Consider the following 52,973-nt stretch of genomic DNA (forward strand, 5'->3'; position numbering starts at 1 on the left):
AAGACTCCTCATCATGCGGTCGATAAATGCGTCCTTCTTTTTGCCCATTTGGAAGGACGGGTCCGCCGTGTCCTCGCTATCCTTGGTTTTCGCAGGATTCATTGCGACACCAAGCAGCCCAGCTGATCCGTGTTTAGAGGAAAAGGGGAAATGGCGGCGAACAGTGGTGAATATGGGAAGTGCGATTTTATATAACCTGTTTGAATCCACAGCCAAAACTCTTCCAGCCTCCTTCTTTTTAGAGACCTGGAAGGATCCTGTCCAGGTAGACCGGGTTAGGGTTAGGCTTAGGAGGATCCAGCCTCTGAAATCCAACTCAGCAATTGGTTTCCTATCATGGAACCAGACTGAGGTTCTGCTACAGCAGGTTACTGCAGACTAACATCAGCATCACAGGTCCAGCCTGGACCGGACCCTGGAGGTTCAGGTCCTGGAAGACCAGGATCCACCCCATAATGGAGTCTGTGGACCCAGATGGTTGAACGGCAGCTTTCTGTCAGGTCCTTCATGATTTAAGGAGATGTGAGTCTGGTTCTTGGGGAAACAAGAGGTTCCACTGGTCTTAATGGTTCCAATGTTCCTAATAGTGCTGCTGGTTTTACTGGTGCTACAGTCTAGATGTCCCTTTGATTTCCAGTCCGACCTTCTCCCTCCTGTTTTTTTGCAGGCGGCTCTTTTGGCTCCAGCGGACGACGATCTGGAAGCAGAAGAAAGCAGGAAGGTTCCAGACTTCCCACCTCCTGCGGGTCGGGAGGTTCTGCTGCGGACCTGCGTTCCCCGACCAGCGCCGTACTCCAAGGCTCTGCCCCAGCGACTGTTCTGCGTTCTGATGAAAGACGAGTTCAGACTGGCGGGCGCCTTTTCTGCAGACACCTCCTTCTTCTAACGTCCGTCTCTCTGGGCGTGTTGCACCTTCTACTGCTTTAACGGGCCGCTGTCGGTCCGGATGGACCTTGTTGGTTTTAGGATGAAGTTTTTATCTTTAGTCGTGGTTCCAGCCTTGGCTCTCATAAAACGGTTCGGATCGGAACCGGACCTTCCTTCCATATTCAGATTTATTTAAGACCAAACCGAGTCAGAGACGAGATCCTCGAAGTGGAGCGTTAAGGTCAGCCTCATGTTCTGGTTCTCCAGACGGGATGTTGGTGGAATAGAGACTGTGAGCAAACCTGGAGGAGATGCTACTGAACCCTGAGCTGTAAAACTGACATCAAAATAAAACTGAAATAAAAACCAAAAGTGATTTGGGTTGGTGTGTTTTCCTTCAACGTGGATTATGCTCTGATGAACAAACCCTGCAGGTTTATCAGGAGAATTATTAGACAGTATGGGATTAATTTCCATTGTTACGCTGATGATACCCAGCTATATCTGTCTATAAATCCAGATGAAGCTAACCCATTACATAGATTACAGGCATGTCTGAAGACATAAAAACCTGGATGACTCTTAACTTTCTGCTTCTGAATGCAGACAAAACAGAAGTTATAGGCTCTGTTCGAAAACCTAGGACGGGTCTACCTAGACTGGATCCTTCGAAGTCCTTGAAAATAAGGAGACCGGAAGAGTTTTGGCTGTAAATTCGACCAGGTCTACCCTTTGGCGGGTTTTACCACCGTATGCTCTGTTGCTGAGCAACCGTGAACGTTGACACACAAAGCAGGAAAAGAATGAATACAGAAGTTTTCAAAACTGTTTATTTATTTCTTTTTTATTGTGAAGTGAACAAAGACTACATTAACAAGAATCCAGAGTGGAATAAAGGTTCCAACCAGCGGGAGCAGGAACAAATCAAATCAAATGTAATGATAGAAAAAGTCAGTTAAATAACCTGCTGCTGTCATTCTGCACATCTCTGATGTTGCTGCTTTTTCAAATATCCATCACTGTAAAAATGTCCATAGCTGCATATTGGTTATTTATTCCCCAGTTTTATATTGTTAAAACACTTTACAGTATTTTATTGTTTATATTTTAACTCTTCCCTATTATGTTATTCTTATACATTTTTCTAAGGTCTTCATTTGTGAGACCATTTTCAATAATCTTTCTGCTGCTGTAAATTTGCCCATTGTGGGACAATAAAGGGATTTTCTTTTCTATTCTATAAAAGGGGTAGAAAGATATAAGTAAATCTAAACAATATATGTATAAAAAATATATCTGCAAAATCTCTAATATTCAACGACAAAAAATAGGAAGTTAAGCATATTGTGCAAAACAGCAATAAAAAGATAAAAATCCTATCAGATTTATAGTCCCCACCCTGCAGATATATTAGAATCTGTCCTTAAATTACAGCCAAACCCATTTACACAGTAACAGATTAAAACCTTTAGATAAACCAAACATTACCGCCACATATCTGACTCAATAACCATTAAAACAACTATTTTCATTCATTTCAGACGGAACTATTCACAGAGTTGTATTATATTAAACTGAACTTCCAATTTTCACCACTGTTCGGCGCCAAGTAACCTTTACTCTGATCACGGCTTGCTTGGTCTCGCAATGAATCCTGGGATATCCAAGAATACCGAGGATACATCGGACCCTTCCTTCAAATCGGGCAAAAAGAAGGACGCATTTTAAGGCCGCATAACGAGGACTCTTGGAATCCGACCAGACCTCGGCGCCGCGCTATGACGTAATCGGCCTTCGAATCCGGTCTTCTAAGGATGCGTCCTAGGTTTTCGAACAGAGCATCAGTCTTTGGACCAGAGTCTCTGAAAGAGAAGCTGATTAGCCAGTCACTTCATTTGGATGGGATTAAACTGATTTCAGATAATAAAGTAAAAAATCTTGGTGTTGTTTTTGATCAGGACCTGTCATTTAAATCTCATATCAAAGAGGTTTCTAGAATTTCCTTCTTTCATCTGAGGAATATTGCAAAAATGAGAAATCTCCTGTCCAGGGGTGATGCTGAGAAACTAGTCCATGCATTTGTTACTTCAAGGCTGGACTATTGTAATTCTTTACTATCAGGAAGTCCACAAACTGGATATGAAAAACTGCATCTGGAGACGATCGAAACATATTAGTTTATGGAGGCAGAGAGGAGGAGACACGGACAGGTTCATCATCATCATCATCACGCTTATTTCTGAACCAGTTCATTCTGCCTGAACTGGGAACATTGGAACCAGTGCTGAATAAATGAGCATGACTGGTTTCCAGGAGCTGCACCTCCTCCATCTGGTCCAGATTTTACAGCGTTATGGATGAACTGAACAATCTCCCCCGTCCTTCATCATCATCATCCAAACACAACAGAACATCAGTGTTTTACAAAGAGGCTTTATTCATCAGGATCACCTGACCCTTCACTGACCAATGAGGTCTCAGCAGACAGGAAACCGTTCCTCAGATGGCATCATCCACACCGCAGAGTCGGTGCTTCATTACATCGCCATGGTTACAGCTGTGAGTTAAAGGTTAGGCTTTAATAAACTGGTTGAGTCAAACTGACTCACATTTAGCTCCAACTGTTCAGCGTTCAGAACCAGAACCGCTGGTACCAGTAGAGCCGCTCATCCGCAGGATTCACTGCAGGCCCAAAGGTTCACCAGCAGAACCGAGCTTCTGTCTCACATAACTGATAAGAATGAAGCTAACATTAATAAAAAGGAACAAACTTATTATTGAGCTAAAACAGAACCTGGACGTGCCTTTAGGCTCCGTTCTACAGGCAACAAAATGTAAACAAAAAGTCCAAAACTCGTTTCCAAAGATCCTCAGCCAGAACCTCAGCGGGTCCGATAGAGACCCCGCCTCTGCACCGACAGTGCTGAGGTGGAGCGAGGAGGGTGTGGGGTGTCGTTAGCCTTCCTTTGGGGAGACCCGCGGCCCGGCCAAGGAGTTCTGGATGATGGTGCTGATGGAGTCCACCCCCTCTGCTTCCAGGAAGCTGCGATGGTCTCCTTCGATGACGTGGACCGAAACCTTCCCGTCACACACCTGAGGAACGACATGGAGACGGAAGCACAGAGTTTTATGGGGGTTCTGGACCAACCGGGACGAGTCCAGGAAGAACCTGCTCCAGCTAACCGAGACCAGGTCCAAAGCTGCGGCCATCAGAACCACAGCGAACTGGAGCTCTGCAGACCGCCAAGCAGCCAATCAGACGTTAGGGGCGGGACTAATCCTGCCAGCTGAGTTTAAAGCAAAGTAAATAAACTGAGAAATAATCACAGGGATGTTTGAATTCATTTGTTTTTAATGCGTTTATTTATTGTCAGACTTTTATTTATATTTCAGAGTTTTGTCACTGAGAAATGGAAACGTTCGGCTTTGGCCTCTGATTGGCCCTTCAGCTGAGAAGTTCCAGATTTTTATCCTTAAATTTTAATTTACAACAGTAATTTAAAAAGATTTACATGAAATTTTACAAGCAGATTTATTTCCATCCTTCTTATATTTTTACCTCCAACTTTGTGGTTCAGAGACGGAGGATCTGCTGACTGAGAGCAAAGCAACAGGATACGCAGAAAAACTGATGGAACTAGACTCCTCTTTCAGTCAGGATTAAAATTAGTTCCTACCTGAGCGAAGATAGAAACGGGAGAAAATGGAGAATGAGGAATTTTCTCCTGATTTAGCCGTACGAACGATTTAAGGTTGAATTTGTTCTTATTAACGACTCCTGCATGACCCCAGGCTCACACCGACTCCGGTCTTACCGTTGCGGTGCGGTGGGTGCGGCGCCGCAGTGATTCCAAGTCATTAAAAAGACGTAAACCTCTCTCACCGGCTGCTGAGCTGTCCGGCTGCGGTTACCGAGACACTCCGGCGCTGCAGAAAATTCCGCAAGAAAGCTATCCTTGCGCCGTGCCGGAGCCCTCCGCAACAAGCTCTCGCAAATATCCTTATTTGGGCCGTGTTATCGCGTGAAGGTACGTGAACTCAAGTGAACTTCTGTTAAATCTCCGGACCTGTTGCCAGAGCCGCACCGCATCGTAGTCAAAAGGGCGGTGTGAGAGGGGGTGTGCGGGCGTTGCGGTCTCCGTCGGCTCGGTAACTGCACCGGAACCAGTGTGAGCAAGGGGTGAAGCCCAATCCCTAAAACATCCCAGCAGACCCACCTAGGACTGCAGTCCTGCACAATTGGTCTAGTCAAAGCCCAGATGAGATGCTGCAGGCTGCTAACTATCAGAGATCATAACAGACGTGGTTTCTGGTTTGGCCAGTGACCAGAGGAGTCCTTACCTCGCCAAGCTTGTAGTCCTCTCCCAGGCTCTGCTCGTAGTCACTGCTGGTTTTGGCCCGTAGCAGCGTCACGTTGCCATGGTATTTTGTTGCAGGAACATATCCATCTGCTGCTTTTAGCTTCTGATAAAAGGTGGAGGCTGCAAAGTCCAGCAAGTCGCGATTGATGTTCTTGTGGCTGGAGGTGATGAGGTCCACGGCCACCTTGACTCGAGCCTTCAGGTCTGAAAGTGGAAGCAGATTCTCCAGCAGCTGCAGAATCAGATGAACAGCCGAGAGTTAGAAGAACGACCAGAACAAAGATTCATTTAGACGTTTCTTATCTTCACATTCAGAACAAAGAGGCTTTTCTCTGCTCCGCCTACATCCCATAATAAGCTGCCACTGGTTTCCAGTGACAGGACCAGTCTGAGGATAAAAAAGCAGGAAGTCTGACAGCTCCAGCCCGTCAAAATAAAAGCGGACTGTTTAGTTCTACTTTAATAGGGAACCTGATGTCTGCCTAGCATTACAGCAGTTAGCATTAGCCTAATGAACAGAGGGGTCTCATGCTGCAGGACAGGAGCTGCAGACCTTCCTGCTGGAATCGCAGCTAAAGAGGAATGATGTTCAGAGCCTGAGCGCGTACCTTGTTGTATTCGATGCCGGTGAACTGCTGGATGAAGGCACACATGGCCTCGGTCTCGGCCTCCGACTCTTTACCCGGGGTCAGCTTAGCCCTGTAGCTCTGAAAGCAGACCCAGGGTCAGGGAACCGTCCACCGCAGACGCATGAAATCAGACTTTGGTCAGAATAATCAGAACCCTCCTCTGACCTGTGTGTACGCCGCCACGTAGGAGTGGGAGCCGTCCAGCAGGAACAGGTAGTCTACAGCGTGGTTCTGGGCCTGCAGCTGGGAACACATCTCAAAGGCCACGCAGGCTCCGAAGGAGTAGCCGGCGATTCTGTAGGGGCCGTCGGGCTGCTGCTGTCTGATGCAGCTCACGTAGAACGCTGCCAGGGACTGGATGCTGTCCAGCGGCGCAGCTGGGCAGGACATAGAAACACAGCAGCTAGAATGAGTTCACCATAAACCACTGTTTGAGGTGAGCCGAACTGTAGCCCCCGCTGGCCTGGGGCACGCTGATTAGAGACTGTTCTGTTACCAGAGTGATAAAATCTAATTAGATGATTTCTACTAAAGTTCTGCATCAGATCATCATTTGATAGTTCAGTTCATTTTTATGGCGCCAATTCACACCTGAAGAAGCTTAACGAGAAAAAACAAGAGCAGATCATCAGCGTACGGCTGCAACTAAACATTATTTCAATCATCCATTAATCACACTGCAAAAACAATCCAGAAATAAGTAAAAAATGGCTTAAATTAAGTATATTTAGCCTTAATTTGAGCAGGTAAATAAGATGATTTGCCAATGGAATGAGTATTTTCACTCTTAAAATAAGATAGTTAGATAATATTTACTTGAAATAAGACGATAAAATAGTTTTTTCTTATTTTAAAAGGAAATTGTCTTGTTCCATTGGCAAAGTGTCTTACTTACCTCCTCAAATCAAGGAAAAACACACTTATTTTAAGAAAAAATAACTTATTGAGATTTATATTTTTTGCAGTGCAGATAGCAACAAATTCATTAAAGGTTTTTACTTCAACCTTTCCACTTTAAGAGTTCTGGATTATAGAGCAGATTGATTTTTTTTTAATCATAAATTTAAAATGTTTATATATATTTTTTTACAATCTTGGTATAATTCCTGCTCTCAGGGAGTCGCTCTGTCAGCTAAAGGCCTGTTTTAGAGTCTCTATACTCCAGTTAACAATTAATTAAATACTATTAGTTGACGATTATTTCAATAATCAATTAATCGGATTGTTTCAGGTAGAAAAGCCGTTTTTCCACCTGAACTGTTGGATTTTACAAAAATGGCCGACACAGTTTTCCATTTTCTAACGTCATCTTGGGTTAGGGTTACTTCCTGTAATAAATAATCATGATATTCCTTCTCCTTCTCCACCATCATCACCATCATCATCATCATCATGACTGCTCTCCGTTTTGAACTGATCATTGCGTTTACCTATTTCAGATTGTTGAAAGTAATGAGGAATTCTGGCTTTGGTTGGAAGTTGGATCACTAAAGCCAGGCGTACACTGCGCGATTTTCAAGGCGATTTTCCAGTCGTGTGAGAATCGGCCCGACTTTCAGCCTAATCGTGCTTCATGAGTCGTGTGGTGTACAGAGGGGGGCGATCAGCCTCTCACGACCACCTGCTGATCAGGAATTGTGAGGTCGTAAGGTCCAGACCGTCTATGGCAAATCGCTCAGGGCGCAAACAAGGGTTCTTCTTTTTATTCCTCCTCTCACATGTAAACACAGCAGCATGGCAGGGATGCAATGAGTGAAATGCAGCTCTGTCGTCGCCCTTTCTTTCTAGGACCCTCAGCACAAAATTGCACAAATTGCCACGGCAGCGCGGTTCACTATAGTGAGCTTAATATCCCTCTTCTATTTGTTTGGCTTCAGGATAGAGAGCTACAGTGCAGCTCCATCTCACTGCGGAGCTCAGTCCGACGTGCTTTTTAGTCGCACATTGCGAGCAGGTTGATCGCATCAGAGCGTCCGGCCAGACATAAATCGGGAGCTGCTGCTCACACTGTACGACTAAACCCTGCGTTTAGTCGTATAGTGTGAGCAGCAGATGTGTGCAACGATTGAGAAAAAAAAAATAAAAAATCACACAGTGTACGCCGGGCTTGAAGCAAACAACGTTTGGAGCTCCTTCACTAACTGGAGGCGAGACGAGGCGATCCTCCCCCACCATGAAGTGATGCTTCTGTGTTTGACGTACCTCTGGTGCACTGTAGGCCGAAGCAGGGCAGGCCCAGCTTGGAGGCCAGCGTCCTGAAGGCAGAGGTGGAGCCTTCGATAGGATGGACCAGGAACAGGGGGCTCTCCTGGCTGTTCACCTGGTTCAGAGGAATCAGCGTGGGCCCGCTGGGGTCCACCAGAACCTGGCTCACGTCAGACTGCAGTACAGAGCGAGTGGCCGCTTTGGTCTGTTTACAATCTAGGATTGAAAGGAAGGAAATAGGAAGTGGTTCCAGAGACGGAGAGACTGGAGGAGTTCTAGCAGGAAAGGTTATTTAGCATCTGATCCGTTTCATACCTTTCGTTCCTTCTGCCAACCCCCGCAGCTTGTTAATGGTGAGCTGGCGGATCTCCCTCATAGCCATCACGATGTCGTAGTCCCGCTCCAACGTCTGGCGAACCTCCACGCCCATCAGAGAGTCCAAGCCCAAGTCGGCCAGCGAGGCCTCAGCGTTCAGCTGCTTCACATCCTGAACTCCTGTGAGCAAAACCAGCAGCGAGGATCAGAGGAAGTTTGACAGGAAAAAAACACTGATGGTCAATAAAGCTGCAGCTTCTAACCCAGAATGTGAGCTACGGCCTCCACCAGGTCCTTCTGACTCCCCGCCTCGCTCCTCACTGTGCTCCTCTCTGCCAGCACGAAGCTGGACATCACCGCCTGCTGCTGCTGCAGGAACAGGTCCAGCACCTCCAGGCAGGAAGTGATGCGCTGGGGCAGGGTGCCCCCAATCACTACATCGTTTCCGCCCATCGTCTCCAGCACCACTCCCACGTCTCCAATAGCCCCCCACTGGACCGCCAACCCCGGCAGGCCATCGAAGCGCCGCTTTTCACACACGCGCTCCATCACAGAGTTGGCGTAACCATAGTTACTTTGGCCGGCGTTCCCACGGCCGCAGCTGACAGAGGAGAAGGCCACAAAGTACCTGAGGTCTGGACACAGCTGTCTGGTCACTCTGAGGAGACAGAAAGGACAGAGCTGATTGGACCAATGAGAGGAGAGGATTCGCAGTGATGCAGATCAGCTCAACCACGGCCGCCTTACCTGTCTAGGTTGATGGTGCCGTCGCGTTTGGGTTTACTGACATCAACAAACAGCTCAGGGGTCAGATTCTCCAACATGGCGTCTTTCAGCACCTGAGGAAGACAAACTACAGGTGGTCAGAGACTCCGCCCCCCGGTAACCCTGAACAAGGCGCTGCCATAACGGCACACACTGATTTCATGATTATGTCATAGTGAAAACACAGCAAACATTTTTGCCTACTGCTGTTTACATGAAGCTGACAGCAAGGTTACCATGGCGAGATGGAAGACTCCGCCTACTGGGCCCAGTGCGCTGGCTTCTCTGACCAGTTCCTGGGTCCCCTTCAGTGTGCTGACGTCACTGGTGGAAACCAGCACGCTCACGCCCTGCCTGCGCCACTCGCCAACCCGCTTGGCCTGATAACCTGCAATAACAGTGGATTTTAGTTTGTCCTTCTGAAAGGCATCATGGGATGCTTTCAGCTGGCGTCCTTCGCTCAGCCTTACCATTCCTGATGCCAGATCTAGAGGTCAGCACCAGTTTGCAGGCTCCTCTCTCAATCAGCCACTGGGCCAGCTCCAGGCCGAACCCTCCCAGTCCGCCAGTGATGATGTAAGAGTGCGACGGGAGACAGAAAGTACGACAAACGGCGGGAAGAAGCAGACGGGAGGCGGGCTGGACGGCTGGACCCTGCTCCTCACTGCGGATCTGAGGAAACGGGAGAGACATTGCTAGATCAGGTTGATCTTTGCGATGATGATGATGAGGAACGATGAAGGAGGAGACTGACCTGCAGGACCACTTTGCCGATGTGTTTGCCCTGGGCCATGTATCTGAAGGCCTGCTCCGCCTCATCCCTCTGAAAAACGGTGGTCCTTAGAGGCTGAACTACACCTCCCAGAATGCCCTGCTTCAGCAGCTGGGACACCTCCTCCCACTCCTTGTTGCCCTCCTCAAACAGCGCATCCAGCAGGATGCCGTGGAAGGCCACGTTCTTCAGGAACAACGCCATACCTGGACGGGTCCAACAGAAGTAACGACACTGCTTCTTCAAGAAACATCTAGCAACACCAAGTAGCTTCAAAAGACTTCATCTAGAAATACTTCATCTAGATCAGAAAAGGCAGTAGAACCTTCCTTACTGACCCAGTGGAGAGTTGTTGGAAAGGTCGTATTTTCCGATCTCTAGGAATCGTCCGTGTCGGGCCACGCAGCGGACGCTCGCCTGCAGCTTCTCCTCGGCCAGAGAGTTTAACACCACGTCCACACCTGCAACCACAGGAAACAGCCACGGATTGGTCACTACAGCTGGTCAGCGCGTTCTCCAGGGGATGCGACTCAGATGGAGGCTGACCTTTGCCCTTGGTCTGCAGCTGGATGTGCTGCTCAAAGGAGACGTCTCTGGAGTTCGCAAAGGATTCTGCAGACAGCTGAGGGAAGCGTTCCTGCAGGTAGGCCCTCTTCTCTGCAGAACCTGTTTGTCCCAAAAAGAACCGAGACGCTTAGATCAGATGGAGGCAGAGCTTGTCTGAGATGACAAACGAGTGCAGACCGCCCGCAGTGTACTGACCAACTGTAGTGAAGACTCTGCAGTTCATGCTGAGCGCTATAGCGATGGCCGCCTGGCCGACGCCCCCAGAACCCGAGTGGATGAGAACCGTCTCCCCGGGCCGCAGCCGGCCGCGCACCACCAGGGAGTAATAGGCAGTAGCATAAACTACAGGCACAGAGGCGGCCTGCTCCAGGGTCCTGATCACACACAGGAAGAGGAGGCGGAGCCTAACATCAGACCAAACACTTCCAATAATAATAGTACTACTATTAATACCAGTACCCGGTAATAAAATATTGCTACTCTTGATATAACAAGTATTATTACTATCATAAATACTTATTTAGGGCTGCAACTATCGATTAATCTGTCAATTGTTCATTTGATTAATAATCCTTATAAATTAAACCAGGTCAAACTAAAATATTTTCACTTACAGTTGGATTATAGAGCAGATTGACAGATGGAAATTCATTTGATCTTAAATGAAAGCAGGAGTTTGACTGAAGCATCTATCGGTGGTCAGAGACTCCGCCCCCCCCGTAAATTCATTTGATCTTAAATGAAAAATGTTAATAGATTTTTTCAATCTTTTTATTATTCCTGCTCTGAGTCTAAAGTCAACGATTAATTCATAATTAATCACAATTCATTGTTTCAGCCCCACTGCTATTAGAACTAATTATAGCGATTATATTGATACTAATATTATTAGTTCTATGGGAGCAGCTCTATGAGAACAGCTCTAAGTGAACAGCTCTATGCAAGCAGCTCTATGAGAACAGCTCTATGTGAACAGCTCTATGACAGCAGTGGAGTGATGACGGTGACTAACCAGCTGAGGGGAACCTCCCACAGGAAGCGTTGATCTGCTTCCACTGCGGTGGCCAGGCCTCTAGCAGGGAGCAGACCCATGACCCGCTGACCTTTAGGATCCCGACCAGAGAACTCCATCCCCAGCAGGCACTGCTGGAGGGCCATGTCCCCTGGAAAGAAGACAGACAGAGGTTAGAGGAGGACCAAAATGATTAGTTCCTGACCCCGTTCCTCTGTTATTGGACCAGGATGGATCACATCGGCTAATTTTCTTCAACCATCAGTAAAAATATTAATAATATATATAATTAATATTATAAATGTCCAACTAAAGTATAAACCAATGAAATTCACTGCTGTCCCTCCTTTGTCTGGGGGTGGGGGGGCGGTCTGCCACAAAGCATGGTGTGGAAACAATCATCTTATTCTGGTCCTCACAGTGCTGTCTGCCTTGGCTAAATGACAGTGGGTTGGTTGAAGCAGGTGGATGATGACATCATCAACTCCATCTCCATAAGAAAATAGCAGGGGGTCCTGATAGCTTCATGATGTGGTTGTCATGGCCAGTGTTGGGCACGTTACTTAGAAAAAGTAATTAGTTATAGTTACTTCTCCCAAAAAGTAACTGAGTTACTAACTGAGTTACTCCACAATAAAAGTAACTAGTTACTAGTAAAAGTAACTATTGCGTTACTTTTGCGTTTCTCGCCCCCGTAAACCTCACCACCCGGCCCCCACCTTCTCGCCGTGTGTTTCCAAAGCCAGCTGAATAGAGCGGACGACAAAGACAAGAACCTGCAGAGAGTTTTGCATTTATTGCAACTCAACGTAAATGACATCAGGGGGGAACGCGATGTGAAGATTTTTAACAGGGCGTTCAGATCTGGTGAGTGTATGAAATTAATAACTGGGGATGTCTAATTCTGAAAACCTGTGTGTTTGGGTTGTTATAGATACTGCAACATCTATCTATCTAGATGTATACTCTGTGTGTGACATAAAATATGGATCTCCATCCCTGCCACGAAGGCCATCAAATAATGTTTAAAATAAAAAATACAGTAGGTTGAAAAGGCAGAGTATCCATCCATCCATCCATCCATCCAGATTTCTCCCTTTCTTCATATAGGCTATCATTTGATCGTTCACGCTCTCCATAGTTCTCCTGTGGCGCGAGCACAGGGCGACTGTTGCGCGCCTTTAGCGAGCATGCGCGTTTCATGTCGCTTGCACGGTGACTCTTGCCGCCTGCGCTGTGCGGAGATGCAGAGGAAACCGTATGTGGTGGGGAAACGCAGCTCGACGTAACACCGGTATTTCCATCAGGAAAACGCTGTTTTGCTGCTGGAGTCCTCCTCACTCTCCATCTCTCTGTGTGTGCTGTACGTTAACACCCACCAGCAGAAACACCCACCTACCCAACTGACAGACGGAATCTCACTATACATCAGCCATTCTCATCCTCCCCTCTCTCATGACAAGGCGCGCACCTCTGGATGACCTAAAAAATTATCTTTAATATCTCTTAAACAAAAGTAGCACAAACAATATTTTTTTCTGCACAAATCTGCACTAACGTTGCACTAACCATTCAGTCTATTTGCAGAGTTTTTTGACGTGGGTGGGGTGTCAGCTTCACGCAGCTGTGCACGAGTCCTATCATGAAAAAAGGTTCATTGTGCGACCTGAGTAACGCGCAGTAACGGGGTGTCTGCAATGGTAACTGCGTTATAGTTACAGTCAAAGTAATTAGTTAGATTACTCGTTACTAAAACAAGGTAACGGCGTTAGTAACGCCGTTACCTTCAACGCCGTTAGTCCCATCACTGGTCATGGCAACAGGTCTATAGTCACTGAGGACTGCTGGTTGAGTCTTCTTTGGTCCTGGAACAAGGCAGGAGGTCTATAGTCACAGAGGACTACTGGCTGAGTCTCCTTTGGTCCTGGAACAAGGCAGGAGGTCTATAGTCACAGAGGACTACTGGCTGAGTCTTCTTTGGTCCTGGAACAAGGCAGGAGGTCTATAGTCACAGAGGACTACTGGCTGAGTCTTCTTTGGTCCTGGAACAAGGCAGGAGGTCTATAGTCACTGAGGACTGCTGCCTGAGTCTTCTTTGGTCCTGGAACAAGGCAGGAGGTCTATAGTCACTGAGGACTGCTGCCTGAGTCTTCTTTGGTCCTGGAACAAGGCAGGAGGTCTATAGTCACTGAGGACTGCTGGCTGAGTCTCCTTTGGTCCTGGAACAAGGCAGGAGGTCTATAGTCACTGAGGACTGCTGCCTGAGTCTTCTATGGTCCTGGAACAAGGCAGGAGGTCTATAGTCACTGAGGACTGCTGCCTGAGTCTTCTTTGGTCCTGGAACAAGGCAGGAGGTCTATAGTCACTGAGGACTGCTGGCTGAGTCTCCTTTGGTCCTGGAACAAGGCAGGAGGTCTATAGTCACAGAGGACTACTGGCTGAGTCTACTTTGGTCCTGGAACAAGGCAGGAGGTCTATAGTCACAGAGGACTACTGGCTGAGTCTTCTTTGGTCCTGGAACAAGGCAGGAGGTCTATAGTCACTGAGGACTGCTGCCTGAGTCTTCTTTGGTCCTGGAACAAGGCAGGAGGTCTATAGTCACTGAGGACTGCTGCCTGAGTCTTCTTTGGTCCTGGAACAAGGCAGGAGGTCTATAGTCACTGAGGACTGCTGGCTGAGTCTCCTTTGGTCCTGGAACAAGGCAGGAGGTCTATAGTCACTGAGGACTGCTGCCTGAGTCTTCTATGGTCCTGGAACAAGGCAGGAGGTCTATAGTCACTGAGGACTGCTGCCTGAGTCTTCTTTGGTCCTGGAACAAGGCAGGAGGTCTATAGTCACTGAGGACTGCTGGCTGAGTCTCCTTTGGTCCTGGAACAAGGCAGGAGGTCTATAGTCACAGAGGACTACTGGCTGAGTCTACTTTGGTCCTGGAACAAGGCAGGAGGTCTATAGTCACAGAGGACTACTGGCTGAGTCTCCTTTGGTCCTGGAACAAGGCAGGAGGTCTATAGTCACAGAGGACTGCTGCCTGAGTCTTCTTTGGTCCTGGAACAAGGAAGGAGGTCTATAGTCACTGAGGACTGCTGCCTGAGTCTTCTTTGGTCCTGGAACAAGGCAAGAGGTCTATAGTCACTGAGGACTGCTGCCTGAGTCTTCTTTGGTCCTGGAACAAGGCAAGAGGTCTATAGTCACTGAGGACTGCTGCCTGAGTCTTCTTTGGTCCTGGAACAAGGCAGGAGGTCTATAGTCACTGAGGACTGCTGGCTGAGTCTCCTTTGGTCCTGAAACAAGGCAGGAGGTCTATAGTCACTGAGGACTGCTGGCTGAGTCTCCTTTGGTCCTGGAACAAGGCAGGAGGTCTATAGTCACAGAGGACTACTGGCTGAGTCTACTTTGGTCCTGGAACAAGGCAGGAGGTCTATAGTCACAGAGGACTACTGGCTGAGTCTCCTTTGGTCCTGGAACAAGGCAGGAGGTCTATAGTCACAGAGGACTGCTGCCTGAGTCTTCTTTGGTCCTGGAACAAGGCAGGAGGTCTATAGTCACTGAGGACTGCTGCCTGAGTCTTCTTTGGTCCTGGAACAAGGCAAGAGGTCTATAGTCACTGAGGACTGCTGCCTGAGTCTTCTTTGGTCCTGGAACAAGGCAAGAGGTCTATAGTCACTGAGGACTGCTGCCTGAGTCTTCTTTGGTCCTGGAACAAGGCAGGAGGTCTATAGTCACTGAGGACTGCTGCCTGAGTCTTCTTTGGTCCTGGAACAAGGCAGGAGGTCTATAGTCACTGAGGACTGCTGGCTGAGTCTCCTTTGGTCCTGGAACAAGGCAGGAGGTCTATAGTCACAGAGGACTACTGCCTGAGTCTTCTTTGGTCCTGGAACAAGGCAGGAGGTCTATAGTCACTGAGGACTGCTGCCTGAGTCTTCTTTGGTCCTGGAAAGAGGCAGGAGGTCTATAGTCACTGAGGACTGCTGCCTGAGTCTTCTTTGGTCCTGGAACAAGGCAGGAGGTCTTCCACATCCCTGGAACTGTCTCTGAGCTGCTCTGCTCAGGCCTTCAGGACTCTGACACCATCAGGACCTGCTGACTGATTACCATCCAGTCTCTCCTGTTGCCTCTTTACTGACTTCTAGAGACAGACAGGTGGAAGGTGGAGGGAGCGGCACCACCTGCTGATCTGGCTGATAATAGAAGCAGGAGAGTGAATGTCAGAGGAGGGCAGGATGTCCATGTGACTGTGGGCAGGAGAGAAAGATGCTGAGCTTGTTGAATGGTTCAGTTTATTGGTTCTGTCCAGACCTCCATCTGTCTGATCATCCTCCATCTGGAAGCCTGGGATCTTCTTCATATATTATATTCTTGTGCTGGAACTCGTTTTCCAGCCTCTTCCTCTTTGCCTCCTTCCCTTCTCTGATCTTAAGTTGCTTCTATATTCTCATTATTTCCCTCTCTTCCTCCTTAAAGGCTGTTTGTTCTAGTTGAGCACTTCCTTCAGATCACCTGTGATCCATGGTTTATTGTGATCTAATTTACAAGAAGATGTCTTCCTTCAGAGATGCAGGAATCTTTGATATTTGCATAAAACAAGATAAAAGTTTAGTTTTCTCTGTTTTAGCAGCTGACAAACTTCTGGAACGATGGCGGAGTAGCAGAGATGTTATTAAAACCACCAGTCATTGCCACAAATGCATTTGGCTGTTGTATCTGTAGCTAAGCAACAACAGAACTGATGACATCACATTGAGTGAAGGTGGAATATAAAGGGTTTATCACTAACACTGCCAACCCTCCTCCTTTGAGTTTCCCAGTCTTCTTTAAATCTCAGTCTGCTGGTACGGTCAGAAAGCCTGGCAGGGAGACGTTGGACTCTGAGATATGATCCTGCAGCCATGTTTCAGTAAAACACGTAAAGCTGCATCACTGATATTCCGGCTGGGTCCTTCCTAAGGTTTGGAGTTCTTCTTGCTTTTTCCTCACATTGCAAATGTTGATTGATGGAAGAGATGGCTTAAATTTCCTGCTCCTTCAGCTTAACTTTGCTCCTACTTTGCATCCCTTCCACTTCCTTTTCAGCTCAACTGCTACTTGCAGAGATACATTATTTCAGCTTTATAAATGTTAATGGGTGTAAAAAATACAATTTGCAGTGGTTGCGCATCATAGCAAGTGTCTGAAATGGTAAGAAAGAATTTGAGAAAATCCTTCAAGCTCCACAGCATCAAACAGGCAAAAAACAGTCTGATCCATGAAGAGGGCAGCTAACATTCTATTGGAAGGAACGGCAGAATTAAGCTAGCAGAACTCACACCTGCAGCAGTGCAATGCCAGTATTCAGCCACAGAACTAGAATCCTGATTTTCTGATTTAGAAGTCCATTATTCTCCTTTCCAACAGTTGTTACCTGGAATAGCATCTGGAGGAAGTTTTCCGGTGGCCAGCATGATGTCCCTGAAGTTCAGAGAGCTGTAGTAAACGTGACACGTCTTCAGAGAGGAGCTGCTGGAGGAGGAGTGGCGGAGAGGGGAGGTGATCCAGCGCAAGGAGGAGAGGTCACCTCGAGTCAAAACATTGATGAATGCAGACTCTGTCAGCTCCTCCTTTGGCTCTGGAAAACAGAAAACACGACCATGAGGAGGCGAAATGAACTAAACCACCTAGTGTGAGAAAAGAAAACGGATTCCTGTGCTGTACTACGTCTCCAAACCAGGGTCGGTCCAAACATCAAGCATCTCCTCTACTGCTGAGATTGCAGCTCCAACAGACTCAGTGAGGCTGGACTAAATTTATCAAGCTTTTACCTTGAGAGATGAGCTGGTGTCTGAAAGTTCCCCACCGTCCGTCTCTGAACACATTCATCACCAGATCCCCCTCCATCACTGACTCCGTGGACTTCTGGCCAGGCTCCAGGCATGGCGATGCTGAAGATCCATTCAGATTGGACACAAACATGCAGCTGGTGGAGAAGCAAACACATGAAACATCTGATAGACGTGAGAAACGGCTCAACCTGAGGTAACATGGGTCCATAGCGCCTCACCGGATCCGGCTGCCACCAGGCTCCTGACGCAGACAGTTGACCATTCCCACAATCCCACTGTGGGCCTCTGACGACATCAGCCACACGGCGGCGTCTGATGGATCTGCCAGTAGGGCCTGCAGAACCAACCAGAACCAATCAGACAACTACTGCAGAATGCTGACATCAAGGGTCAGTCGTTCATTATTGGAGACTTAGAAAGTTATTCTGTTATTCTAAACCAGAGGAGTAACTCCCTGAAGGTCCTCCTCCTAACGGACCTTCTCCAGAGGAATAAGGAGGTCCTCCTCCTTATTCTCCCCAGATGGAACTGACTGTGAGACCAAATAAACCCACCTTGAGTTTTTCCACCCACAGGAAGTCCGAGCCGTCCACAGGTAGGTAGACGCACTGCTTGCTGGGAGATTTGTGGCGACAGAGGAAAAGGACAGAGCCATAAAAGGACTTCCTGAGTGCTATCAGGGTCAGGTTGGCCTCAGAGAAGACCGCCTCCCACTCAGCCTGGAGAGGAAAAAAGGAAGCAGTTTGTCATCGCCATGGAAACCAGAAGTAGTTCTTTAGATAGCTTCAGTGGTTCACCTCTACTCACTAGTTTTATTACCTCGTCATCAATTACTAGTTAAACATTCCTTACTATTAGGCAATTACTAACATGTTAGTTTTAACTAGTCATCACTAACTAGTTATTATTAACAGCTCATTACTAGGAGCTGATTTCACGGCAGCGATGTTAACAATAAGCAGCACCAGGAGATAAAAACATCTTACAACTAGCTTAGCTTAGAACTAGCTTAGCTTAGCCTTAACTTAGAACTAGTCAGCGGTTGAAGCTAATCTCTGAACATAATCTGGATTATTCAGAAATGATCTTTTCACACAAACCTGTGTGAGCAGGCCACATCCAGCGCTGCCCTGGGGGCTGCTGGTGAGGACGGCCACCATCTCTCCCAGAGTCTGGCCCTTTAGCAAGGTGTGGAGAAGAACAAATCCCTGCTCTTTGGCCCCGGAGGCCAGGTTATCCACCAGCTGTCTGGGGTCGGTCCTCAGGGCACCCCAAGCATGGTTACACACCACCAGGTCTGCTCCTGCAGCCATCCTTCCAGGAGCTGGCTCTTTCAGAGGGTCCCACTGAGCTGCAGCCGCTGCCAGCTCCTCCAGCTTGGCTTCATGGGGGGACAGAAGATCCAGGTGTGTGGCTGTGGCAGTGTAGTCCACATCCAGCATTGGCTGGATGTTCAGGAGGGGAACCACACGAGTGAAAAGCTGGCCATCATCAGCCAGAGCCTGGCAGCAGGTAGAGAGAGAACAGCTTATGAAAACATGCATCACAGAACGCTTTGCTTATTTCCAAATCATCCCACAGACTACCTCCAGGACTCTGATCTTCCCTGGGGTACAGTTCTCAGTGCAAATGTCCAGGCAGTGTCGAAGACCTGGATCGTCCAGCAGAGCGTGCAGCAGAGCGTCCTGCAGCAGACACGCCCGCTCCTTAACTACCACCTGCTCCAGCTCAGACTGAAGGTTCCCGTTCAGCTGCAGTCCACCCAGAAGCCTCAGCAGCCGCGGCAAACCAGGCTGAGATGCTTCCTGGTTGGGGAGAGAATCAGCCTGGTCTCCTGCTGACCCAGGATCAGGCAGCTTGATGCCATGAGGAGCCAACTTCAGCTGCAGTTTGTGAATTAAAGCTGCAGAGAAGATGCAGAAAGTAAAACGTCAAGATGATCAATAGAGAAGGTGGATGAAAAATTTCCTTTTTTACAACAGATTTTGATGATTAGGGGAAAAAAAACTTTGTTCTGGAATCAAAGGTATATAAACTCTGAGCAGATCAATAAGTGACGATAATAACCTTCAGCAGATGCTGCTTACGGCCTTCTGAGGAGGAGCAGCGACCTGCTCTGCAGCTCTAAGGAGGTTTCTGGATTGAATGATACCTGCAGGTTTTTGTGGCTCCTCCTGGTTGCTCACTTGACCTTTTTACATGCATCATGGAGCCGCCATGTTCTGGTCAGTTCTGGTTTTAAACACATTCGTGTTTGCGGGCAGCAGGATCAGCCATGAGTGCTAGCGTTGCTATCTGCTAGCTGTTGCTAACTCAGGAAAGGTAGGAAGGGCTGATGATGCAGCTCAGATCATCATCTCCAGCCAGAGAACCAGCTGTCAATCAATCCGTGAGAAGATTATAGAGTCTGACATTGATAGATGCTGTGGTTTTTCTGTGATTGGTCTGTTGGAACAGATGCACCTTTGCAGGGCTGCAGATGCCACCAGAAACAAGGCTTTCTTTTGATGTTTCTAATTCATTTTATTTTTAAATCTGTTTTACATGCAGATTTCTACATTTTTCGTTGTGAAGTGAGAACCTGCTTGCTTTGCTGGTGACACTTTCTTTCCTTCATCAGCCATAGCATCTCACAGAGGAGCAACGATCCTTACCTTTGCAGAGGTGCAGCTGCTCAGTGAGGCTCTGATTGGTTGCCAGGCACTCTGTCATCACATGAGGAACGAACACAAACTCCTCCAGAGTGGGGGGGTTCTGCTGCTGCTGCCTGCGGGGGGCCACCGTGGCATGCAGACCAGAGATCAGTACTCCACCGGCCACAATGCTGTCCAGGCAGCGGCTCACCTGGACATCAACAGCTGTGGCAACAAAGAGGAAAACTGAGCTGAAAACAAACTAAAGGAACATTTCATGGATTCTCTAACAAAAGATTTAATGTGATGCAAACTCAGGCTTCTGCTCATTAGTTACAGCCTCCATCTTAAATCTAAGAATAAAATGAATCTATGGACAGAGCAGCAGTCCTGATAAATCCCATTCGGTCTTTTCTTTGCCGCTTCCATCGACCTGACCTCCATTCTGTCAGGCTCCGCCCACAGCTTGAAAAAACAGTTAACTGATTAAATGTTTTTATTTTATTTCTATACCAAACCACATTCATTTATAAAGCATGTTCTACATCCAACAGACGCAAAGTGCTTTACACAATCAAAAAATACAATTAGCCATCAAATACAATTAGCCATCAAATACAATTAGTCATAAAATACAATTAGTCAATCATAAAATAATAAATAGAGTGGTATATTAAAGCAGTAATGAAATAAAGGAAACACAGTAAGAAACTTAACATCTACCGAACCCTAACTCATCTCCCGCTGGGGTAGAGGTCGCCGGGAGAACGGGACCTTCTGGGGTAGAGGTCGCCGGGAGAACGGCACCCTCTGGGGTAGAGGTCGCCGGGAGAACGGGACCCTGTCGGGTAGAGGTCGCCGGGAGAACGGGACCCTCTGGGGTAGAGGTCGCCGGGAGAACGGGACCCTCTGGGGTAGAGGTCGCCGGGAGAACGGGACCCTCTGGGGTAGAGGTCGCTGGGAGAACGGGACCCTCTGGGGTAGAGGTCGCCGGGAGAACGGGACCCTGTCGGGTAGAGGTCGCCGGGAGAACGGGACCCTCTGGGGTAGAGGTCGCCGGGAGAACGGGACCCTCTGGGGTAGAGGTCGCCAGGAGAACGGGATCCTCTGGGGTAGAGGTCGCTGGGAGAACGGGACCCTCTGGGGTAGAGGTCGCCGGGAGAATGGGACCCTCTGGGGTAGAGGTCGCCGGGAGAACGGGATCCTCTGGGGTAGAGGTCGCTGGGAGAACGGGACCCTCTGGGGTAGAGGTCGCTGGGAGAATGGGTCCCTCTGGGGTAGAGGTCGCCGGGAGAATGGGACCCTCTGGGGTAGAGGTCGCCGGGAGAATGGGTCGAGAACAAGAACGGGTCAAGAACGAGGAATATCTGTGTTATAGTGGACGGAACCTTTGGCCCTCAGAAGTTACTCATTGCACTTGGTTCTATAGTCCATCATCATGAACCCTGAGGTATGAGAAGCTGTAAATATGGGGAATCTGGGGGCTCTCCATAATCCTCACAGGCCCAAAGCATAGGCTGTGTTTAGAACCATTGGGGCTGGCCCTTCCCACTGACTCTGTTCTTTAGTTCATGGACAGGACACATAATATTTCATCAATAAAACTGATACAATTCATTAATAAAACTGATATATATGATTAATTAACACTACAACTCCCAAAGACAATCAATTTGATGGGCGACATTTTACCCAATGGAATGCAAGAGTAGTGATGACGTCATCAACTGAAATGGTTCTAGTTTGCCATATAAACAGACTGTGGATATGTAAACCTTAAAACAGGTCTAACATATATATTTGAAGGCTGGGTTATATGCCGTTATTATTTGTAGTCTAAATTTGCATTAAAAATAAGTAGGGTTGTCACGATACTAAACTTTTCAACTCGATACCGATACTAAGTAAAATATTCGATACTCGATACCCTTTTCGATACAACAAGAATAAAAAAAAATACTCTAAAATTCAACAGAAATATTTTAATTAATAAAAAAAATAAGAATAATGTTTTGAGGTTGTATGCTGTGCGCAATATTAAGCAAGCTTGATAAAAAAACTTACAAAATTAAAATTAAGTGTTCCTTCCTTGGCTATGTTTTGCAGACATAACAATGACACTAGGCCAAACCAGTTAAACAAAAATAATTCTCAGCAGCTGCACCTGTTACAGAAAAAGTCTGAAACTGAAAAATGCACAGAATTATTCAATCACACAGTGTTCAGAAAGTGCATTTTCCACAATTTTGCACTTTAGATGACTATATCGATACTTTTGAAAATCAGTATTGTATCCGGATACAACGTTTCAGTATCGATACTTTTTGGAGTATCGATACTTTTGACAACCCTAAAAATAAGTCTGTAAACACAGTCACCTTCACGTTGGAGCTAGAATACGTTCTAATCATCTGATCAGACACATCCAGGCTGCCCTGTGTGATTATAGAAGACCAGGGTCTCTGGTTTGGCTTTGGGCTGCTGAGTGGACCGGCTGAGGCGTGGGCAGACCCATCACTATGTCTGATGTGTCACCGATAAGTCTGCGTTGATCATCCTCGGACTTACTGTCAGAATCTGAGCCGCTTCCTACCCAGTCCTCCTCATCAGTCTCTGTCCCTCTCCACCTGAATAACTATCATCAATATTTGGAAGCATTTCTAAAGCCTGTTTCGTTGTTAGATTTCTTAAAGTCAAATATTTCCAGCTAGAATGAACGGTACCTACTATCAATCAACTGCGGGAGGAATTTACAATGCAGCTAATAGAGCCGTCAAAATGATGGCTGTGGGAGAGGTAAAATTACCAGATTTATTTTTCATGTTATTTTATTAAAAATTATAGGTGAAAATGAAGGAAATATAAAAAGTCAGATTCATGTAAATTAAGTTCTTTCCCTTTAAAATCCTCCTCAAAATGACAGCCTTGTTAAAAGGATAAATATCAAAGGCGTTTAGTTTCAGTAACTCCACCATCACTAAATAAAGCTGTTTTAGTCAGCTTCACCCACCTCGCCTTCCTCCAGCGTACTCGCACACTTTGTCCACATGGATGGCAGGATCAATGCACACAGAGCGGATTCTGGTTGGCAAACGCAAACTGCGACCCGGTAGGCCGACCACCATCATCTGCAGCATAGTGTCTAGAAAGGTCACCCAGTTTCCCGTCCACTGCAGCTTCCCACTGTCTCCTAGAAACAGAGAGATTAGAGAGGCCAGTCAGCAAACACCATAGACATAGGTGGGCAGGCCCACCTTGCAGGCAGAGACCTTATTACATGGAATGTAATATATATACACTGCTCAAAAAAATTAAAGGAACACTTTGGCTACATTCACACTGCAGGCCTTGATGCTCAATTCCGATTTTTTTTTGTGAAATCCAATTTTGTTTGCATTGTCGTTCATACAAAGCAAGTGTCCCGCATCCGCAGTAGAGGACGCAATGACGTCACAGGCCAGCGTACTTTATGTTTACAGAAGTAAATATGGACGGTAGTGACAGCATGCATCTAGCGGTCTTTTCCAACCATAAAATCTCAATCTTTTCAATATGGTTAAACATAAAACAAGACACACAATAGTGACCTTTGTCAGGTATTAATGGCGTTCAGGTCGGATGAATGCGACCTGGCCGTTCAGACACAGGTCGCATTTGAAACGATCAGATTCTTATCGGATTCAGGACCACAGAGCCAAGTGGCCTGGGTCGAATTGGAAAAAATCGGATCTGTGTTGTTCAAACAGCCATGAAAAGATCAGATCCAGATCGCATATGGGCCAAAAAAATCGGATTTGGATCACTTCAGGCTGCAGTGTGAATGTAGCCTTTGAAAACACATCAGATCTCAATGGGGGAAAAATCCGGCTGTTTCTTTATCCTGATATGGACTGGGTGATGTGTAGGAACAAAAGGATGCCACATCATTTGATGGGAATGAAAATTATCAACCTACAGAAGGCTGAATTCAAAGACACCCCAAAAATTACAGTGAAAAAATGATGCGGCAGGCTAGTCCATTTTGCTGAAAATTCATTGCAGCAACTCAAAATGGTATTCAGTAATTTGTATGGCCCCTACGTGCGCGTATGCATGCCTGACAATGTCAGGGCATGCTCCTAATGACACGACGGTTGGCTTCCTGGGGTATCTCCTCCCAGATCTGGACCAGGACATCACTGAGCTCCTGGACAGTCTGAGGTGCAACCTGGCGGCGTCACATGGATGGAAACATAATGTCCCAGAGGTGTTCTATTGGATTTAGGTCAGGCGAGCGTGGGGGCCAATCAATTGTATCAATTCCTTCATCCTCCAGGAACTGCCTGCATACTCTCGCCACATGAGGCCGGGCATTGTCGTGCACCAGGAGGAACCCAAGACCCACTGCACCAGCATAGGGTCTGACAATGGGTGCAAGGATTTCATCCCGTTACCTCATGGCAGTCAGGGTGCCGTTGTCTAGCCTGTAGAGGTCTGTGCGTCCCTCCATGGATATGCCTCCCCAGACCATTACTGACCCACCACCAAACCGCTCATGCTGAACGATGTGACAGGCAGCATGACGTTATCCACGGCTTCTCCTGACCCTTTCACGTCTGTCACATGTGCTCCAGGTGAACCTGCTCTCATCAGGGCGCCAGTGGCCGACTTGCCAATCCCAGTGTTCTGTGGCAAATGCCAACCGAGCTCCACGGTGCCGGGCAGGTGAGCACAGGGCCCACTAGAGGACATCGGGTCCTCAGGCCACCCTCGTGAAGTCTGTTTCTGACTGTTTGGTCAGAGACATTCACACCAGTAGACTGCTGGAGGTCATTTTGTAGGGCTCTGGCAGTGCTCCTCCTGCACCTCCTTGCACAAAGGAGCAGATAGCGGTCCTGCTGATGGGTTGTAGACTTTCTACGGCCCTGTCCAGCTCTCCTGGAGTAACTGTCTGTCTCCTGGAATCTCCTCCATTCACTTGAGATTGTGTTGGGAGACATGGCAAACCTTCTGGCAATGGCACGTATTGATGTGCCATCCTGGAGGAGTTGGACTACCATTGTTCTGGAAGCTTCCTATGATCCAACAAAGGAACACAGGGAACGCTTCAAACTGATGGGAACTGGGAGAGCAGCGCTGAAATAAATGGGATGATTTTCGAGAATCTAACATGTTTGGTCAGAGAGGCTATGCACATGATGACATCACTGGAAGAACACCATGTTAGCATCAGTAGCCTTAGCTCCTGACCATCAGTAAGTTCAGCTGAGTGAGACGTCACTGGTCTGGTCCAGTTAGAGTCAGTCCTGGAGCGCCTACTGCTTCCCACCTGCTGATTTCCACTGATGGTTGATTAACAGGATGTTGCTGAACTACAATCATCAAAATCAGCTGAGAAACATTGAAAACTTGCAGGACAGCGACTCTCCAGAACCAACTTTGGACGTACCTGATCCGCCCATAAACACACCTGGTTCTTTCTCTGGACCTCAGGACTCGCTGCCATGTCCAGACTAGTAATGTATTCCTAAATCCTAAAGCATCCATCTACTCTACCTTCACCGCTGGACTCCAATATGCCCTGGAAGGCCTTCCCATAATCATAGCCACGCAGCCGCAGCTCTTTGTAGACGTCATGTGACTTTAGTTTAATATTGGAGTCATTCGCGTTTTCCTTTTGCTGATTCAAAGCGATTTGGAGTGACTGAAGATCGTTGTCCTCAGTGATGCTAACTTTACCTGAAATAAAGTGAAACACAAAGTTTAACACCCTGATTTTCTGCATTTGCTGAATACATGAAAGCTGATAAAAAGAAGTTCTTACCGCTAACAACCAGGTTTCCGTTCTCTGACACCTCAAACCTGCTGGTGGCGGGCATCAGGTGCACCTCTAACTGAACAGAGCCTGAAATGAGCAGATTTAGGAAGATGTTGGGCTTTTCCATCATAACTGAACAAATGCATATGAAAATCAAAAATGTTCTGCATAAAAGCAGAGCACCAAGTATTTCCAGGCACTAAATAGTGCAAGGTGCCGCAGGAATGGACGGCTCTTGATATAAAACAATAGAACATCAATTTATTTTCATTTCTGGCCACATGAAAGGAATTCCCGGGAGCTGTGCCAGCCCTGCACGTCCCAACCCAACACTGAGGCATTTCATCCAGCAGGGGGCACTAATGAAGACCTGCTGTGCTGGCATCAGTGTCCTCTATGGAGGAAAGTTGGAGCTGAGAGGAAGCAGTTGGATAAGCCCCTTTAGGCTGCACCCTAGGTGCTCTAAGACGCGTCACGGCAGATCATTTCCCGAGCAGCTGTTGGACTTACATGTCCTGGTTGCTGAGGTGTCCTTTCTCTTCCTGTAAAAGGTCTGTAGTTGCGTGGATACTTTCTAAGAACCCCATTTTTAACATCCTACCTACAAAATAAAAACCATCATATCCAGGTTCAGATCCATTTGGTTCTGTTTTGTTTTTTTCACCTAAATCAGCTCATCTTTACAGCCGTAATGGATTTTTTTTAACCGGATCCTTTGTTTGGACCAGATTTTTTTTCCCCCTAAAACCTCACAGGGTCAGTTAGACAATGACCGGCAGACCTTCTCTCCTTGCTGGTGTTGTTCGCCTGCTCTACTCACCATTACCTTGCTTCTTTATTTTACTGACTAGTTGTTATAAAGCAGCGTAATGATGCCTAGATTTTTTAGTTTTATTGAAAGGATCCCCATTAGCTACAGCTATGCTGCAGCTATTCTTCCTGTGGTCCTGAAAAAATATATACATTAAAATGGTCACAGAGAGAGAATCCTGACCAAAGGTGTCCTTCTGAGCCCTGCTGCTCTCACCGGTTTTTGGCAGGATGGTGGCCCTGTGAATCTTCACGTCATCAAATCTCACAGGGGTGCTTTCCATCACGATCCCCTGACTCCTGACCAAGGTGCGCCAGGCCAGCAGCAGGTAGCCCGTTGCTGGGTAGAGAAAGCGGCCGTCGATGCAGTGCTCGATCAGGTAGTTGTCCGGGGACTCCGGGTTTATCTCTGTTACAATCAGAGGGATGACAGGGAAGCAAAGGAGTCAATACTAGAGGGAGACATTCAGACCACATGCTGGGAATCTGAACTTTTTGTTTTATACCAATATTATAGATGGCAGCAGATTTAGATCCTCCTGAGCTGTGGGAGAAATGTTCTACTTTGGGGACATCCCAGGTCTGACTGTGGTCCCAGCCAATCATGGGAGAGATCATGGGGGTGCCGACCGGGACAGGGTAGCTCACCGCTGGGTACAGACCAGCAGAATCCAGGTTGATCCTAAAGGGGTTTAAATTACTGTTAATAAAATCAGCTTAGCCTGTTAGCATCGTGACTAAGGAGCAGAGAGGAGCTCACTCACCCGTTCATGTAGAGTTTTCCAATGTTTGAGAGGAAGAACTGGAGGTTGTTGGTGTGTCCTCTCTTCATCAAAGGAAGGATTGAGCAGGATTGCTTCAGGCTGCGCTTCAGGATGGCCTGAGGAGGAAACATCAGTCTGAATGTTTGCTGATCTTTAGTTCATCACGTGTCTAATGGCAGCGATGGGACACACAACTAGAATAGAGCAGAGGTTCTCAGAAACCTTTCTAACATGACTGACCTTATAAAAATTGACAGATTAAGAGTACACAGGATATGGGAACATCTTGGAGCCGGTCTGATAGAGGATAGCTATCTGTAACCCTGAAGCATAGAAGCAAGCTGCATGAAGTTCAACACATGGATGGCGTGTCAGTTTCTGATACGGCCAACTCAACATCCACCTGATGCAACACATAGACTCACAAGGTAGAAGCAGGAGATGACCTTCATCAGGGCTCAAACTTTGCCGGACGCTCGCGGATGTGATTTTTGAGCCCACAGCTGTGCAAGCTCTAAGCATTTTTTCTCTGTCCTGTAACGACCTGATCTGGAATAAACTCTGTTATATTTTTACTCCTGTTTTATAGTCCTTTTTATATGGTTTTACCCAGTTTGAGTTAAGAATAGTAAATAACTTGCTCCCAGGAAAAGAACCGGTGAGGGGGCCCCCGGGGCGCTACAGCCTTTCTTCCAAGGGGACAATTCCTCCTCATTTTAACACTTCTAAACTAGGTCCTCTGCGAAGGTGTTGTTGTGAGCAAAAACATGTCCCCGCCTCCTCTGCAGACACTCTGCTGCACCCCTCCCAAACTGTAGCTGACCGCAGACAGTGCCGTGGACAGGAGGCCGGCTTGTTTTGTTTTTTTTGACCGAAATTGCGGAAAACAACTCATGAAGTTTGACCCGCTAGAAGAGCGAGGTGCGTGAGAAAGCTGTGACCCTTTTTCCACCTGGATCCCCGCTCTTTTTCGCCCTCATGTCCCTCCAATGTCGGACAACTTGCCCCCACTTCCGCACCGCTTTGGCCATATCTAGACCCACGGCTACTTCCTGATTCTCTTGCGTTGTGGCGTGTAGATTTCCCATCAGTCTCACTTACATTTAGGAGCAGAAAATTAGCATCCAACATCCAATATAGAAAAGCAATGTATGAAGATGAAATAATTCAATCATTTTGGATTTTCCTCCTGTTTATGTCCAGGAAGCAGCAGGTAGCAACGAGAGAATACCTGCAGCAGAGCATGAGGCGCGATCTCCAGCACCACGGCGTTGTCAGGTACCATACTGAGGGCCTCCTGGAAAAGCACGGGGCTGAGCAGGTTGTTGACGTGGTAGTCGGCTGAGCTGTACCTCGCCAGGGGAGAGTCCCACTCAGACTGAGGTATGCTGGTGCTGATCCACCGAGAGGAACGCTGGCGGGGCTCCTTGATCACCTGTGGATCACAGCAAACAGCATTAGCTCGTCAGAACTGACTGCACAGACAATGTTTTCAGGTGGAATTTCTCACTTCAAAATAGTTTCCAACTACTTTTTACCCGCTGATCACAGCAAACATAGCAAAGCTGCTCTCTGCATTGAACACAGGAGCAGCAGAAGCATCAGACGCATCTGGACACACTTTACTGGACGGCTGACCTTAATGTGGATCAGAGATGAAGCAGCAGAAGCTCCTTTGATGCCGTTCGGTCTAAACGTAGCATAACCGCTACCATCTCACTCATCCACCAATCAGACCCCTTGACCTCATCAGGATGATTCTCACCCTAAAACCACTGGATTCCCTCTCAGTGCCGTGAGAACAGAGCTGGACGACGTGGTCAGAAATTAGGTCAGAATATATTTCTACATTTTGCTGATATAATTCTGATATCGATCCAAGCAGCCTCAGAACAGACTGCAGCAGAGGTCTGTACAAACATCTGAACATTTTTATGCAAAGTCCATGTAACTCTAAAACATTCATGAAATGACTGTTAAAAAAAACTAAGTATTTTTGGGAGCACATTAAACGAGCTGATAATTTCTTCTTCTTGACTCTTTTATTGCTCTTCAGCCTTCTTTATTTTTAAGATGTTCCTGACCACAAAAACTCCTCAGCCTGAAAGATTAGGTTCAAAAATCATTGTGAAATGAGTAAAATTGCTCCTAACTAGCTCTGAAGGTCGGGAACTATTTCCTAAGGTCGAGTTATTGAGAAACCTTATAGCCGGCGCAGGCAGCACTTTAATCCCCCTCTCTAATCTTGACTTTAATGTTTTGCCGCTGACCGGCAGCTAGCTCAGAGCCAGTGACCGGCAGCTAGCTCATAGCCAGTGACCGGCAGCTAGCTCAGAGCCAGTGACCGGCAGCTAGCTCAGAGCCAGTGACCGGCAGCTAGCTCAGACCCAGTGACCGGCAGCTCATAGCCAGTGACCGGCAGCTAGCTCAGAGCCAGTGACCGGCAGCTAGCTCAGACCCAGTGACCGGCAGCTCATAGCCAGTGACCGGCAGCTAGCTCAGAGCCAGTGACCGGCAGCTAGCTCATAGCCAGTGACCGGCAGCTAGCTCATAGCCAGTGACCGGCAGCTAGCTCAGACCCAGTGACCGGCAGCTCATAGCCAGTGACCGGCAGCTAGCTCAGAGCCAGTGACCGGCAGCTAGCTCAGACCCAGTGACCGGCAGCTCATAGCCAGTGACCGGCAGCTAGCTCAGAGCCAGTGACCGGCAGCTAGCTCAGAGCCAGTGACCGGCAGCTAGCTCAGACCCAGTGACCGGCAGCTAGCTCAGAGCCAGTGACCGGCAGCTAGCTCAGACCCAGTGACCGGCAGCTCATAGCCAGTGACCGGCAGCTAGCTCAGAGCCAGTGACCGGCAGCTAGCTCAGAGCCAGTGACCGGCAGCTAGCTCAGACCCAGTGACCGGCAGCTCATAGCCAGTGACCGGCAGCTAGCTCAGAGCCAGTGACCGGCAGCTAGCTCAGAGCCAGTGACCGGCAGCTAGCTAAGAGCCAGTGACCGGAAGCTAAGAGCCAGTGACCGGCAGCTAGCTCAGAGCCAGTGACCGGAAGCTAAGAGCCAGTGACCGGCAGCTAGCTCAGAGCCAGTGACCGGCAGCTAGCTCAGAGCCAGTGACCGGCAGCTAGCTCAGAGCCAGTGACCGGCAGCTAGCTCAGAGCCAGTGACCGGCAGCTAGCTCAGAGCCAGTGACCGGCAGCTAGCTCATAGCCAGTGACCGGCAGCTAGCTCATAGCCAGTGACCGGCAGCTAGCTCAGACCCAGTGACCGGCAGCTCATAGCCAGTGACCGGCAGCTAGCTCAGAGCCAGTGACCGGCAGCTAGCTCAGACCCAGTGACCGGCAGCTAGCTCAGAGCCAGTGACCGGCAGCTAGCTCAGAGCCAGTGACCGGCAGCTAGCTCAGAGCCAGTGACCGGCAGCTAGCTAAGAGCCAGTGACCGGAAGCTAAGAGCCAGTGACCGGCAGCTAGCTCAGAGCCAGTGACCGGAAGCTAAGAGCCAGTGACCGGCAGCTAGCTCAGAGCCAGTGACCGTCAGCTAGCTCAGAGCCAGTTACCGGCAGCTAGCTCAGAGCCAGTGACCGGCAGCTAGCTCAGAGCCAGTGACCGGCAGCAAGCTCAGAGCCAGTGACCGGCAGCTAGCTCAGAGCCAGTGACCGGCAGCTAGCTAAGAGCCAGTGACCGGCAGCTAGCTAAGAGCCAGTTATCGGCAGCTAGCTCAGAGCCAGTGACCGGCAGCTAGCTAAGAGCCAGTTATCGGCAGCTAGCTCAGAGCCAGTGACCGGCAGCTCAGAGCCAGTGACCGGCAGCTAGCTCAGAGCCAGTTACTGGCAGCTCAGAGCCAGTGACCGGCAGCTAGCTCAGAGCCAGTGACCGGCAGCTAGCTCAGAGCCAGTGACCGGCATCTAGCTAAGAGCCAGTGACCGGCAGCTAGCTAAGAGCCAGTGACCGGCAGCTAGCTCAGAACCAGTTATCGGCAGCTCAGAGCCAGTGACCGGCAGCTAGCTCAGAGCCAGTGACCGGCAGCTAGCTCAGAGCCAGTGACCGGCAGCTAGCTCAGAGCCAGTTATCGGCAGCTAGCTCAGAGCCAGTGACCGGCAGCTAGCTCAGAGCCAGTGACCGGCAGCTAGCTCAGAGCCAGTTATCGGCAGCTCAGAGCCAGTGACCGGCAGCTAGCTCAGAGCCAGTGACCGGCAGCTAGCTCAGAGCCAGTTATCGGCAGCTAGCTCAGAGCCAGTGACCGGCAGCTAGCTAAGAGCCAGTGACCGGCAGCTAGCTCAGAGCCAGTTATCGGCAGCTAGCTCAGAGCCAGTGACCGGCAGCTAGCTCAGAGCCAGTTATCGGCAGCTAGCTCAGAGCCAGTGACCGGCAGCTAGCTCAGAGCCAGTGACCGGCAGCTAGCTCAGAGCCAGTGACTGGCAGCTAGCTCAGAGCCAGTGACCGGCAGCTAGCTCAGAGCCAGTGACCGGCAGCTAGCTCAGAGCCAGTGACCGGAAGCTAGCTCAGAGCCAGTGACCGGAAGCTAAGAGCCAGTGATTGGCAGCTAGCTCAGAGCCAGTGACCGGAAGCTAAGAGCCAGTGACCGGCAGCTAGCTCAGAGCTAGTGACCGGCAGCTAGCTCAGAGCCAGTGATTGGCAGCTAGCTCAGAGCCAGTGATTGGCAGCTAGCTCAGAGCCAGTGATCGGCAGCTAGCTCATAGCCAGTGACCGGCAGCTAGCTCAGAGCCAGTGACCGGCAGCTAGCTCAGAGCCAGTGACCGGCAGCTAGCTAAGAGCCAGTGACCGGCAGCTAGCTAAGAGCCAGTGACCGGCAGCTAGCTCAGAGCCAGTGACCGGCAGCTAGCTCAGAGCCAGTGACCGGCAGCTAGCTCAGAGCCAGTGACCGGAAGCTAAGAGCCAGTGACCGGCAGCTAGCTCAGAGCCAGTGACCGGAAGCTAAGAGCCAGTGACCGGCAGCTAGCTCAGAGCCAGTTACCGGCAGCTAGCTCAGAGCCAGTGACCGGCAGCTAGCTCAGAGCCAGTGACCGGCAGCTAGCTCAGAGCCAGTGACCGGCAGCTAGCTCAGAGCCAGTGACCGGCAGCTAGCTCAGAGCCAGTGACCGGCAGCTAGCTCAGAGCCAGTGACCGGCAGCTAGCTCAGAGCCAGTGACCGGCATCTAGCTAAGAGCCAGTGACCGGCAGCTAGCTCAGAACCAGTTATCGGCAGCTCAGAGCCAGTGACCGGCAGCTAGCTCAGAGCCAGTGACCGGCAGCTAGCTCAGAGCCAGTTATCGGCAGCTAGCTCAGAGCCAGTGACCGGCAGCTAGCTCAGAGCCAGTGACCGGCAGCTAGCTCAGAGCCAGTTATCGGCAGCTCAGAGCCAGTGACCGGCAGCTAGCTCAGAGCCAGTGACCGGCAGCTAGCTCAGAGCCAGTTATCGGCAGCTAGCTCAGAGCCAGTGACCGGCAGCTAGCTAAGAGCCAGTGACCGGCAGCTAGCTCAGAGCCAGTTATCGGCAGCTAGCTCAGAGCCAGTGACCGGAAGCTAGCTCAGAGCCAGTTATCGGCAGCTAGCTCAGAGCCAGTGACCGGCAGCTAGCTCAGAGCCAGTTATCGGCAGCTAGCTCAGAGCCAGTGACCGGCAGCTAGCTCAGAGCCAGTGACCGGCAGCTAGCTCAGAGCCAGTGACCGGCAGCTAGCTCAGAGCCAGTGACCGGCAGCTAGCTCAGAGCCAGTGACCGGCAGCTAGCTCAGAGCCAGTGACCGGAAGCTAGCTCAGAGCCAGTGACCGGAAGCTAGCTCAGAGCCAGTGACCGGCAGCTAGCTCAGAGCCAGTGACCGGAAGCTAAGAGCCAGTGACCGGCAGCTAGCTCAGAGCCAGTGACCGGAAGCTAAGAGCCAGTGATTGGCAGCTAGCTCAGAGCCAGTGACCGGAAGCTAAGAGCCAGTGACCGGCAGCTAGCTCAGAGCTAGTGACCGGCAGCTAGCTCAGAGCTAGTGACCGGCAGCTAGCTCAGAGCCAGTGATTGGCAGCTAGCTCAGAGCCAGTGATCGGCAGCTAGCTCATAGCCAGTGACCGGCAGCAAGCTCATAGCCAGTGACCGGCAGCTAGCTCAGATCCAGTGATTAGTGTATTGTTTTTCAGGAGCGGTCCAAAGACATACTGAGGTTAAAGCCAAACCAAAGGCTCATGTTCTGAGGGGTAACTTTAGTCAAGCTGTGAGGTTTTCTGACTGTTGGACCAAACAGGCCGCCGGTCACACAGCTCACAGCAATCAGTTATCAAACATTCAGACTGCACTTTAACTGTGCAGTGGTTCAGCTCAGCACAGATCTACAGACGAACACTAAGGACTTTCTGTTGCAGCAAGGAACCACGGACATTGCACTGTAGGAACCGAGGAAAGAACAACCACTTTAAGCTACAGCCATGATGATGATAAGAAAGCAGAAATAACAGGAAATGTGTTTGGAGTTGCTCTAAAACAACTTGAATGCAGCGAGCAGCTGTTGAATCCAGGAAGGTCTGCGTACCTTCTTTAGAGCAGCCAGCAAGTTGGGAGCAATGGAGGCCATATAGTAGGAGTGGAACGCCACGCCGGCACTGCGAACCTCTTTGGCAAATATTCCTTGCTCTTTGAGGTTAGACACAAAAGCCTGGACAGCTTCCTGCAGAAAAAACAAAAAGCCGTTAGTTAAGACCTGCATATCTGAGGCTGCCATCTGTCCTGCTAGGCTGGATGGTGTGCAGGTAGCTCTGTGACCAGAGCATCGGTTCTTCTGGTTCTGTTTTTCTAGCAGCTGTTGTTATGCTTGATACCAACATTCATGGCTGTTTGGGGCCTGTGAGTAAAAACATTGATGAAGATCATCAGAACGTTTCCATCAGGAACTCTGAACATCATAAACCGTCTCAGATACTTCATCCTGTTGGAACAGTTTATCAGCCGTTTGATCAATGGGAGAAATTACCTGCTGAGTCTCAAGAGCACGTTTTTTAATTTGAATCAGGATTTCATTCTGCTTATTCTCGTACTGACTGTAAAAATGTCTTCTCTCTTCAAATATACTCAATCCTACATATTTTTACGCACACAGAACCTCTCTGTGGACGTCTTCTTACTGGTTCGTCTCCCGCTTCATCCAGGACTGTGTCACAGGGAGGCAGCCTCAGCAGAGACTCCCAGACCGCCCCCCATCCAGACCGCCCCCCATCCAGGCCGCCCCCCCCATCCAGGACGCCCCCCCATCCAGACTCCTCCTGAGGCGCTCCAGGCCAGCAGAGAGACATAGTCATTCAGCGTGTCCTGCTCCTCCTGGGATTATGTATTCTGATGAAAAGTTATCAGGATTCTGAAAAAACTAGCAGCAGAAATGAAGCCTTACTGGGAACCAGTCTCTGTCTAACATACCCAACTGATCCCAGTATTCCTGCTGATACAAAAAACCAAAACAGGCAGCCCAGACTCAGCTACTCATCTGCACCTCCAGGCAAAGGCTTGGAACCTGCGGACCTGCCATAAAGGCTGGAAACCCGCAGACCTGCCATAAAGGCTGGAAACCCGCAGACCTGCCATAAAGGCTGGAAACCCGCAGACCTGCCATAAAGGCTGGAAACCCGCAGACCTGCCATAAAGGCTGGAAACCCGCAGACCTGCCATAAAGGCTGGAAACCCGCAGACCTGCCATAAAGGCTGGAAACCCGCAGACCTGCCATAAAGGCTGGAAACCCGCAGACCTGCCATAAAGGCTGGAAACCCGCAGACCTGCCATAAAGGCTGGAAACCCGCAGACCTGCCATAAAGGCTGGAAACCCGCAGACCTGCCATAAAGGCTGGAAACCCGCAGACCTGCCATAAAGGCTGGAAACCCGCAGACCTGCCATAAGGGCTGGAAACCCGCAGACCTGCCATAAGGGCTGGAAACCCGCAGACCTGCCAAAAAGGCTGGAAACCCGCAGACCTGCCATAAAGGCTGGAAACCCGCAGACCTGCCATAAAGGCTGGAAACCCGCAGACCTGCCATAAAGGCTGGAAACCCGCAGACCTGCCATAAAGGCTGGAAACCCGCAGACCTGCCATAAAGGCTGGAAACCCGCAGACCTGCCATAAAGGCTGGAAACCCGCAGACCTGCATATGCTGTTAACACAGTTGAACATGAAAGAAGGAGCAGCTGAAAGGTCTGACCTGAGGACCAGAGATAGTGACGGAGTCTTCAGCGTTGTGGCAGGCTGGAACAACTCCCTGAGGACACTGGCTGATGCACTCCTCCCAGGTCAACCCTGCAGAGAACAGAAGCTTCATTCAATCAGATATATTTAGGAAATTAGACAGGAACCATAAAAACGTCCATGATCTCATCATTTCACGGGTAATATTTCATTGAGGAACTTCATCAGCTTAACTGACTAAAATGTGAGCCAGAAACTGAGTGGTTTCTAGAACAACCATCACTGGTTCTCCAACAACTGAAGCTGGACGGAGGTTATTAAGGTTGGTGTTACCATGTCCAGACACCAGGCCTCCAGGCGCACAGGGACCTTTAAGCCCCGCCAGCACGGCAGGTTGAGATTCATCGACCCATTTCTGGGACAGGAGCTACTGAACTGAGACTTTCGTCAACCGGCAACAGCTTCTGAAATCCGTTACCATGGCGACAGATCCTGATGACTGATAGGTTTATATTGGATTTTAAGATATTCTTTATGGACCCAGGAACCCAGTTAAAGGCGGCCCCTGGGAAGAACCCTTGACTAGTGACGTCCAGGAGGCTGATATGTGTCAACAGCTGTTATTATGGTAACAATTGAACAAACCAATCATAAGAGCAGAGAACATCTCTGCAGAGCCCACACATCCTGCACACCAACTGTTTAGACTTTTACCGTGTGGTTATTTAAAAGCTCAGTTCGTCCTGCTGCAAACATAAGCAATAGAATTAGATAAAGTTGCATTTCCTGTGAAAATGCAGCGTGAATGCTGTACACTAAACTGTAAGCTGAAAAACGGCAGAAACAAAGACAAATAAAAGCAAAAACTGCTAAAAATGGATGAATTAGCAGAAATCAGAAACCTGACAAACAGCAGGAGCAAACAGAAATCACTCAGACAGAAAATACTGAAAGGATAGAAATGAGTAGAACACATAAAAGCTTCCTGGCTGTCCTGAAAGATGGAGGAATGAAGCCAGTTAGAATAAATAAAACCTGCTGAGATCTAATAATTCAACAGAAACGACTCATTGTTTGCCAAACAGGCTTCCTTATGCCAAACCTTCCTCTTCCTACAGAATGTTCTCTGTGCAAAAGGTGATGGTGTAAAAAACTGGGTCGTTTTAAAAGCTTTTCAGGTGAAAGGCCAACAACTCTTACTCATTTCAAAACCATAGAAGTTATCAAAGAAATTCCTTCATTTTCATGTCTGATGGGAAACTTCCACTAGCGGCATGTCTCTGCATCAAACGGTGAGTTAAAAACGTGTCGTTTAAGGTTACGAAGCTCCAATTTCAGGAAACTCTCCCATTGGTGGACTTCTCAGCGCTCTAAGACCAGTTGCTGAAAAACTGTAAATTCAACAACAATGAGGATTACATTTCCTGAATCCAGACAAAAATTCCTATGTTTTGATGTATAATTTATCTGGATAGAGAGAATAAGAAGACTTGATTTGCCTTATTACTTTAGCACCATGAACATTCTGTCATTGACTTCTATTATAAATCCCAAAATCTGGAAAAAAAAAATGTTCAAAAGTTTGAAGCATCACTGAAGCAAAGCTGTAAAAGATGCAAAAGGCTGCATGTCACAGTAATAGCTGATGGGTGTGAAAACATTTTAAAAGTTGATTGGTGTTTGTATCTGAAGGTATGTGGGAGTGATTAAATGGCAAAAACCGTCAAGTTTGAGCAGAAACTCCATTCATTTAAAGGGAGAAAAAAGCAGAAAATAATCAGCATTTTTAAAAGGTCTAAAAATCATAGCAGGACTGTCCTAAATGAGCTGAATGTTGTGAAAATGGCAGAAAGTATGAAGCAGTTGAAACGATTCAAGAAGAACAGGATGGCTCCTCACCAACTGCTGCCATGCCTCCTGCAGGAAGATCTGCCACCTTGATGCAGTGGCCTCTCCAGTAGGCAGCCAGAATGGCCTCACTGTGGCTGAAGGAACCATCAGCGTATCCACAGGCCAGTTCTCCCACAGAGTGTCCTATGATGCCGTCCGGCTCAAGGCCCATCTTCCTGAGCAGATCGATCAGGGCAATCTGCAAACAGGAAGCAGAGACGTTTCACAGCTGCTGGTTCCGGTCTGACCACTGAAGAAAAAAAAAAGACGGGTGTATACCTGTATGGCAGCAAGACCAACGAAGGCGTTAACCGTGTCCTCAAAGGTGGCTTCGTCCGCTTCACGGAGCAGCTGAGACACAACCAGGCCGGTCTCCTTCAGGGCGACATCGGAGCGCAGAATGGACTCTCTGAAGTCCGGCAACTGCATGAGACTGCGGCCCATCCCGGCCCACTGTGTCCCCATACCTGTAGACCGCACAGATCTGCGTCAACCAGGCGCACCAACCACCATTGCTCAGTCCCACTGCCCTGCATGCTTTGGATGTCTCTCTGGGGCAGAACTCCAGCTTAACTGCCTGCAGCGAGCCCAACTGCGTGCAGCGAGCCCAACTGCCTGCAGCGAGCCCAACTGCCTGCAGCGAGCCCAACTGCCTGCAGCGAGCCCAACTGCCTGCAGCGAGCCCAACTGCTTGCAGCGAGCCCAACTGCCTGCAGCGAGCCCAACTGCCTGCAGCGAGCCCAACTGCCTGCAGCGAGCCCAACTGCCTGCAGCGAGCCCAACTGCTTGCAGCGAGCCCAACTGCCTGCAGCGAGCCCAACTGCCTGCAGCGAGCCCAACTGCTTGCAGCGAGCCCAACTGCCTGCAGCGAGCCCAACTGCTTGCAGCGAGCCCAACTGCCTGCAGCGAGCCCAACTGCTTGCAGCGAGCCCAACTGCCTGCAGCGAGCCCAACTGCTTGCAGCGAGCCCAACTGCCTGCAGCGAGCCCAACTGCTTGCAGCGAGCCCAACTGCCTGCAGCGGGCCCAACTGCCTGCAGCGAGCCCAACTGCTTGCAGCGAGCCCAACTGCCTGCAGCGAGCCCAACTGCTTGCAGCGAGCCCAACTGCCTGCAGCGAGCCCAACTGCCTGCAGCGAGCCTAACTGCCGAGCCTAACTGCCTGCAGCGAGGCCAACTGCCTGCAGCGAGCCCAACTGCCTGCAGCGAGCCCAACTGCCTGCAGCGAGCCCAACTGCCTGCAGCGAGCCCAACTGCCTGCAGCGAGCCCAACTGCCTGCAGCGAGCCCAACTGCCTGCAGCGAGCCCAACTGCCTGCAGCGAGCCCAACTGCTTGCAGCGAGCCCAACTGCCTGCAGCGAGCCCAACTGCTTGCAGCGAGCCCAACTGCCTGCAGCGAGCCCAACTGCCTGCAGCGAGCCCAACTGCTTGCAGCGAGCCCAACTGCCTGCAGCGAGCCCAACTGCTTGCAGCGAGCCCAACTGCCTGCAGCGAGCCCAACTGCTTGCAGCGAGCCCAACTGCCTGCAGCGAGCCCAACTGCTTGCAGCGAGCCCAACTGCCTGCAGCGAGCCCAACTGCTTGCAGCGAGCCCAACTGCCTGCAGCGGGCCCAACTGCCTGCAGCGAGCCCAACTGCTTGCAGCGAGCCCAACTGCCTGCAGCGAGCCCAACTGCTTGCAGCGAGCCCAACTGCCTGCAGCGAGCCCAACTGCCTGCAGCGAGCCCAACTGCCTGCAGCGAGCCCAACTGCCTGCAGCGAGCCTAACTGCCGAGCCTAACTGCCTGCAGCGAGGCCAACTGCCTGCAGCGAGCCCAACTGCCTGCAGCGAGCCCAACTGCCTGCAGCGAGCCCAACTGCCTGCAGCGAGCCCAACTGCCTGCAGCGAGCCCAACTGCCTGCAGCGAGCCCAACTGCTTGCAGCGAGCCCAACTGCCTGCAGCGAGCCCAACTGCTTGCAGCGAGCCCAACTGCCTGCAGCGAGCCCAACTGCCTGCAGCGAGCCCAACTGCTTGCAGCGAGCCCAACTGCTTGCAGCGAGCCCAACTGCCTGCAGCGAGCCCAACTGCTTGCAGCGAGCCCAACTGCCTGCAGCGAGCCCAACTGCCTGCAGCGAGCCCAACTGCCTGCAGCGAGCCCAACTGCCTGCAGCGAGCCCAACTGCCTGCAGCGAGCCCAACTGCTTGCAGCGAGCCCAACTGCCTGCAGCGAGCCCAACTGCTTGCAGCGAGCCCAACTGCCTGCAGCGAGCCCAACTGCTTGCAGCGAGCCCAACTGCTTGCAGCGAGCCCAACTGCCTGCAGCGAGCCTAACTGCCTGCAGCGAGGCTAACTGCCTGCAGCGAGGCTAATGCTGTATCCTGCTCCCTGCCTCCTTTTTCAAAGGTCAGGATCTGAGCCAGCATGGAAATTCAAGAAGGGCTCACAGGAAAAATAATAGAATATAGTCTACTTTTTCTACAGGTTTGTTAATTTGCATAATTGCTCTTAAACACAGAAAATAAATAGTTTTTATATATTAAAAAATATAAGGCTGACTAATAGCTTCTCCAGCATTAAACTGGGCCATTATTTTTTTAGGTTTGTTACGCCATATTGGACCATGCAGAACACAGACTCGGTATACGTTTGATAGGTTTACGTCTATTTTTAATATATTTATCACAGAGAGCAGGAGTTTCACCTCCTGAGCCGCTCCCTGAGAACCGACCAATCACAGCTTAGCGTTCCACCAACCAGTCATTGTCTCCTTGGCAGCAATTTCTACAACACATGCAGCTCAGAGTCGCTCGCTGAACGGGTTTATTCACTGCATGCTGGGAAAGTGCAAAGCATTTCCAGAGCATCTGATTGGTTGGTTGAAGGCTGCCTCTGATTGGTGCTTCCTGGGTGAACTGCTGCAGGAACTAAAAGGCAAAAAGTTTTCCTGCTGAACTTACTACCCAGGGGGGGTTAGTGCTGCTGCTCCACTGCCTGGGTGCAGCCTGGACAAGCTGCTGCCTGCCTGATTACATGAATGAAAGAAGGTGAATGATGACTCACCGGAACAGACATACCACAGCGGTCTGCCTGCAGCCTGAACCAGCTGCACCTCCCTGATGTCACTCTGTGAACCGAGCAGAACGTAACCCCTGTAGGGCATGCTGGCCACAGGCATCTCTGACAGGCTGCTCAGCAGAGACAGGAAGCTTTCATTGGTGTTGTGATCCTCCGCCCTCTGGAGGAGCGCCTTCACCGCAGCCTCGGTGCGGCCGCACGCTGGAAGCATTCTGGGAACTGTCCTGAGTCCCGCCGGGTCGGTGGGTCCGGTCGGGTCGGTGGGTTTACCGGCGGGACGAAGAATGACATGAACGTTTGAGCCCCCGAATCCAAAGGAGTTGATTCCCACAATGCCTCCTTGAACAGGAATGGGCCGGTCTACCACCTGGACCCGACCGTCGCTCAGGGCGGGGATGTCAGGGTTGGGCTGTTTGAAGTGCAGGTTGGGAGCCCAAAGGCCTCGCTCCAGAGACATAACCACCTGAGGACAAGATGAACACAGCAGAGGACACTGAAACAGCCCAGAGCTTCTGCAGCAGCTTCATATGGATCCACCAATAAAAACAGAAAGTCTAAATATCAGCTGAATCTGCTCCGCCTGATGGGGGCCCCCTGACCGCAGCCTGGTTCTGCTCACCTTGGCCAGAGCTGCCAGACCAGATGCCGGTTCTGGATGGCCCATGTTTGATTTGGTGGAGCCAATCAGCAAAGGCTCTCGTTTGGCCTGGCAGAAAACACCCACAATGCCGTTCACCTCCTGCGGGTCTCCCACCTGGAGGCACAACACAGAGACGCAGAGAGATGAAGCCGTCGATGAGACAGGAGAGGCCTCGATGAGGAGGAGTCGCAGGGATTGTTGACCTTGGTTCCGGTGCCGTGGGCTTCTACGTACTCCACTTGATCAGAGGAAACGTTTGCCTTCTGATAGAGAGAATGAACCAAGGTCTGCTGCATGTCACCTGATGGGAACGTGACGCCTGAGGAGAGCAGAACAGAAGACCGATTACAGGAAGGCGGACCCACAGCCTGCCAGGTGCTCTCTAAAGCTAAATAACTAGATCATCTAGGATTTCCTTGGCTTTGAAAATGGTGCAGAAAGAAAGGAAACCAGGAGGCCAGCTCAGGTTCTGAACCAAAGAGCAGGACGTCTGATTCCCTAAATCCACTACAGCAGCAGGCTGTGAACCTTGGAGATGAGCTTTACTTTGAATAGGACATTCCCTGCATCCTGACAGAGCTGCTGTGGGAGGAGTTCCAGGCAGAGATGTTCTCCACAGGGACGTCTTCTCGGCCCCTTGATTGTTCTGCTTCCTGCTTTCGCTCAGATTTTAATGAAAGCTCTGAATCCGTTCATCCATCTGATCGTCTGTCTGTAGTTCTGCAGGTTTCTAAGCACCAACCCTCTGCGGTTTAGGAATACCAGATCCACTCCTCCCAACATCCCTCGGCTCAAAGATCCAGTCAGGATTTCGAATCATTTTAACTCCTGTTAGCAGCAGCGTCTGGTTTAGCCTGAAGGTTCTGGTTGGTTCTGCAGGGTTCAGGACTCTAATGACACCAGTCTGCTGCATTCATCCAGCAACAGCATCAGAGATCATTTTCTCCAGGATATCAGGAACTGTGCTGAAGCTGAAATATAGCGATCTACGTGAAGGCAGACCCGGTCCAGATGTCTGGTGGCTCCACTGACCTTGCTCTTTGTATCCGTCCGTATTGTTGCCTGCATTGATTATGGTGGCGTAGACTCTCTTTGCTGCAGACGTCCTGGTCAGCAGCACCGCCACCGCCGCTTCAGAACGGCAGTATCCATTCCCTAAATGAAAACAGGAGCTGTGAGTTAAGGCAACGCCGACCAGAATCAAAGCTAAATGGAGCCCTTCTTGAATTTTCTGCTGTTTGTTTCTACCTGAGGAGTCAAAAGACTTGCAGGTCCCATCAGGGCTGAGCATCCCCAGCTTCATGAACTGCACCGAAGTGTTTGGCTTCAGCAGCAGGTTGACTCCTCCCACCAGGGCGGCGTCGATGTGGCCCTGCCGGATGGCGTGGAAGGCGTTTTCTAAGGCCAGCAGGCTGGAGGAGCAGGCTGTGTCGATGGTCACACTGGGGCCTGTGGGGATGAAAACACTGGTTCACTGCGCTTAGAGAGGAGCTGGTCCCAGTACTCCCAGTTACACTGGTTCTGGATGCTAAGTGTACCTTTGAAGTCAAAGAAGTAGGAGAGTCTGTTGGCCAACATGGCCCGCTGGCAGCCCGTCATGCTGTAGCCCAACAGCTCCTCTGGGTCTCTGCTGAAGGCCTCGCCGGCTTCAGAGCCGCTCACTCCAACGTAGACGCCAGTCCTGCTGCCGCGCAGACTGTTCGGGTTCAGACCTGTGGGCGACATATTTCAGCAACAGCCACACACCTCGGCTTTACAACTATTTCTGATTCCCCACCTCCATCCACGATGGCTTCATAGGAGACCTCCAGCATGAGCCGCAGCTGGGGGTCCATGGTATGGGCCTGTTTGGGGTGGACGCCGAAGAACGCTGCATCGAAGTGACTGATGTCCTTCAGTTTGCCATTTCTTTTGGGAAGACCGTACAAACCTGGAGAAACGCAGAAGGACTGTGGTTTAACTGGTTCCTTACTGCTTTTGGGGGTAGCAACAATAAGAACAACGAAGAGACAGAGCATCCTCTCCATGTCGGCCATCTTAACATCCGATGTGAAGCCTGAAGGTGGGATGAAAAGATCAGGCAACGACTTCTGCTACGCCTCCAGAGTCACAGCAAACGGCTGCAGAAGGTCCCTTCTTCATAAGCTGAGGTCAGAAAATACCTTCATCATCCAAAATTAAATGCTTGCTAATGCTAACCAAAACTAAACATTAGCATTAATGGACTAGCAAATTAAATGTTTGCTAATGCTAACCAAAGCTAAACATTAGCATTAATGGACTAGCAAATTAAATGTTTGCTAATGCTAACCAAAGCTAAACATTAGCATTAATGGACTAGCAAATTAAATGTTTGCTAATGCTAACCAAAGCTAAACATTAGCATTAATGGTCTAGCAAATTAAATGTTTGCTAATGCTAACCAGAGCTAAACATTAGCATTAATGGTCTAGCAAATAAAATATTTGCTAATGCTAACCAAAGCTAAACATTAGCATTAATGGACTAGCAAATAAATTAAATGTTTGCTAATGCTAACCAAAGCTAAACGTTAGCATTAATGGACTAGCAAATTAAATGTTTGCTAATGCTAACCAAAGCTAAACATTAGCATTAATGAACTAGCAAATTAAATGTTTGCTAATGCTAACCAAAGCTAAACATTAGCATAAAGCGTGGTTTATGTTTGACTTGACTCATGATGGCTGCATAGCCAATTTGTCAATCATAATGAGCCCTTTAGGGCAAGGAAAAGTTAAATGTCAACTAACGCTAATTGGTCTATCACCTGCATCTATTGCTTTAATCCATTATAGAAAAACACTGCTATAAGCAACTGATCAGTGAAGGAAAACATAAATCCCCTGGATCCTTGAACGCCACCTTAAGGTGAGGGAGGGATTTCACATAGAGGCCAGGCTGCCCTGGTTTTAAAGGCCCCTGGGAGGGTCTCTCAAGGCAAATAGGGTATGGGTAATGGGTCAGACAAAGTGGTTCAAAGAGCTCCCATGAAGACAAAAAAGGGTGCACATGACATCACTCAGTATGGCGGAGCTGGGACCTCGCCCTGGAGCCTGGTCTAGGGTTTGGCTTCCTCGGTGAGCGCCTGATGATCTGTTTCTTCCTAGCGCGTCTCGCCCAGGCTCATCCGGAAGGAATAATGATTTAGCAGTCGGCCTTCCTTCCTACCCTCACCTAAGGTCATTAATCTGGATCAGGACCCAAAGAACTAGATCCTGGATCCAATCTTCCTCCGCAGGGAGGCTGGGTTCTCCCTCAGGGAGAGGGTGAGGAGCTGGGTCATCAGGGAGAGGCTCAGAGTAGAGCCACTTCTCCTCCACAGCTGAGGAGGATCAGACATCTTTATCTGATGGACGCCTCCCTCTGAGGGGTTCCAGGGATGTCCCACGGTTAGGAGGCTTGGGGGACGACCAGTACACCATGGACGGACAATGGCCGTTTTCCAGACGAAAACCCCAGTTTTTCAAAACCAGGTTAATCGCTAATAATCTGATTTTGGCTCTTTTCTCATTTGATTCTAACCCCTCGCTTGCAGCTGTGTGGCCTCTGCCCCAACCCAACCCAACCCCCCACCCCCTGATTGTTAGATCAGAAGCGACTGGCGCGGTGTGTTTGTTGATGTTCGTACGATGTGTTCAATGGTATCATGAATTCAGCGGGTCGACCCGACTCTGGTGTTCCCACAGCATGCCGATCAAAGCCGAGGAGATTTTAAAACTGGTCGCTGCCGAGTCGTTTGACCCTGGTAGACACTTGCAGTGAGCCGTTTCAACTGCCACTAAAATCCCATTGCTCCAGTTTAAACTGGTTTGTCAGCCAGTGGGAAAGGGGTAGAATGTCTCTGCTGGCCTGAGAGATGATGAGGAGATGGAAATCTGGGAGTCTCTGCTGAGAATGCTGCCCCCCTGACCCGGTCAGTCCCAGATGTTGCAGATGACGAGTATGAGTTCCCTAAAACATTCATTCAAAACCAAAGAAAAACTACCAACAGATTTTTTCAAACGACACAAGCAACACCCAGGAACCATTCTGTAACTGCCTTCAACTGGCGTCTGATCGAGTGTTAGCGCCGAGTTAGCCTCCAGCGTCTTCTTTGCGACAATCAGCCGGTGGCATCTGATCAAGTGTTAGCACTGAGTTAGCCAAGGTTGAACGGATTGGTGCGAGCAGGTTCACCACACTGGAGGTCTAACCTGGTGTCCACCGACGGTCGTCCTCAGTCACCATGTCCACGCCTTTGATGAGGTTTTCCCAAAACTCCTCCAGGTTGTGGGACTCTGGCAGACGGCCTGATATTCCGGCTATGACGATCTCCTCCATCCTGAATCACTGTAACACAGATAAGGTGAGGATGAAGACATTTAACACATAAGGAGACACGTCTTTGTCCACAGGGTGTTAAACACCAAGACCCATTCTACCGTTAGAATCTCTATAAACCTCATAAAACCCATAATCAGATATCTGGATGAACTTTGATATTAGCTGCTGGTCGTTTCATCCAAGCAGACCCCAAAGGTTGAGGTCTGGAGACCGGCTGGGACCTCCAGGACCTTGACAAGCTTTTAAAGAGGCCCCTCCCTGGTTGGCAGAGCGTCGTGTTTAGATGATCGCTGTGCTGGAAGACCCAGCCACCTTCAATCCTCCACTGAGAGGAAGTTCAAAGACAGATGATGAAGATCACAGACCTCTCAGATCTTTCTAAGGAGGAGAAGTTCCACAATCAGATGTGGAATAAAGACGTTCTCAGATAGAGTATTGCTGCTGCTCCTCATCTTCAGACCATGGCTGTGGGAACGTCTATCCTGGTTGTCTTCCTTTGATCTGCTGGGTCTCACCCAGAACCTCCTTCAGGAAGAGCCTCAGCCCAAACAACAGCTTAGTTCTGGAGCAGGATGACGATCCAAAGCAACTCAAGATGAAGTTCTGGAGTTAAAACAAAAGTCTGACCCTTGGTTCCCCTAAACTGATCCTTGGTTCCCCTAAACTGACCCTTGGTTCCCCTAAACTGACCCTTGGTTCCCCTAAACTGACCCTTGGTTCCCCTTAACTGACCCATGGTTCCCCTTAAATGACCATTGGTTTCCCTTAAATGACCCTTGGTTCCCCTTAACTGATCCTTGGTTCCCCTTAAATGACCCTTGGTTCCCCTTAAATGACCCTTGGTTCCCCTTAACTGACCCATGGTTCCCCTTAAATGACCCTTGGTTCCCCTTAACTGATCCTTGGTTCCCCTTAAATGACCCTTGGTTCCCCTTAACTGATCCTTGGTTCCCCTAAACTGACCTTTGGTTCCCCTAAACTGACCCTTGGTTCCCCTTAACTGACCCTTGGTTCCCCTTAACTGACCCTTGGTTCCCCTTAAGTGACTCTTGGTTCCCCTGAACTGACCTTGGTTCCCTTTAACTGACCTTTTTTTCCCCTTAACTGATCCTTGGTTCCCCTAAACTGACCCTTGGTTCCCCTAAACTGATCCTTGGTTCCCCTTAACTGATCCTTGGTTCCCCTTAACTGACCTTTGGTTCCCCTTAACTGATCCTTGGTACCCCTAAAGGATCATTGGTTCCCCTAAACTGACCTTTTTTTTGCCCTTAACTGATCCTTGGTTCCCCTTAACTGACCTTTGGTTCCCCTTAACCGATCCTTGGTTCCCTTTAACTGACCTTTTTTTTCTCCCCTTAACTGATCCTTGGTTCCCTTTAACTGACCTTTGGTTCCCCTTAACGGATCCTTGGTTCCCCTAAACTGATCCTTGTTTCCCCTAAACTGATCCTTGTTTCCCCTAAACTGATCCTTGATACCCCTAAACTGATATTTGTTTCCCCTTAACTGATCCTTGATACCCCTAAACTGATATTTGTTTCCCCTTAACTGATCCTTGATACCCCTTAACTGATCCTTGATACCCCTAAACTGACCTTTGGTTACCCTTAACGGATCCTTGGTTCCCCAATACTGACCTTTCGTTCCCCTTAACTGACCTTTTTTTCCCCTTAACGGATCCTTGGTTCCCCTAAACTGATCCTTGTTTCCCCTAAACTGATCCTTGTTTCCCCTAAACTGATCCTTGTTTCCCCTAAACTGATCCTTGTTTCCCCTAAACTGATCCTTGTTTCCCCTAAACTGATCCTTGATACCCCTTAACTGATCCTTGATACCCCTTAACTGATCCTTGATACCCCTAAACTGACCTTTGGTTACCCTTAACCCTTGGTTCCCCTTAACTGACCTTTCGTTCCCCTTAACTGACCTTTTTTTCCCCTAAACTGATCCTTGGTTCCCTTTAACTGACCTGTGGTTCCCCTTAACTCACCCTTGGTTCCCCTTAACTGACCCTTGGTTCCCCTTAACTGACCCTTGGTTCCCCTAAACTGATCCTTGGTTCCCCTAAACTGATCCTTGGTTCCCCTTAACTGACCCTTGGTTCCCCTTAACTGACCCTTGGATCCCTTAAACTGACCCTTGGTTCCCCTAAACTGACCCTTGGTTCCCCTAAACTGACCCTCTGCTCCATTTAACTGATCCTTGGTTCCCCTTAACGGACCCTTGGTTCCCCTTAACGGACCCTTGGTTCCCCTAAATGGATCCTTGGTTCCCCTAAACGGATCCTTGGTTCGCCTTAACTGATCCTTGGTTCCCCTTAACTGATCCTTGGTTCCCCTTAACTGACCCTTCGTCCCCAAACTGATCCTTGGTTCCCTTTAACTGACCTTTGATTCCCCTTAATGGATCATTGGTTCCCCTAAACTAACCTATGGTCCCCTGTAACGGATCCTTGGTTCCCCTAAACTGACCCTCTGTTCCCCTTAATGGATCCTTGGATCCCCTTAACGGATCCTTGGTTCCCCTTAACTGACCTGTGGTTCCCCTTAACTGACCTGTGGTTCCCCTAAACTGACCTGTGGTTCCCCTAAACTGACCTGTGGTTCCCCTAAACTGACCCTAGGTTCCCCTAAACTGACCCTAGGTTCCCCTAAACTGATGGCTGCCGGGTCAGTTTCAGAACCACAGTTTCTATCGGGTTGAACTGCTAGGGGTCCATCACCGACCACAGGGGCCCCCCCTCCTATGGGGGCCTGAAGACCAAGCTTGGTCAGCCATGACCCCAGGAGAGACAAGGAGATCATAGACCTTAGCAACCTCATCCTCCAATGGCTGACCAACAGCAACAACCAGTCCTTTCAATTCCTGATCAAACCATCAACCTACAGTCAATCTCAGCTTGACTGAGACCACAGCTGGCATCATTTGTGATTGTTAAAGACACCATGTGCACATTAGAGACTGACACGGGAGTGGATTTTCACTCCTGTCCTGTCCCACTCCCACAGAAAAAAATGGTGTCCCGTCCCGATCCCGGGCCAGAGTAGAAATCTAAATCCTGTCCCGTCCCACTCCTGGTGAAATTACTCCCACTCCCATCCCGCTCCCATTCAGAATGACTCCCGCTCCTGCACCACTCCCATTCTTGTTGTTTTTGAGCGCGGGTGAAAAACTCAGAGCGGAAGTTACTATTGGTTTGCTCCCGCTCCCGTCTGCTCCCGTTAATGTTTAATCCTGTACCGTCCCAATCCCATGATCGTTACTAATACTGACTCCCATCCCACGGGAATCCCACGGGAATCCCGTGACCCGTGGGATTCCCGAAAAAATGTCAGTCTCTAGTGCACATCACTGATTCACAACTAAAGTCACCAGCATGTCCACATTCAACGGGTCCACCACAGCGGAGAAGATCAGATCAACTGGATATGGACTGGCCCTTGGATTTAGGCCCCCCTGGGTGCAGAGCCCTGGACCGGCCCCTTGATTTAAGGCCCCCTGGGTGCAGAGCCCTGGGCCAGCCCTTTGATTTAAGGCCCCCTGGGAGCAGAGCCCTGGGCAGCCCTTTGATTTAAGCCTCCCTGGGAGCAGAGCCCTGGACCGGCCCATTGATCTAAAGCCCCCTAGGAGCACAGCACTGGACCGGCCCATTGATGTAAGGCCCCCTGGGAACAGAGCCCTGGGTAGCCCTTTGATTTAAGGCCCCCTGGGTGCAGAGCCCTGGTCCAGCCCCTTGATTTAAGGCCCTCTGGGTGCAGAGCCCTGGAAGGACTTTGATTTAAGGCCCCCTGGGAGCAGAGCTCGGACCGGCCCATTGATTTAAGGCCCCCTGGTTGCAGAGCCAAGCAAAAGGAATCAGATCATGAAATGATAAATAGGGAGCATCTCAGACTCCTGCAGGAACCTGTTCAGACCGGATCTATTGATGCTCAGAACCGGTTTGGAGTTCCTGATGGAGGCTTTTAGAAGTGGAAGGTTCTGGCCTCCTGAAGGAAAGTTACAGCAATGATGTCGGACAGTGATCAAAGGCACCATGATGACACGTTACTGGAAATAAGCAGCTGACAAATCAAGATTTTTAACTGAGTGTTTTAAATTTAAAACAACCAAGTAAAGGATTCGATAGTGACTTTATCAATAATTACATCAAAAGTTAAAACCTCTAAGGTTAGGGCTGCTCTATATTAAAATAAGTGGATCCGCGTGGGTCCAGGACTCACCTGTGTTCTGCGTGTCGCGCTGCGATCTGAATGAAGCTTCTGCTGGGGAATATAAATGCGCTGTGTTATGGATGGCCACGCCACATGGGCTGACAGCCGCTTCACAGTCATGGCCAATGAGAGCAGAGGCAGAGCTGCTGGATCCACTGATGGAGCAGCTGCCGACGTCACAGGTCAGAGATGCTCGCGGGGTTACTGGAGTTCACAGCCTCATCAAACCAAAAGAACCTTCTTACTTTATTTCAGGCTTTTTTCTTGAGGTGCCTGAGACACAAACGGTGTGAAAAACACTAAACTGGTTTAATAAAAAACATTTCATTTGCTTTAATTTTTCCACTGATGCTGTAAAAATGAAAGATGCTTCGAAGGACCGGCTGAACCAGACCGGCCTCTGATGTCACCGATGGACCCCTCTGAATGGCGGCGCACGCAGCCAATCACGCAGCGGAGGTGTGAGCGTCTAACCAATCCTCTTACAGAGGCGCGTGATTTCCAAAGATAAGGCGATTACAAGGCGGGACAAACCATGACGTCACCTGCAGCTCTCGCGCGATCTGTTTGGGTTACTGGAGTTCATCCTCTGAGCCAGGAGGCTGTCTGCACTACTGTAACCTGCTACTGTGGTGATGGACAGATAAACATGGCTGACTGATAGCAGGTCAGACAGGACAGCCTGCTACCAGGCTGCTACCTGGCTGCTACCTGGTTGCTAACAGGCTGCTACCTGGCTGCTAACAGGCTGCTACCTGGCTGCTAACAGGCTGCTACCTGGCTGCTACCAGGCTGCTAACAGGTTGCTACCTGGCTGCTAACAGGTTGCTACCTGGCTGCTAACAGGCTGCTACCTGACTGCTACCAGGCAGCTAATAGGCCTACATTCATTGCCTAGTCAGTAAATAAAGACAGAGAAAAATATCTGCACTGATTTAAATCTTCTCGCTCATAATTTAAAAAAACATCTTGAAGAAAGATGTTCTTCAAGATGTTTTCACAGTTTTTATTCCTTCAGTTAATGGACCGACCAGAAGGGAAGTCAGTTTAGCTTTGAGACTCTCAGTTAGTCGCCAGACTGGCTAACGGTTTGTTGCTAACTCTGAATGATTCTCAAGGTTGTTGAATCTAAAATTATCTAAACCAGCTTCTTAGTATTAAATATATCAGTCCAGCCATGTATCACTGAGCACCTAACATGGCCGTTTAGGGAGGCTGAAAGAGGAAGTGATGACTAAATAGATCAGGACTAAACGTTCAGCAGATTCAATCTCTTATCCAGCTAAGCTCAGTTTCTGAAGAAAGAGTTTGAAATAATTGATAGCATTTATTTCTATGCAGCATCAGTCCTGGAAAATAAAATGTATTTTATTTTATATCATATATTTTTTGTAACAGTTTAAATCCAGCTCATCAGTAACCATCACTATTTTCTAAAGCTGAAGGTGTGATGAAACTAATGGCGGTTATGACCCAGAGATGACTCAGTGTCCACAGAACAAACAGGACATTCCTGCAGCGCGGCTCAGTCGCCATCAGCTGATAAACAAGCAGCCTGAAATAGTTTCTGCTCTGAAACTATTCCAGGCTGGTTTCACCACCTGGTTGTTGTAAACAAATTTCAACAAGGGGCTGTGAATACTTAAATAGATCTTTTGTGTTTTGCCAAAGTGCCTCTAAACAGAGAACAGGTGAGTGTTATTGAACACCTTAAGCTCCTGTCTCACCTGGACGATTTATGCCCGCTGTCCCAGAATCTCCTAAAATGCTGACCTTTCTATGTATATTTTCTATTCTGGGCGTATAAATAGAGTATTCAAAACAAGTCCGGAACTTCTGTCCAACGACAGCCTAACTTCTGCATAAGCAATGCCCAGGAAATGATGCACACTTTCCTGAGGGGGGCAGTGACGCACTCGGAGGCGCCCGGCCTGCAGAAAAAGATTCCTGGTGTTGCAGTATTAAACTAGCTGCTGTGTACCACCCATCAGAAAAAGAAGAAGAAATAAAAGAAAGAAAGAAGGTTTTTGGTGGCAGCAGATTCAGCGTCATGTCTGCTAGGAAGTTTAGCGGTGGTGGGCATGAACGCAGGGAGGATCCATCACACTCACCTTCTGGCTCACCCTATGATGGGGATGAAGTCTGGAGGAGAACTGATGGTTTCCTCCTGTTTCCTCAGATACGTTGATATGCGTTGGAGAGAAGTTCCTGATAAGTTACGCAGAAGTTACTCATAGGTTTAGGATAAGCTAGACGCCACGACTGATGAGGAACAGACTCTGAATGTATGTCAATCATCAGATAAATGACCTGGATCTTACAGCTCATGGATGGCAGATGCTGGCATTCATTATGCCAGCATCTGCCATCCGTGGGCGTGTTTCAGCGTGTTCCAGCATACTTCAGAGTGTTTCAGCGTACTTCAGCGTGTTCCAGCATACTTTAGCATGTTCCAGAATACTTCAGCGTACTTCAGCCTGTTCCAGCATACTTCAGTCGTGCTTCAGCATACTTCAGTCGTGCTTCAGCATACTTCAATTGTGCTTCAGCGTACCTCAGGGTGTTCGAGCATACTTCAGCGTGTTCCAACGTACTTCAGCGTGTTTCAGCGTACTTCAGCGTGTTCCAGCGTACTTCAGCGTGTTTCAGCGTACTTCAGCGTGTTTCAGTGTACTTCAGCGTGTTCCAACGTACTTCAGCGTGTTTCAGCGTACTTCAGCGTGTTCCAGCATACTTCAGCGTGTTCCAACGTACTTCAGCGTGTTCCAGCATACTTCAGCGTGTTTCAGCGTACTTCAGCGTGTTCCAGCATACTTCAGCGTGTTTCAGCGTACTTCAGCGTGTTTCAGCGTACTTCAGCGTGTTCCAGCATACTTCAGCGTGTTTCAGCGTACTTCAATTGTGCTTCAGCGTACCTCAGGGTGTTCGAGCATACTTCAGCGTGTTCCAGCATACTTCAGCGTGTTTCAGCGTACTTCAGCGTGTTTCAGCGTACTTCAGCGTGCTTCAGCGTACTTCAGGGTGTTCGAGCATACTTTAGCGTGTTCCAACGTACTTCAGCGTTTTTCAGCGTACTTCAGCGTGTTTCAGCGTACTTCAGCGTGTTTCAGCATACTTCAGCGTGTTTCAGCGTACTTCAGCGTGTTTCAGCGTGTTTCAGCGTACTTCAGCGTGTTTCAGCGTACTTCAGCGTGTTTCAGCATACTTCAGCGTGTTTCAGCGTACTTCAGCGTGTTTCAGCGTACTTCAGCGTGTTTCAGCGTACTTCAGCGTGTTTCAGCGTACTTCAGCGTGTTCCAGCGTACTTCAGCGTGTTTCAGCGTACTTCAGCGTGTTTTATAACTTATCCAACATATGCTAGCGTTTTAGGCAGATTTTC

At 49.2% G+C, this 52,973-nt stretch overlaps 2 protein-coding genes across 2 annotated transcripts in view; one reads left to right on the forward strand and one right to left on the reverse strand.

Moving 5' to 3' along the window:
• rab3gap1 (RAB3 GTPase activating protein subunit 1) overlaps positions 1 to 1,243 on the forward strand; it is a 17,537-nt gene extending 16,294 nt beyond the window's left edge. Inside the window, exon 24 of the mRNA XM_038304530.1 lies at positions 668 to 1,243. Within this exon, the coding sequence (XP_038160458.1) occupies positions 668 to 886 (219 nt within the window). The 3' untranslated portion in view covers positions 887 to 1,243. The remainder of the gene's footprint in view (positions 1 to 667) is intronic.
• A 2,039-nt stretch (positions 1,244 to 3,282) lies between these two features.
• fasn (fatty acid synthase) lies at positions 3,283 to 49,992 on the reverse strand. Its single transcript, XM_038304516.1, has 42 exons — positions 49,604 to 49,992; positions 45,254 to 45,389; positions 42,817 to 42,969; positions 42,578 to 42,751; positions 42,288 to 42,488; positions 42,072 to 42,194; positions 41,243 to 41,358; positions 41,019 to 41,153; positions 40,385 to 40,862; positions 37,626 to 37,813; positions 37,356 to 37,545; positions 35,473 to 35,567; positions 33,820 to 33,954; positions 28,545 to 28,748; positions 27,314 to 27,429; positions 27,056 to 27,231; positions 26,767 to 26,958; positions 25,746 to 25,826; positions 25,478 to 25,660; positions 22,953 to 23,132; positions 19,964 to 20,167; positions 18,896 to 19,212; positions 18,410 to 18,811; positions 17,864 to 18,028; positions 17,528 to 17,643; positions 17,289 to 17,443; positions 16,892 to 17,095; positions 11,494 to 11,644; positions 10,677 to 10,855; positions 10,461 to 10,580; positions 10,253 to 10,375; positions 9,897 to 10,120; positions 9,613 to 9,814; positions 9,379 to 9,530; positions 9,125 to 9,216; positions 8,641 to 9,035; positions 8,378 to 8,557; positions 8,060 to 8,278; positions 6,023 to 6,234; positions 5,837 to 5,935; positions 5,209 to 5,460; positions 3,283 to 3,960 (listed from the first exon to the last, which is right to left on the reverse strand). The coding sequence occupies exons 2-42, from the start codon at positions 45,378 to 45,380 to the stop codon at positions 3,823 to 3,825; spliced, it is 7,548 nt and encodes a 2,515-aa protein (XP_038160444.1). The 5' UTR covers positions 45,381 to 45,389; positions 49,604 to 49,992; the 3' UTR covers positions 3,283 to 3,822.
• Between the last annotated feature and the right edge of the window lie 2,981 nt (positions 49,993 to 52,973).

This window comes from Cyprinodon tularosa, unplaced genomic scaffold (genome assembly GCF_016077235.1).
Source record: "Cyprinodon tularosa strain WSP-4 unplaced genomic scaffold, ASM1607723v1 ctg537, whole genome shotgun sequence".
Classification (NCBI taxonomy): Eukaryota; Metazoa; Chordata; class Actinopteri; order Cyprinodontiformes; family Cyprinodontidae; genus Cyprinodon; species Cyprinodon tularosa.

Bases quoted from the DNA above. Each gene is read 5' to 3' on its own strand.
- fasn (XM_038304516.1), bottom strand. From the start codon at position 45,380: ATGGAGGAGATCGTCATAGCCGGAATATCAGGCCGTCTGCCAGAGTCC. The intron at 25,661-25,745 runs GTAAGAACTTCT...ACTTTATTTCAG, and splicing joins CGGAAACCTGGTTGTTAGCG to GTAAAGTTAGCATCACTGAG. The intron at 9,036-9,124 runs GTAAGGCGGCCG...CTGTCTCCTCAG, and splicing joins GGCACCATCAACCTAGACAG to AGTGACCAGACAGCTGTGTC.